This window comes from Alosa pseudoharengus, unplaced genomic scaffold, assembly GCF_046254945.1.
Source record: "Alosa pseudoharengus isolate Yale_2024_CS ecotype anadromous, Long Island Sound unplaced genomic scaffold, YU_APseudo_1.1 YU_APseudo_1.1_scf_14, whole genome shotgun sequence".
Taxonomy (NCBI): Eukaryota; Metazoa; Chordata; class Actinopteri; order Clupeiformes; family Clupeidae; genus Alosa; species Alosa pseudoharengus.
Genome location: NW_027468609.1, coordinates 29,048,410 through 29,109,357, shown reverse-complemented (window position 1 = coordinate 29,109,357; position 60,948 = coordinate 29,048,410). Strand labels below are relative to the sequence as shown.

The 60,948-nt window shown below is 43.8% G+C and overlaps 3 protein-coding genes across 4 annotated transcripts; 2 read left to right on the top strand and 1 right to left on the bottom strand.

The window, feature by feature from the left end:
• Positions 1 to 694: 694 nt before the first annotated feature.
• tcf7l1a (transcription factor 7 like 1a) lies at positions 695 to 28,711 on the bottom strand. Of its 2 annotated transcripts, none has more exons than XM_076284570.1 (12): positions 27,899 to 28,711; positions 27,718 to 27,790; positions 27,490 to 27,617; positions 12,306 to 12,389; positions 6,163 to 6,298; positions 5,672 to 5,774; positions 5,359 to 5,442; positions 3,762 to 3,905; positions 3,251 to 3,410; positions 2,736 to 2,843; positions 2,565 to 2,616; positions 695 to 1,697 (listed from the first exon to the last, which is right to left on the bottom strand). In XM_076284570.1, exons 1-12 carry the CDS (start codon positions 28,082 to 28,084, stop codon positions 1,168 to 1,170), a joined length of 1,788 nt encoding a protein of 595 aa, XP_076140685.1. In that variant the 5' UTR covers positions 28,085 to 28,711; the 3' UTR covers positions 695 to 1,167. The 2 variants fall into 2 exon arrangements, with proteins under 2 accessions (XP_076140685.1, XP_076140686.1); XM_076284571.1 differs by having other exon boundaries at positions 695 to 1,694.
• A 16,937-nt stretch (positions 28,712 to 45,648) lies between these two features.
• On the top strand, positions 45,649 to 53,038 carry dbnla (drebrin-like a). Its single transcript, XM_076284569.1, has 15 exons — positions 45,649 to 45,949; positions 46,330 to 46,385; positions 46,593 to 46,705; positions 46,883 to 46,957; positions 47,095 to 47,250; positions 47,477 to 47,554; positions 47,700 to 47,851; positions 48,015 to 48,069; positions 48,223 to 48,294; positions 48,395 to 48,506; positions 48,619 to 48,747; positions 49,152 to 49,244; positions 52,183 to 52,289; positions 52,492 to 52,579; positions 52,718 to 53,038. Exons 1-15 carry the CDS (start codon positions 45,867 to 45,869, stop codon positions 52,852 to 52,854), a joined length of 1,506 nt encoding a protein of 501 aa, XP_076140684.1. The 5' UTR covers positions 45,649 to 45,866; the 3' UTR covers positions 52,855 to 53,038.
• A 4,321-nt stretch (positions 53,039 to 57,359) lies between these two features.
• On the top strand, positions 57,360 to 58,883 carry cox5ba (cytochrome c oxidase subunit 5Ba). Its single transcript, XM_076283310.1, has 4 exons — positions 57,360 to 57,502; positions 57,978 to 58,048; positions 58,217 to 58,316; positions 58,575 to 58,883. The coding sequence occupies exons 1-4, from the start codon at positions 57,406 to 57,408 to the stop codon at positions 58,685 to 58,687; spliced, it is 381 nt and encodes a 126-aa protein (XP_076139425.1). The 5' UTR covers positions 57,360 to 57,405; the 3' UTR covers positions 58,688 to 58,883.
• The last annotated feature ends 2,065 nt before the right edge of the window (positions 58,884 to 60,948 follow it).

The window sequence follows — 60,948 nt, the reverse complement described above, 5'->3', positions numbered from 1 at the left end:
CTAAAGAGGGTAAACCTCTCAGGCCAACTCTCACCTGACAAACAAGCGAGTGATTGTTGAGCTCGTTGGGAGTGCGGGTGGGTGGGTGGGGCGGAGCGAGGCAACGCCGCCTATGTGTGAGTGATGGAGGGGACAGCTGTGGCCTGTGCCCCGGGGTCTGGGGGCCCGCAGGTCTGGGGGCCCGTGGCGTGATTTACGCCGAGCCCCTGAGCAAGAAGGCAGATAAATGGGCCAGAAACGAACGAGGGAATGGAGAGGGGGGGGGGCTACACTCGTGGAGGGCCATAAACTTTTGGGGGACCCCATGCCGAGTTGTGCGCAGGCAGACAAGAAGCTACAGTTGGAGTTTCTATATCCTCAGGGTTTGAGTTTCAAGCTGGGGCCGAGAAAATGTTCGGAAAACATATGATTGTAAAAAAGCTGGAGTGCAGTGCCACATATGCTGGGTCGGGTCCAGTTTAAATCCTTCACCACCTACTGCGCAGCGCTTTTTCCTCCATCAGTGATACTTTTTTACAAAATAAAAATCCACAGGGGTGGACATATTTATTGCAAGCTAAAGACTACTAAGAATTCCTGATTTGATTTACAAGAGCAATGTCAAACACTGTAATTTGGGCTAAATTGAGTGGAGTTACTCAACACACAGGGCATGATCACATGAAGCATCTTCGCTTAAAAACACAATGGAGTCTTTAGAAATAACTTGAGGTTTATTATCTATGGAGTCTTAGGAGAGTCACACACACAGGGTTAGGGAAAGGGTGAGGTGGTTCACAAAAGTATAACAGGAAGCCAGTACTGAACACTCCTAAACTGATAACTACCATTAGATTGAACTAAAAACTACAAATGGTATTTTGTTTTCATTTTTAAAAAAATGATGGAGGGGAAAACTTTATACATTTGTCTTTTTTACAAAGAGAACATTGGAGAAATGCAATTGTAAAAGGTAACTGTATGGCAATTTACAAAAAAATACACTTTGTTTCATAGAGAGAAGCAAAACAGAGGGGTGGTCAAATATTGACCAATAATTATTCCTTTTCATACTATTTTTAAAAATGGTCTAATATCTATAAAAAGGTAAAAAGCAATATACAGCTGTAAAAAGTTTTTTTGTCGAAAATAACGAAAAAACAAAACAAAAACAAAAAACATTTTGATTCAATCCGACGATTTGGTAACCAGGGAGAGGGGTTGTGTCTGTAGCAGGGCATGGTGGGAGTGCAGAGCTGCCTGGTGGTAGGGGGAGCCTGGAGAGAGCATGGAGGGGTGCAGGGAGGTGAAGGGGATGGGCCGGGACAGCAGGGAGGCGTGCTGGCCCCCAGCGGAGCCCAGGTGGAGTGAGAGGCTGGGGTGACCGGAGGAGGCAGAGGAGATGGAGGACAAGGAGGAGGAAGAGGAGGTGGAGGAGGAGGAAGAGGAGGAGGAGCTGCTGGTGGAGGCTTTGCCCGGCAGGGGGAAGTGGTGGGGGTGGTGGTGGGAGCGTCCCTCGGGCTTGGTGGTGAGGGACAGGGGCTGGGCCTGCTCGGAGTGGGTGGCGGCGGGGGCGGCCGGGGAGGCCAGTGCGGCCGACGGCGTGGCCGGGGAGTCCAGCATGCTGCCGTGGGAGGAGGTAGGGCTGTCGCACATCTTCTCGGAGGACAGGTACGGCATGCAGGGCTTCTTGCTCTGCGGCGGCGAGAAGCTCTCTTCTGAGGAAGACACGAGAATATGGATGAGCACAATCATAGTCAATGGATCCCCTGATTCCAAACCTTGATTCAGGTGGTGGACAGTGGTGGACTACCATTTTATGGGATGCGGACACTGCATGTCCATTTAACTGGTGAATTATGAATGAATAAAACAAAAAAAAGAGGAGTGTGGGTGAAATGAAGGCCATGCCCCAAACAGAACACTATAAAACAGAGGGGCACATACCAATGTGAACAGGAAAACCCAGAGAAACATTCAGATATGGGAAAAACACACTGTTGCACATGTTACACACTGGCCCACAGAGAGAGTTGGAAAGAGAGAGAGAGAGAGAGAGAGAGAGAAAGAGAGAGAGAGAGAAAGAGAGAGGGAAAGAGAAAGAAAGAGAAGCAGAGAGAGAGAGAGAGAGAGAGAGAGAGGGGAGAGAGAGAGAGAAAGAGAGAGGGAAAGAGAAAGCAAGAGAAGCATAGAGAGAAAGAGAGAGAGACAGACAGAGAGAGAGAGAGAGAAAGAGACATGTGAACAGCTTGGGAGTGGATCATGAGACTAGAGCAAGCAGCTCAGGGGAGCAGACATACCAGCCAGTGTTAGCACTGAACCTCGTATGCTGCTTGTGGGAGAGTAGAGGAGACATGGGTTAGTAAAATGGTGGAGAGGGAAAGGCTCAACTCAGGGCTACTGGAGAAGAAGTGCACAAGTGTGTGGGGGGACTTTTACACTCAAAGTGCTTTTTCCACTGCCAACAGTGATGCAATCTACTGTATGGCGTGTTGCAAATGGATCACATCAACCACAACACTATATTTTGATGCAACAGTTTGTCCACTCACTGACCAAAGAATGGACACAGAGAAGCCACCTACCCTGTGGTGAGCCGTCGGGCTTATTTTCTCTCTTCCTCTTCTTCCGCTTGCCCTGCGGAGACAAACACGTGCACGGTGAATCAAATGAGCTTTATTAAGGAGTGCGCTTACAGGAAAAGCATTCTCGCTGAAACCACTGCGGTCAGTCCTGTCATGGGGCGAAACACTCACGTAGTTGTCCCGAGCCGACCAGCCGGGGTAGAGCTGCTGGTGCAGTTGCCTCTCTTTCCTCGCCAGCTCGTAATACTTGGCCTGCTCCTCACGAGACAGGGAGTGCCACTGTATAAAAAAACAAACACACAAGCACGGAAGTGAACGGTCAGATTCTCAGTATGTCATGTGACCAACAGTTTTATGTAATAGTTAAAGTTATTTGGAAGGCACACTAGTTGCATAACAATAGCTGAAAATATGTTCCCTCTGATTTACAAATCAGATATGACAGAAATAGATATAAATTACAGATTGATAAGAAATTCAACACTTCTGTGTGTGTGTGAGAGAGAGAGAGAGAGAGAGAGAGAGGGAGAGGGAGGGAGGGAGTGAGTGAGTGAGTGAGTGAGTGAGTGAGTGAGTGAGTGAGTGAGTGAGTGAGTGAGTGAGTGAGTGAGTGAGTGAGTGAGTGAGTGAGTGAGTGAGTGAGAGTGAGATAGAGAGAGAGCGAGAGAGAGAGAAAGTGTCCTCACCCTTCTGCCCAGTATCTGATTGATGGCCGCACTCTCCTTAAGTGTACACTCCGCCACCACTTTGGCCCTCATCTCTTTCATGTAGAGCATGAAGGCATTTAAGGGCTTTTTGATATGTGGCCTCTTATCTTCTTCCTTCTTGACGGGTACTGAAGATTTCCTGCAGGGAGAAAGGATGACGGTTACAAGACTGTGCAGCATGTCTGTCTGTGCTCACGGAGGATGTTTCAGCAGCGGCTGTGCCAAGTACTGTGACCATGTGATTCACTGCTTTCAGCTGCCCCAGTGTTTCGCTGGTGTATGACATTAGCTGTAGTTGGATACTGCCTGTGTGTGTATGTGTGTGTGTGTGTGTGTGTGTGTGTGTGTGTGTGTGTGTGTGTGTGTGTGTGTGTGTGTGTGTGTGTGTGCTGTGCCCTATTTCTGACCCCTGGCCTCTTAATCAGGTCAACAGAGGCTCTGTTGTGTTGTGTTCATACTAGAGGGGAGAAGAAAAAAGACTAAAACATACCCGTGCATGGAACTGCTGCCGCCCTCGCCGTGGTGCTCTTGTTTGATAGCGGGCGAGACTATGGCTGGGTGCGGGATGCCCGTCTGGTGCAGGCCGTGGGACGGGTGGGGCACCATGTGGGGAGAGAAGCGGCTGGACACCAGGCTGGGGAGAGATGGGGGGGGGGGGGGGCATGGTCAAGCAAGGGGTAACCAAAGGGCAATCAGTCACAACAAGCACAGAGCTACTGTCAACTATACACAATCGCTCCCAAACATTATTGGATTACATTTTTTTTTTCTGTCCAACAGTCACAATTTGTGGACACATGAAGAATCCAACAAACAGCAGTCGTACCTCACAAACCCTGTGCACAGAGCCTCCAAGCCCAGTTCTCAATCCTTAACACAATAGCACATTGTTATATAGCTGCGTCAGGAAAAAAACAGCACCTCTATCCCCGATCCCACATTTAAAGCCATGTTTTCACCAGACTCCTATTAGGTCACTATGACACGAAAGACAAAACTCTGTCAAACAGACCAAAAAGAAGAGAGCATTCTTAAATAAAAGATATCATGATTTTTTTATACCAGGATCAGAGCAGAGATTGTGTGTGTGTGTGTGTGTGTGTGTGTGTGTGTGTGTGTGTGTGTGTGTGTGTGTGATTGGGGGGGGGGGGGGGGGGGGGTCTGACAGTATGTGCTTTTGGTTTTGGAACTCACAAGGGTAGACACTTTTTCCACATCATAGCAGAAAAGAGAAAAACAATATACCTTGAGCTGATAAATAAAATACAAATATGTGCACAGAATGCACACCGACGCACAGGATCAACAGAATAATGTTTCCTTCTCTTGTGACACGGGATCTTACAGGAGATCTACATCAGAGTCAGCTTTCTGGCTGTATAAAGTTGTCAACTCTCACAACATGCACCCTAGCACTTCATATCGCTTTTGAAAAAAGAGAGAGAATCAACTCTTTAGGGGAACAACTAGCCTCTCATATGACTTTCAAACCCACTGCAGTCAGATAATACATTCAAGGCTTCTCGCTTCTGCCTCATTGATGTACGAACTCAACTCCCCATTGATTATGCAATCCTTTCATCTGAACACGACGAGCTAATAGACTCAAAGTCGCAGAAGTAGGGAGGGGTGCACTTCAAAAGACTTTTTTTTTATCCATTTTTGTAGCATTTCTCTCCATGCTGATGAGAAACAAAGGTGCTGCCACGTGGCTTCTGACAGGAATACATGAAAAATTTAGCGGCATAACTTTTTCTTTGTGCAATTTCAGAGAGAAGAAAGGGCTGAGCCCAGAAAGCCTGACAAGCGTTCGTTTGGTTTGTTCACCGGAGCACGGTACACAAGCACCAGGACGGCGCAAATGATCATTTATTCACTTCCCTGGCTTCAGAGTCAGCAAGTCTGTGACAGAAGCAAGCAGCATCACAGGGAGTGAGAGAGAGGCAGAGAGAAAGAAAGAATGAAAGAAAGAAAGAAAGAAAGACAGAGAGAGAGAGAGAGAGAGAGAGAGAGAGAGAGAGAGAGAGAGAGAGAGAGAGAGAGAGATGGCTGTGGCAGTACAAACAGTGTTTGCTTGTCTAACCTACCTAGACATGGAGGCATTCATGGCCAGAGCTGGGTACGGGTGTCTGAAGCCTCCTGGGGGGATGGAGTACATATGTTGGCCTTGTCTGGGAAGAGAAAAAAGTAGACAATCAACATTATGTCCATGCCACATCAGAGTACAACACAGTGTGCTACTCAACATTTTATATGCAGCAAGATAAAGATTTTGATAAAATATGCATAGACGCTAGAAACATAAAAACAAAAACAAAAAATGTGTGTACTGTACAAAGTAGGATTCAAATGTGATAACAATAATGTAGGGTGGACACAGAGAGTGAAGTGGAGACTTACTGAGGAACCAGCCAGCCCAAGGGGTGAGGAATCTGCCCCACTGCCCCCGGGGAGAGGGGGTAATATGGGGAGAGTTCAGACGGATGGGGCGTCCGTGGAATACCTAACAGATGGAATATGGTGAAATCAGTCTGAATCAGACAAACTGCAACACAATAGCTATGATATAAAAAGAACCTCTGGGAAGCCAAACTATACATACCCACCCATAATAGGCATCTTAAACAGAAGCAGACTATATTTAGCCGTATAATGGTTAACTATGTATGCATATTACGTGCAACTCGGTACATTCTTTATGGTTTCCCCATATAGTACATCGCTTTAAAATGCACACTGTACTGCGCATTCATTCTGCTGCTTGACATTTTGTGTGGGTGTAATTGAAACGGCTCGCTGGGAAGTGAGGAGAGAGAGAGACAGAGAGAGACAGAGAGAGAGAGAGAGAGAGAGAGAGAGAGAGAGAGCCGGGGAGGAAGAGAGCTGCATACCTGTTTTAGGGTCTAGGATCTCAGGGGAGAGGTGTGAGGGAGGGGTGCCGGGAGAGAAGTGTTCGTTGCTGTACGTGATGAGGGGAGTGAGGGGGTGCACATGGTGGGGATGCTGGACCACTGGGACTTTGTTGGACTGTGGGAGAAAAAGAGAGGGAGATAGAGGGAGAGTAAAAAAAGGGAGAGGAGAGGGAGGGAAGGAGGGAGAAGGGAGGGGGAGAGGGAGAAAAAGAGAGGGAGACAGAGGGAGAGTAAAAAAGGAGAGGGGAAGGAGGGAGAAGGGAGGGGGAGAGGGATAAAAAGAAAAGGAGAGAGAAAGAGAGAGAGAGAGAGGGAGAAAGAGTTAGAGCACAAAAGCTGAAACAAAAGAGGGCAAATAATAACAAGCTGCCTCGCTGGAGACATCCAGTTGACCTCCATCCCGTTTCATATAAAGAGCGGCGCCTGTGCGTCTTCCCAACAATAGTGTGCGCCTGCTCTGTTTACTTTCCCCTTTTCTTCGGCTCGCTAAGTAAACAGCGCTCGGGCAACTGGCAGAACGAGAGCTGCGAGTGCGAGGACTCGCACCTAAAGCCCCCAGCTGCCACGTAAAAAAAAAAAAAAAAAAAAACGTCCCGTGCTGGCCTCTGCAGACGCCCGGCGTCCGTTTATGACGGGGGAGAGGCCGGCGAGCTCAGGGCGCGCTACACTCACTGGCCCCTGTAAATGACGCAAGTCCCGGTGTGTTATGATGGGAGAGCTGACGCCATCACCAAACCCTTCCGAGGGCGGACCGACAGGGGGGAGGAGAGAGACCGCCTGCTTGCAAAGTGCACCACCTGTCACCCAATCAGCCCCCATTAACTGGCTTGGCCTGCCTGCCTGAATGGGCCTGAGTGGTGGAGTCCATCAGATTAGAATTTACACTTGAATAAGAGTTGACCTGTGGAAGCGGGAGGCCGAATAAAGAGCAGGTTTGTGTGTGCGACCTGGATTAGGGCAATGGGGGCTGATTTAGCATTAACCGCTTCAAATAACGACTTGTGCATTTCATGTTGAACAGTGTTTGAAAGGATTCTCTCTCTCTCTCTCTCTCACACAGGGGCGAACAAATAAAGGGCATTCACATCCAGGGCTCAGCACACGGTCTGTCCAAACGACGACTCATTTCCTGCTCTTACGACCATCGCTTGCAGAATCTAATACCCAAATTAATAAGAATAATAGTCCGGGCTCTTTGGCGAGGCCCTGTCGAGCAGGGCAGTCTATTGAATAGGGGGCTTGTTAGCTCAGGATGTCACATGGGAGCGCGCAGTGAGAATGCAGTCTTGTTTCCTACACGCTAACCTTCCCCCACCTCGACGTAGGCTGTGGGCTTGACCTCTGCTCCAACCACTGAGCCGGCGACAAGAACAAGGCCTTTATTGAGCTGCACTGGCTCCCAACTCCTGCAGCCCAAACAGATCCAGATCTCTGGCATGCCTCAGCTCCGCCCTCACGCTCCGTGCCCCCGCCTCTCTCCACGCACGCACGCACGCACGCACGCATGCACGCACGCACGCACGCACTCTCTCTCTCTCTTACACATACACACTATATGTCTCTCTCTCTCTTACACACACAAACTAAACATACTCTCTCCCTCTCTTACATACACCACACACATCCTCTCCATCTCTCTCTACAAACACACACACACACACACACACACACACACACAAACGGACCAGCCCTGGCTTCTCTTGGGCCTGAACTATCTTCATCTGTTGACATTTGATGACAGCAGCAAGATTCATTTACTACTTTGCAGGCAAACAGGAACACAAAAAGAGCGCAGTGCTCTCGGGTTCAGTCCATGTGAGAGGACGAGCAGAAACCCGAGAGGTCAGCCCAACTGGCGGGTGTGTGAAAACTCACACTCTTCCTCCAAGCCTGGTAGTCGTCAAGCCGCATGTCTGCCACACTGGCTCCTCCAGGCAGGGGCAAATGGTGTGCCGAAGGTCCGCCGCCGCTTCCTCCTCCTCCACCTCCTCCACTTCTTCTTCCTCCATACCCCCCCCACCCCTCCCTCTCCTCCCCTACTTTTCCCGGTGCCAAAAAATCTCTGCTGTGTCAACACTCAGCCCGTTTCGTAAGCCTCTGCTGCCGACACTGACACCCACAGCGCAGTCTGCCGCCAGTCGGGCCCTCTCCCATGCCAAATGCATCGGACGAGGCTGGCCACTCCAGGAATCCCAAGGATCCATATCAGCACCCACGAGACACGGCGTTCTGTTTTTAAAGCGGCACCTCTCCACTCCTCTCCTCTCCTCTCCTCTCCTCTGCACTCCACTCCACTCCACTATGCAGGCTCAGGCCACAGACCAGCAGGCGCTTCACACACAGAACACAATGTCTCACAGACACCCATGGCGTGAGCAAGAGTAGAAAAACAAAAATGGTTCCATTTCTATTTACACACTCTAAACGTACGTAATCTACTCTCACCAAACCACATCATTTTCATTTTCAATTGCTGTGCTTTTTATTTGGATCAGACAAGAACTAGTTCTTAGGTCTTTACTCTTAACTCTTTCACTGAATGCTTGCCATGCTTAGACTGGTGTTTGCCTGTGGTGTCCTATAGGGGGCAGTGCTCAGCTCTCTGGTGCCCTTCTCAGCAAGCCCTAGCTATAAAAATGATGACCAGTTTGCCTCAAGCCAGACCAACCACACTAAATAGGGCCACTAAAATCATCTCCATCTTAATTATGTCAGCCAGGGGCCAGCCCACGGAGACCACGGCAGTGGGCAGCTGACAAACGTCTCAGAGGCCACTTAATATGTGCTTAACGTCGGTAAAGGGGACATTGTACATTTAAATCCTCTCAGTGGTAGAGTCAGGGTACAATTCTAGTGCTTTACAGATTGTTGCGTACAGGAAATACTATAGTCTATTATATGAAATGTCATGGCATTTGGTTAAATTAAATAAATTATGTATGCAAACTAGATTAAATAATTATGTATATATACAAATAATAGTATGGAGTTATAACTAGCTTTTTAAAAAAATCTGGCACAAAATTGAGATTTGCAACTTTATCAGTTGTGAGATAAGCACAGAGGGTATAAACGGATCAACCCCTGTGGCTGTTAAAACAGGAATGAAGTTAAGATAACTGTGCATAAGATAAAGCTATATACTGCTAGACTGGATGGCAGCAAATAATTAACTTCACATGTGGCTATGCACTGTAAAAGCCCATTGCCAATCATAAAATGTCTGAACATGAACTCTCTGGGATACTTGGTGTATCGCCTGATGACAATTTAAGGAAAGTCCCAAACTTTGGGAATGGGCCTTGAAGGCCGGCTAGTCACATGCAATTAAACATCAACTAATATGATAGAAAACAGAATCAAAGCACTTTCAATGCCGAGGTCAGGATGCTTGAATTGGCTCAACTAAAAGCACATGATAAGACCTTCCCATAAGGGCCTTTTAAAAGGCCCATTTTCCTGTCACTGAAAAACATCCCATGTCAGTGCCGAGAAACTTCCAATTGTCAATTGACTAAACAAGGCGACAGTGAGAACTGCTATTTGTAATCCGATTTCTGGAGACGAGTTGTAAAGAGTTGCCTAGCTGTAAGAGGCAGGACATTCTCCCGTTTCAAAGAGCAGTCTGTGTAGCTCACAACACAGCCTAACAGCTTGCAACAAGATGATAAATCCCAATATTCATCGGAAGCTCATTGACACACAAGTCCACTACAATGCACCTTGTGAGCACAGCTCCCTCTCAGGCAATCTTTCATTTAGCATTACAGAGTCATGCCATCAATTAGAGGATGGGCCATTATCCCTGAATCAGATGGCTGAAACACCAATTCTTTAACAGAGAGAGAGAGAACCATAGAGAGAGAGAGGGGGAGAGGGAGAGACAGAGAGAGGGAGAGGGAAAAGGAGGGAGGGTAAAAGCTGACTGCTCTTTTTTAGTGCGGGGAGGGAGGGTGAGCTTTAACCTGAGCTCAGCAGCAGCAGCGTGGCAGTGGTGTGAAGTTTGACACCCCCGTCTCCACTGATACGGGTCAGTGCTCGGAGGCTCGGAGGCGATGGGCCCCGGTCACACGCGCTGACCCGGGAGTGTTAAACCTCCGGAGAGGGATTTCCACTGGCACCCTCCGAGCCTTCTGCCTGACACGTCGCACCACATGACTGGAGAGGGGAGGGGGGGGGGGGTTAGTGCACACTGCCTGGTCTGGCCTGACCAATCACTTCATCATATCCTCACAATGTAGAGCGTTTAATAAAAGAACAAACGTTCTTATCGGAGCGGCAGGCCATACCACACGCTCCTTCTCTCGCCGAACCGCCCGGGCCCGATTCCAGGCGATCAGGCTCAATTAGTCGTGTCTGAAGAATCCATTAGCGTCGAGCAGATGCGTGCAGAGCGTTTGAAGTCGGGAGGAAGCCAAAGATCCAGATTCCCTCCTCCCGCCCCCACACCCGGCCGGCGCTCCGCTGCTCCGCTCCAAACCGGCAGGACCCAAGTATCCCCCACAATGCCTTGCATCACCTGCCCCCGCACCGCACCGCTCCGCTCCGTTTGATGCTTTATTCATGACCCCCGCATCGCTCTGCATGCTGGGCATGCATCTGAGGAAGGGGGGCTGGCAAGGGTGGGGAGAGTGTGTGTGTGTGTGTGTGTGTGTGTGTGTGTGTGTGTGTGTGTGTGTTTGAAGGGGGCCCGAGGGGGGGGGGGGGGGTGTCCTACCTCAGCCCCCCACACACACTCAGCTCATGGTACGCTGATGCCAGCCGAATGCTAAACAAACCTGTCTCCTGAATAATTAAGCATCTCGGACCTCGCTGGCTCACCTCATTAGCATGACTGCCGTCTGGACCCGATCTGCAGACACAGGACGGGCTGCCACAGCATTCGGCGCGCGTGTGCCACACACACACACACACACACACACACACCGGATGCTCCCTTCCCAGCCTGATTTACTCAACAACAAGCACAAGGCAAACGTTTTGGCAGCGGTCATGTTGATTTGATAGGGCCTACTTTCGTAACACTCGGTGAGACTTCATCAAAGCTGCACCATTCGGGAACACTTTTTAAAAACGATTTCAGCATTCCATCACACTAGTAAAAGATTGGCATCACAGAAACTTATTCCACATTAACCAGTAAAACCAGTTGGCTTGTCGTCAGAAGCATTATTCAAAGCAGTAATCTGATATACACAAGGCTAAAACTACGTTAGTGGTGATTTTTAGACATAAACACTGTTCACTTTGTGACTTGGGTGCAGGCTGCTGGTTACTGTTAGGTCAGCACTCATTGTAATGAAACCCCTAAATTGGATTCCCTCATCAGCCCTCAGGTCACCTGAGGGGCCATTCTGGAATCTTCCGGGTCTATTTTGCAGGCCTTGACCAGTCCTTGAGTCAATGATCGCATTGTCACCATGGCATGGGCACAATCATTCAGCCGAAAAAGTGTGTGTGCTAGTGTGTGTGTGTGTGTGTGTGTGCGAGTGCGTGTGCTGTTGGAGTGTCTCCGGAATGGATTAGTCGCCATTTGGAGCGAGGCATTCCTGAGGTTCTCCGCCATGGTGTCTAGAGGGGGTGATGTAGGTCAAGAGTTGGGTCGCATGAGTGGCGGGGAGCTGGGGAGAGGGTGGTGGTGGTGTGAAAATAAGTCTGCCGCTTGTTGACACTCTGAGCGACAGGCCTAAGCCCTCGGCCTCTGTGGGACTAAAGCTAAAAGCCCCGTGCTTGTGTGGGCAAAATTAAACACAGATTTAACAGCGTGCCTCTTTCTCTGGCCCAACACCCCCCCCCCCCCCGACCCCCTCCCAGTCCCCGCATACTGTCAGCCAGTGCAGATTCACTGCCCTGACATCCATTTACTCCTAATCTGACCCCAGGCAAATCTATCTAGGATTCTATTTGGCTTGTCTAGCTATGCTACATTTCCAGTTAATGCATACTGGAAAAGCCTAATTAAGACCCCGGCTTTAAACTAAAGATTATTAAGTGGCAAACATTCAGAGAGAATGTTCTCCAAATGATCCATATAATTTATTATGAGTAATGCTGGGCAGTGCACAGCGACTTCGCTTGTATCCGTTCTACGTGGCGGCAGCGGCAGGGTAGAGGATACTTACTAAGTGCCCTGGGGTTGGAGACCTGGCGTCTTTGAGGGCAGCTGCTCCGGGGACATCGAGGAGAGGCCATTTCATTTGCAGGTACTGCGGAGAGATATGAAAAAAAACAACAAAAAAAAACAAGAATGATGAGAAACAGGCTAGAAAGAGAGTGGAACACAATGTTCTTATGGACTTAAGATAAACAGGAATTCATTCATGCGCTAGGCCTCCTCTTCTGTCCAGCTCAACAACAGCATGTTTCAGGAAGTCTTCTAATGCACACAGGTCAACTCAGTGCAGTGTCTATTTTTGAAGTGGACAAGTGGTGTAATGCAGATATTCTGGCTAAGGCATCAAAAAAACAGACTGATAGGGAAGTATGAGTAAACACTGGGCAGGCCACATCATGAGCCACATCAGTCTGCACAGCTGGTCAGAAATATGAAGAGCACAGGTTTACAAGGGGAGGTGGAACAGGGTCGGGGTGGGGTTGGGGTTAAATATCCACATGGGTTGGGACAACGAAATACGGCTCAGCAAAAGCCAGCAGAAGGGAAGAAAATGGAGGGAAAAAAAAGTCTAGTGTGTCAGGGAAAGAGGGGGTGGAACAGCTGTGAGGAAGTCCCATAAGGCACTGGGAGAAGAGGAAGGCCGGGGGCAGTCTGCGAGGGAGAAGATCCAGCGGGGCCCATGGTACAGTATGGTGCTCCCCTCTATACTACACCACCAGCTCCCCCACCCACCCACCCACCCATGGGGCGTCTGTGGTCTATTGACTTGAACAGAACAAATGAGCCAGTGAAAGGAGAGAAGGAGAGAGTTATGTAGTGAGGGATGGAGGGAGAGAGGGAGGGAATGGACTGAGAGAGTGAGAGAGTAGAAGCCAGGAGTGAAGAGAGGGAGTGAGAGATTGAGTGGATGGCTTATTCTTAAGTGCTCCATTGTTCTCTATGCATCTGTCAGGGTGTGATGTGTTTTTTTTCTTTTTCTTTTTAGCATCTCGCATGTTTTCTGCTTTTTCTCCACCCAGTGAGTCATTTGTAAAAAAAGGTTAAGCTCTCTGGTCCTTACCATGCAAACATCTGGTTTGTATGTCTGAGAAAATTCTGGATTAGATACTCCATGCCCGGGAGTATCTCCCAACAAATTCCAAAGATTCAGAATTTTAAATACAGAGTCTACAGATAGAGTTTGGCCATCTGACCTTATATAACACATAACAAATAGGACTTGACATCATGTGTTGAGCAGTGGCCAAAATATTTTACCACTATTTGTAAAGTATGACAAACTATTATTACCTTATTACACATCCTTGGGTATGCAATGGGTTAATAATGCCTCTAAGAGGTCCTTAAAACTTCATTCATCACAAGTGGGATTGCTGCAAGGAAGGAAGTTTGGATAAGACTGAAGTCTAAAAATGGAAAAGACATTATGGGCCTGATGGAGAGGGGGGGGGGCTGGGGAGGGGGAGGGGGAGGTGTCAGCGAGAGGGGAAAAAACAAAGTGAGTCTGTACGCCGATACCAGTATTGTTTCCTCGCAGATGGCAGGATTTGGCAAGTACGCGCTGCCCTTAGTGGCGATATTGTGACAGAAAATGGTCTCGTGGAGGTTGCTTTCTCCTTCTTGTGAACAAGCCTCTGCTGACTACAACCGTGGCACGAATCACACAGCGCATGCTGAGGAATGCACTGCAGAGGCCTGCAACCTAATCTCATGCCTGAAACGGCGAGGCCGTTCTCCCAGAGTAACGTCCACATTTCTACAGGGCCTGGCACACTGGACGGCCTCTCAGAAAGGCCCCTGCTCCTGCATGCCAAAATCTCAAGTCTCCCTGTGTGTGTGTGTGCACACACACACACACACACACACACTACATGGCTGTCCTCCCTCTGCTCGCGGGCGCATAAACACTGACGACCTGCCGCCATTGCCCACACACCACCAAGCGCGTCTCTTCAACTACCGCACCTTTGCATGCGCTTATCTTGAAGTCCAATCACTTTCTGCCCCCATGCAGACACACGGAGACACTCATTCAAACATGGATGGCGTTTCCCGGAGGCATTAAGAGCGAGGCCAAAATAAATGACACAGGAGCCAGGGCATTTGAATGTTAAATTGGAATACTGCGCCGGCAAACGCTTGACCGTACATGATACGGACTTCATGTTGAGGTCAGTGGGAATAGACACACACATTCCTCTTTCACACTGAACTTCTGAACTGTGACCACCATCACTGTTTTTGTTCACAATGCAAATGAGAAATGCATTTTAAATAAAAAAAGTTGTTTGGGCGAAACTCTGTGAAAATGTCCTGAGCTCAACTGCCATCTAAACTAGAAGCAGCATTCTTCACTGACAGGTGCTACATACCAGGGAAGGGGTAGGAGGAGGAAAAAGAGAAAACAACTGAGAGTCTGGTCAGACGAGAGAGGTGCAGATTAAGTCAGGTGCTGATTGAAATTCTTCAAGGCGATAAGCTTGCAGCTCGAGATAGATAATGATTTCTAAACACAGGGAGGAGCGGTTGCGTCGGCCATGCCGGCAAATGTCAAGGAAACGGAGCAGCTCCAAGGCCAGTGGCGAGATTAAATACCTGTCAGGATCTCACACAGCTCCACTGAAGCGCTGGAATCTCAAAAACTGGTCGCGATAACACAGCGCGTATCAAATCACTACATCAGCATACTGATGATACTGAATCTCCAGTTAAAACATGCAAGCCAACAGGTCCGGCTTTGTTCGCCACTCAGAATACCACACAATGGCCCTGACAGAACCTGTATGGAGATCGTCATCAGCCATTATGTCTTCACAAATCTGCAAACAGCCGTGGCTTTTTCTAAGGACCATCCCTTGCTCTGGGAAAACAAAACCACAATGATAAGTCCCGAGTCACAGCTTATGAGTGAGTGTGTGACATTATCATCAAACCACGAGCTTTACCGACCTGCTTCACCTCTGAATGAGCTCAAGTTCTCAAGGCCGCTGTCGGGTGGAGCCAAGTGGGTCATATCAATCACTCGCAGTAAGCCTAAAAACCACCCCGCACAATTCCATTCCTTTTTTTGCAACCGCTACCGCCGCTACCACCACCCTTTCCACACACACACACACCTAACAACAACAACAAACACAAAAAGATATACAGACAGCTCTGCAACCACAAGGGAGAGCACAATGATCACAATGGAGATTCAGGACACCCCCCTCACACCACATGAGCAGTTTGCAGCACACAAAGGCCTGGAGATTACTTACATGTATGCCTACGGGGCAGGCTCAAACAGACTGGCACAGAGAGGGGCTTGCCTCACCTGGCTTTTTTTTATTTATGCGCCTGACACCTCTCGCTGGTCTTTTCTCAGGCAGCCGGCGGGGTGGACACAATGGACCACCAGTGGTTTCCAGCCCTCCCCTCACCCCAGGCCGCCCATTCAGGCCCATTGTTTGTTTAGCGCTGGGAGAGTTTCCGATAATTAAGTAAACAATTCCTCGGCAAACGACACCCGTCGCTGTGCTAATTGGAAATTAATATGATGGGAGAGAGAGGGACAGGGGAGTTTTCCTGAGCCGGCATTCCTGGCCTTGGGCTACGCAGGGCCGCAAAGAGCACAGGGGAGAGGGGGGGGGGGGTGCAGGAACTCTTTCCTGTCTCGCGACTTGCGTTGATACCGAATGGAGTCAGAGTGCAAAACAACAAAAACAGCCCTTATGAGGAGCGTGCAGTGTTGCACACATGCATAACAAAGCTAGCAAAAGCACTCTGCATGTCAGTATATCAGAGGTCAGGCTTTTTGAAGGGAGAGTTCACTTGTACGGGTTATGCTGGTATTAGTGAGTAGGGCCTTCTTAATGAGGCAACAAGTAAAGCCTCCATGAAATACCCACAAATCTCCTATTGACAAATATAATCACATTAGCCGTAAAGTGAAGGAAAATCCTGAGTTCATCTGACTAAGATCCAAGTGGTCAGAACGGTCAGATGAATACTGGGATTAACTGCATGTTGCAGCAAAAGAACATAAAAGTAAGTCTTTGTTTCACTAGCAACTTCACAGTATAAGACCACAAAGTACAAAGGAACCCTATTCTACAGCGAGAGAGAGCGAGAGAGAGCGAGAGAGAGAGAGAGAGGTTCCACGCATGGGTTTTTCTTGCATGGAAGGCACACTTAGAGCATGATCAATGACTGACATCTAAATAAATCACTGGTGACAGGGGGACTTGGGGGATGAGTGGCGGTAAATGCCGTGGCTGTGTCCTTTCCTGCAGTCCACGTCTCTGGCCGGCTAGAGAAAGGTAAACTCACAGACATTTGTGTGTTAAAGTGGCCCTCACTCCCAGCCTTTGGGCTTCACAGAAGACCCTGTTTCACTATCAAAAGGGGAGAGACTCATGACTGACGGTCTCTCTCCCCCCCACCCCCCCAAGTTCCCTTGGATACCATTGTGACCTCACTGATAACATGGCTCCTTCATTCACAGCCCAGCAAAAGAACTGGTTCAAAGGTCAGCCATCCCGAGAGCAAGGGGTTTCCATGGCATTGTGGCCCATTTAGGATGAGCGCAGGGCCCCTTGGCGCGTTCTTATTCAGCAAATAGCTCGTAATGTAAAGGTCTTCAGAAAAGGAGAGAGGGGAGAATACCCGCCCAGTTAAAAAGCCCAAAGCCCCCAAATCCCAGGAGGCAAAGCAGAGATTTTCTTCCCGTAAAACAGAATTACAGTACTGATTCCAGTCTGGAGTATAACCCACAAGCACAGGCCATTGGGGCTTATTCTATGTGCAATAGCATCAAATTTCTAAAGAGAAATTCAATCATGGAGACAAATAAATACAGCCTAACAGCACTTTTAAAAGAAGTGAGTGAGTCACTAATCCTCCTGAATACGTGATCTATTCTCATGTATACACTTCTAGACAGACTGAAAACATTCGACACACCAATGCACACATATACAGACAGCAATAGAAAGGGAGAGAAAGGGGGAGAATTTAAGAATAAGAGCGCTATTGTGCAGTAAGACAAAACGGTAGGTCAAATAAAACCGAACACATAATTAGGACCACAAGAAAGTAATAAGGCGCCTGGAAAGAGTTCTGTTTTCCTGTGCAAGGAAAATGCAGCCATCCTCCTTAAAGTCAATTACAAGTCAGTTATGCGGTTTCCAGTATTTTGGTATCTGGTTACAGCTCTGAAACAGAGAGCTGTGCATAGGTTAACTACACATTGCATAGACTCATACCTCCCCAGCCTCAAACCTGAAATGTACAAATGCATCAGTCCATCAGCCCACAGAACTTCACATTGTCTTTGTACACTTGCGTCTTTAAAAAAAAAATAGCATGGCTTTTTTTTAAGGGGCTTTGCCTTTTTTGTCATTTGTGGCTGTGAATGTAACAATGGTCTGGTATGGGATGTGAATAAAAAAAAATGTCATCTTTCAAAAAAATTATTTAAACATGTGTATAAAGACCACATTTTATGAGGAAAAGGCACTTTTTAAGAAGACAAGGAAACAACAGAAAGCCTTAGAAGCCTCATACTAATGCAAAGCATAATGAAAACAAAGGGCTTATTGTGTTCTGTAGACACCCCAACCCACACACAGACACACACACACACACACACACACGCGCAGACACACGCGCGCACACACACACACACACGCACACACACACACACACACACCACACACAAGCACTCTCATACACACACTCACACACACACACACACACACACACACACACACACCCACCCCTGAACCCCCCTGTGCAGTCCTCTCATAGCAAATAAAACAAGCCTAACTGACGACCACAACACCCCAAACGCAGCACTCCCAGCCCTAGCTGAGGGGTTAAAGGGAGAACTCTACATGACACATCAGTAGGACTCCAGTGACCTTCGGAGACTACTGGATTTGGCCCAGCCTTATGACAGCATTTTGGTTTATCGTTTTTCCATTACAGCCTGATGCAGGCACAAAACAGCCATGACAGACCACAGTGGTCCAGAAGGGCAAGAGGACAGCACAGTGCAGAGAAGACATGGACGTTAATTCCAACACACTGAATACTCATCAACATATGTCCGAAACGTCCGCTCAAATTAAAGATGATACTAGACGTCCACTGAATACAGGAATAATTCTCTTCCTGGTGAACTACATGGCTCTGAAACCAGAAATGAATAACTCCTCCAAATGTGGGCCAGTTTTTAAAAGTGATTATGAGGACCTGCAACACATTTGCAAAAAGAACACTAAACAATAGTGAAGGATTGCAAATAGTATTGCCAAGGAAAAGAAGGCTATTAAGAGAGCACAAAGATTAGCAAAATCACGTTCTTTCAAGGGATTCTTAGTTTACACTAGCAGTAATATGAGAGGGTACTTTAGAGGGACCAGAATGGGGAAGAACAATGTATACAACCAATGTTCAGATTTGAATCTTGGATTAAATAGATATTGGCATATAGGTTTTGATTCAAATAGATTCATGGCCGAGTTGTCCTAGTGTCAACAATATGGAAATGCATTACGTCAGAACCCACAACCCAGAGAGGAATCTAGTTATCTTTATACACTTATGCTTATCTGTTTTAAAAAAGAATGAGAAGAATTTGACCCACAGTTTCGTGTCACTGTCCAACTGCACCCTGTGGTACAAGGACTGAAATGTCACTCCAATGAAATGTCACTCGAATTAAAAACCAAAAACCACTACATCCAAAATACACAAGGATCTCTAACAGATTTCTCTTATATACACTGTCGTTCAGAAGTTTGGGGTCTTTAAGAAATTTCTATTCCACTCCATTATAGACAGAATACCAGATGAGATCAGTTGCATTGTTTTTTTAATCAGGGCAGCAGTTTTCAGATAACATTATGTGCTTACACAATTGCAAAAGGGTTCTTCAATGTTTTCTCATTTAGCCTTTTAAAATGATATCAGATTAGTAAACAGAATGTGCCTTTGGAAGTGTGTACCTATGATGGATTGCAACATAACAGCTACACCCTGAATCCCATCATGCTCACGATAAGGGGAGAGAAGAAAAAAAAACACCTCGTCAAACCAGTTCCCTCCTGCAAACAATTAGTGTCTACCCAAGCACTGTTAAAAGTGTGGATGCAAGTGTGAGTATGAGGTTGTGCATGTTTGACTGCAGAAGGAGCTCAGGAGTGAGGATGTGGGGAAAAGAGGGGGGGGGGAGAGATGGAGGGAGAGGGAGAGAGGGGAGTGTGAGTGTGTGAGCACATAGGGGTGAGAGAAAGGCAGGGGGGGGGGGGCTTGGAGTGCAATTATTGTGGGAATTTATGGTCTGAGAAACAATTTATAAATCATGGCGTATGGGGCTAACACAACCCAGATTTGACTGCTTGCAGCTGGAAGTGGGGGCTCTGCAGATGAGCATAGTTAAGAGCAGTGTGGCCTGGGCTGTGATTGCGGTTTTCACAAGGTTGGGGTAGAAGAGGGAACCGTGTCAGATAGATGGTACCGTGGTCCTGACAAACTGAGCTCCTTTCAGATATCCAGCTCTGCAGAGAATTGTTTACAATTGTTCACAAGATGTGTCAAACTTAAACAACATGTACACTGGCGCCACCGCTGCAAATTGAAAACATGAATATTTAATCAAACTAGGCTGTTTCTTCCCAGAACTGCGTATTTGCAATAGAGGGGGAGAAAAAAAAAAACTGATATCAACGTCTTAAAAAACAAGGAGAGTTTTGTTTCTTCAGGCACATCCAGAGGGGGGAAAAAAAATGAAATGTCGATGTGAGAGGACAAAAATTTTGAACAGCCTCACTCCCCAGTAAGGGGAAAAAGGCCCTCTCCTGCTCAGCCCATCACAATGAAGCACTCATCTGGAGAAATGGGGAAGAGCTCTGGGGGTTTTCACAAGGCCTCCACTGCGCCTCTGGGCCACGGCTGCAGCTGTGAACGGGGAGGGGTGCTTCATGCCTTGACCGACACGACCCAGCTGGATAAGAAATACACTCGCACTAAACTCGGGTGGGGAGTGAGTTGGGGGGGGGGGGGGGACGTTTTTTTTTTTTGAAAAGAGGAAAAAACAGAGCTACACTACAACACAAGGCCTACTTTTCCACTGAATACACATCATGTGACAATAGAATCGCTCAAAGTCTCCAAATGCACGGCTCCATCGGTGGTCAAAATAAGGGCTTCTCCCAGTCTGAGGCAGAACAGGCCCCCCGATGAAACACAATGCCGTGCTCCTGACCAATCATGCTGGCCGAGCTTTTGTGCCAGCAGTTATGTCACTTCCACTTCACCAATCTGAATGTACAGGACTCAGGCCATTGAATGAAAGTCTGTTAAGGGGAAAACTGGAGCGTTTTTTCCCTGTTTTGCTTTTTTTTGTTCCTCTTTTCTAATTAATCATTACGCCTTCGAACGCACTTTCTTTTAGGGACCAGGGAGAAGCTCTGTGAGTGTGAGTGTGTGTGTGTGTGTGTGTGTGTGTGTGTGTGTGTGTGTGTGTGTGTGTGTGTGTGTGTGTGTGTGTGGAAGGATGGAGAAGGGAGCAGAGGGAGGGGGGGTGGGTTGCGTCTGTTTTGTGCAAGCTGTCTGACAGCTTAGAGTCAGCCCTAATGGAGAACTCGTACAGGGGGAGCTGGGAAAAGGCCACCAACCCGCGCGAGAGAGAGAGACCGCGATGACCCCCCTCCAAGAATCCAGAAGCTTTGGTGCCCACTCATCTGTGAGTCACGTCAACAGGCCCTGAACCCTAACCTTTCACCCCGAGTCTGAAACAATGCTCTGAGGTGTCCCCCTATGTCCCAACTGAGTGGGGCTTGTCAAACCTGTTTCTGCAACAAAGTCTAAAAAAAAAAATGGGTCACAATGAAACCCTTAAAAAAATAAACACAAAACTCGAGAATTGTGACGAACGATATTCTAAATCACTTCAACAAGAGGGGGGCCTGAGGGTTTTTCTGCGTCAGGATCTTTACATTTGGCATGGCTCATTACGAATGTTTTACAGTATCTGAAACGATCCTAAATGGAGGGGATTAGGAGATTGGCGGAGCGAAAAGGGAAGTATTCTCTGGGCCAAGCAGCGCTGCCCTCCGTCACCACCCTCCAGGCTTTTGTTGGGCCTTTCAGGCTATACTGAACCGCTGAAAGGCCCCTTTCATGCTCACTCCCATACACTCCCTGTCGCCTCGGCCAAGAGTCACTATAGAACGTCCCTCATTTCACATGAGAACCGGGACGGCCAGCCCACCCCCAGATCCTGCCCACAAAGGGGGCTCTCCACTGCTGGCCTCTTAAGACAGTGCATGGGCCTGATCGGCCCACCACCAGGCACACAACATGTCAATAACGTCGCCAAAAAAACACGGAATGGCTGGGGGTATTAGGAGGGACTGGGTGCATGTCATGCATCTATGTTCAGGTTCTCTAACAGCAAAAACACAAATTTGCTGCGCTGCTCCACAGCGTCCAAGACAATACTGCAAGACCGTTAGTAAAAATAGAAATGCAAGACGGAAATAGAGGCTCTTCATTTTCAGCACATCAGATTTCATTGAACCAATTCAAGGCTTTTTTTTTTTCTTTAAATAGAAAACTAAATGTTATAAAGTAAATAAGGCCAGAGAAGTTTAAGCCAGCTGCCATATTGTATGTTCTTAAGCAGAACACACACAGAGTGGGTGAAGACAAAGTGAGAGCAGGCCACAAAGCAAACCTTCAGCTTTTTTGTTCTGTTTTGTTTGGATATCTCAAGGTGCAGTGAGCAGGGCCAGTCCTTTCACATTATCGTCACAAAGAGAGACAGACGAGGTCTGAAAGTCCAACAGTAGCCGAGGGGAAGCTGGTTAAATAGGATCATCTAGCATCCACCCGCATGCAGGAGGAAACGCTCCTCGCCGTCTTTATTAGACCCAAGCATTTCACTGGCAGGGCCGGCTGAAAACAAGCATAGCTCCATTTAACTTGAAAAGACGAGGAAGAACAATCGCCCTGAAAGAATCTGCATGTCGAGTTGGCAGGTTCGCGCTCTTTGGCCTTACTTACTCTCAAAGAATAATAAAAGAATATCTTGATTGTCAGTACAAGCTGACGACTGGTGAGCTCAAGTCTCTCTCAACAAGAAAATCTTGATTATGTCTGATGATATCAGGTGTCCTTCAGCCCTTTCTCGACTTGGCATGGCATGGCGAGGCAGAAGACAGAGCCCATCTTTGTCAGGGCACAAGAGGTGCAGACGAGATAACAGTGGCACAGGCTTTGTGGACTGGAAGGCCGCCAAGCAGACAAAAAACATCTGCTGATGGACACTTGCCCATCCCTTGCCCACCTGGCACCTACAACGTCAACCCACCCCTACTACCCCCCACCCCTCGCCCCCTCCGATCGCCCACTCACCCTCCGATCGCCCACTCACCCTCCTTCCCCTCCACTCCCGCCCTCCCTCCCTCCCTCCCTCCAAGCGTCCTGCTCCACTTTTTCCCACACACCCGCACCCACACCCCCAACCCAAAGCCCCCCCCACCCCCTCCAGAGGCCCCAGGAAGCTCTGACTGTGAGGCTATAACTGAAAACAGCTGTTAAAAATACCAGACTGATGAAGCCTGAAGCCCCATTCACCCCCCACTCCCCCCTTCTCACCCTCCAACTCCACTTTATCCTCTGCACAATCAGGTTTTATTAGTATGGATTGATGCATGAAGTCAGTATGTGGCTTCGAACGCCAAGTGTTGCCATGTTCTCTGGAGGGGAATGATAAACAGCACCAATACACATGCAACCACACATGAAGACAGGAAGAAGAAGAGGGGAAAAAAAAAAAAAACACTTGTGCAGAAAAATAGTGGAGGAGGCCCAGCCCCATCTCTATCATCTGCCAACACAAAAAGCCTTATCAATAGAGAATGAGGTCAGAGGCTCGGCCCTCATTCACACGTGGGGGCTGAACTAACACAGAGACTTCAGCGAGGCTCCAGTCAGCTTTCCTCTAAAGAAAACACAGCCATGTTCCTTACAATGCTGCCAACTGCTGAACCATTCTGCAAATGCACTCACAGAAGTTTGCTCCCTACAACAAACATTTACTTATATCCCATTCCAGATTTGTGTGTGAGTGTGTGTGTGCTTTTTTTCCCTGCATGAGGAGCATTGCTTTGAGTTCACAGCCTTGAGTATGACAAGCGAATGCAGGGATCAAAACTAAGCCAAACCACAAAATACAGCCTTTCAAATTCCTCCATGGATCTACAACCCACCATGATGGATTGTTTTGTCACTTTTCTTTTGAATCTTTTAATGAAGCAAATCTGAGGTCAAACGTTCAGCTAATTTAACATTAGTGTGCTGTTGAACAATAGTGGGTCTCGCCATGCAATTCTGCAGGAACTCTTCCTACACAAACTACAGTAGACCATGTTTCAGGGTAGCACGATTTCCAAGATGAAGTTTAATCGTCGGGTGATATTTTCTCCTTTCCCTTCTCGATTCTGACCACCATATCTTATCAAACTCCAAAACACAACCACAATCTACAAAACATATCCAACTCTTTTATATCCACTGTGGGTACACTGAGACAGTACACTGAAAGCTAATCAATCAAGTTGTTTTCAAGACTCACAAAGGATTAAGAACAAACATTCCACAATAGAATGTCTGCAATGACGCAACAGAAAATATGGTTTGCAATATTAACTTGGGCTTGTGTTTCTAATTAAACCATGGAGATGTGCATAAATCTCAAACTAACATGATGATAGAATATGAACAAACAATTTAATGTGAAAGACACATTTGCATGTGTGTCTTTCTATCTTTCCCCTTACATTTTTGCATATGCTCCATATGTGCATATGCCATATGTTCTTATGTATAGCTGGCTAACCAGATGTGGAATTAAGGGCATCAATGGCTAAATGGTGTTAAAATAAAAAGAAGGTCAAATGCCTTCAAATTAATTTGGATTTGTTGAGTTTGGCTTTACAGGCAAAAAAATCCCTTCCCATAACACATTAAACCTGGATAAAAATGTAAAGCTATGTTTACTTGGTCATTTGTACAAACATTCATGCACTAGCTTTTAGGTTTCCTTTACCGTCTTGCAGTGCGAGAATGTTGCCCTAACTTAAAGGCCTGGACAATGTCCCCTCTGTGGCTGAGGTGAAGGGGGGCACTCCCTCCCTCCCTGCCTCTCTCCACCCCACCCTTCTCCGAGTGCTGAGTGTGTGGAAAAGGCCCGGCCTGTTGACAGGACCGCTCTCCTGAGCACTGTTTGTTTATGTAAAATGAGGCCCTCTAGTACGCAGGACAATTCCGCTGTTTACTTTATATTGTCTCGGAGGTCTTAAAATACCATAGCAGTGTATGGAGTTGGAGAGAGAAAGAGAGAGAGGGGGGGGTGAGAGAGGAGGACTTGAGAATGAGAGAGAGAGAGAGAGAGAGAGAGAGAGAGAGCGAGAGAGAGAGAGAAAGAGAGTGAGTCGTGAGCCAAAGAACAACTACATGTTCCAACAGAATTACTATGCAATCGCTCTTCATTTCACTGTCACTGAAGCCACTCATTCCAATCAGAGCACTTCATTCCAATAACATTGCAAGATTATTACAGTTAATGCTTGGCTCCTCGGTGAAACAAACTGTTCATAACAAAACAAAGGTGAATGAAAGGCCAAACAAACTCTACTTCACCAGATGAGGGCAAATATCTATGGCTATTTCACTTAAAGGTCATCTAACAGGATAAATTGTGACTAAACTGAAGTTTTACAAATTGCACATACTAATCCCTGCTAAGCTTTCCTCAGAACATTCAAACGTGCCTTCTTGTATTTGTATTTTGAGGCCCATCCCTGTGTGTTGCTCAGCAACTTAGTAAGCTGTGAAACCATAGCAATTAAGAAGCCTATAGTGGTCATGGTGATATGCAATGAAAAGTCATAATGTCTGCTAACTAATGTCGTAAATAAATGAATGCATGAGGTCACCTCCCTCTACACTTTGACAACAGCTTTTTTTGAACAAGGATGTCTTGATGTACGTATATGAAGGAGCATGCCACTCCCAACATTATGGTTTCAAAAAATCTCTGTGAAACAGGTCCCCACAGCGCTTTATCAGTCAAAAATAGATGAAACGGAGTGCGATGCAGAAGTAAAAAAATTGCTGGATCTGCATGTGCTAAAAGAGGACAGTGAGAGAGTGAAAGAACTCCCTCAGCAGTTATTAACATAACCTGGGGTTATGGCTAGCATTATAAAACTATCAGGAGACCCATGCTCTTTGACCAGCAGGCTACTGTACGTGGTGTAATAGCTGAATAAATGGACACATGGTGTTTCAAAAATATTTGCTATGGTTTTATCTCCTGTCAGTCAAAAGTGTCCCAGTATCACTATATCACTGTTATGTGAGGAGGCTGATGACACTATCAGCACTTAGACTGTTTTCAACTCTGGGCACTAACAGGGGGGAAACAGACAAGACCTGGAGAACCCTTTTCAACTGCAGGTTATGTTTATGTTCTGTATTGAGTGCCAAGGAGTACTATAAACATTTTTTGTTATGGTTCAGTAGCATTGCATGTTTACCTCACGAAAAGACCAAGTGGCGCTTCAAGAACTTGCTCGCTCAAATGTTTAAATGTACACAACCTTTCCATTGTACAATGAGGAAGATGTGGTTTATGTTGTTGCTTCTGGCTTTCCCTGACATCATAGCCGGGGTTGCAGAGGGACAAGTAGAAAGCAATCACCTTGCTAAGGGTTTCAGCAAGCTAACTTATTCTCAGATCTGTAACAAACATCCACTCACCCTGAGAGGCTTTTACTGCCAACCATCTGTGCTAATACACATTCAATAGTAAAGAGTTAATACTATAGCTTCCCATGTTGCTTGATGATGTTAAAAATAAAGACTGTAACAAACTTTTAACCCCTATACCTCATCTACACAATTACTACCAAACCATAATGAATGCTTGGCAAATATAATAGAACTCCTACTTATCAAACAATTGCATTCAATCACCATGTGAACCATTCTTGCTTAGATGCACTTTTTAACACAACCAAGTTAGCAAAAAGGATTCATTTCAGTGGTCAGGATTGATTTAGAATGCTCCAGCATCTGTGGAACTATATTTCATGAGGAAAATATAAGATTAATGCATGCTAAATATACTTTGCACTGTCACCGAAGCCCAGATGTCTGACCTTGAGAGCAATAAAGCAGTTCACTCCCAATCAGGACCAACAATGGCCCTCTGGATAACTGGTGAGTGTCGTGCCAGAATTCTGGACATCATTTTTCAAATGAGGTATTACACTGCAAATTACACTCATGTAAGCACACATGTAGCCTACAGAAATCAGTTTGGCCAAAAGTTTCTATAACAATAACAATGTTTATAAAAAAAAACAATACGCTAATCACAGAGAAACTTGGTCTGGAAACGGACACATTGTCCAATCAGAGAATTACAGTTTAATTGAAAATCTATACCAAGACCTCCACACTATTGACGAAGTCAATCTACCCACTGAAACGTGATAATTCACAACACTGCAATCATCCTCACAAGGAGCAACATTGTAGCGCGCAGAAACAAAAGCCTACTAGACGCATTCCAGTTTCCACAGGATGGATGAATCATATCTGTCTGGACTTGTCACCAGCGCAAGGCTCTGCCTATTCGTCTTGTTATCACAATAATAGGGGATTGTTAATTGTGGCTCCATGGGACGTTGTAGGAAACACTCGTGCTTAACACCTATTTTGACTTCAGCGAGAGAAACAGTCAGACAAAAACTTCTCTATAATAACTTTAAAAACAAACAGGAGTAATGCGATACGAGACATGTGCATATTTCAACAAGTGACCTGGGAATCATTAGTCTTTAAACCTCTCCAAAATATATTATGTCCATTTTCGTTTACACGTTGTCCAAATGTTGGCGCCTACCAACACAAAAACAACAGCATGTCGCGTTGAGGTTTATGTCACATCGAAGAAACAAAGGACTGCTCCTAAGAGGCCACTTGAAGGGAATATGGCGCACAGCTTGGCGCTACATTGACAACTTTTTATCGCGTGGCTGAAGAGCATGTCTGACAGCGGCTGTAAATATCCACTTAAAATCGCTGGAGTGTTACTGAGTTAGAAAATGACAGTAATAACCGACACTCACCGTCCTTGCACTTGGTGACAGGGATCCGTTGGAAATGTATGGATTGGTGAGGTCTGGGATCATTAAAAACGGATAGCCATGGTAAGGGTGGCCCTTAAAAAAGCCTCCATCTTGCTGTCTTCTCAAAGCTATAGGGACAGTAAACAGATTAATAGTAAGGTAAGACAGATAAGTTAAGGCACAACACCGAACTAAATGTAACAAGTGATCATATAGTAAGAGTATTACCTTCTGCCAAGTACTCTCTGTGTTTCTCGTAACTTTCTAGCTCCGGTCTGGGCAGTGGGCGCCTGTCCGTTTGCTGATGCACACAAAACAACGGGAAATTATGATACCACAATACACTCGGATTTCTAATATTTCTAGAAAACTAGGTTATGTTATGATGTTGTCCCTTCAATAATCTTACCTCGGAATCAGATGAGCTGCTGGTGTTTTCTGACTCATTCACAAGAGAGGACTTCACGTCGTCCAAGTCCCTCTCCGACGATACATTTTCAGATATTTTCTCCTCCTGTTCGCCCTCGTCTTTAAATGATATAAGTTCGTCATTTGCCCCGAGATCATCTCCTCCACCACCATTAAGCTGTGGCATTTTTAAATGAGGCAATCCGAACTTTTATATGGAGTTCTCGAAATGTTATGATCCGTATATTGAAAAGCTCCAAAAATCGGTATCCCAAACCTACAGATTCAAAATTCCACACACGATCATTTTAAACCACAAAATGAATACCAATGAAGGCCTAGCTATGACTTTCTAACACCTTAATCTTGTATTTACTAGTTTAGACAACATACGGAGTTGTGCCTCGGTGTTCTTTGCGTCTTTAGGAGGTAGTTTGGACTCTACGCGCTTTGAAAGACCGAGCAAGTAAAAAGTCATCCTTCGAAATCCATACGAGCGTCTCGATCGGGCACCTCTGCAAAAGCAGATATCTCCTCCGAAAAGTTTTCTGCTCGTCTGGTGTGCTGCCGCAAGTCTTGGCGTCCCTGTCCAGAAAGTTTCAGTGCTGCTGTGCTCCACTCATTTACTTGTTGATTCACATGGAATCTGCATGACCGACGGATACATCCAGAATCTCAAACCCTGTTTTCAGGATGCCGATCCATTTTTACGCTTTTAAGATTCTGCTTGTTAAATTTCCACAAGGTTTGTTTTTTGTCTTGAGGAAAAATAGCCCCTTTGACCTAGGGGTAAGAAAGGGGCTGTAAGTGTACTTGGTTAGCTGAAATGAAGTGGAAGGAAGAGGCCCCCTCATTAGAATACAGAGGAGGAGTTAGAGTTGAAAACTGACACTCCATTCACCACTGACAAACTAGCCGTACCCTTAAAGGCACAGGCACACCTCAGAAACCACGTCTATGACCACGATAACAAATCAACAAAACATCACAAATGGTTTCTGTCATAATGATTATGCATTATTGATAGGTCTGTATATTACCAACTACAACAAATATAATATCTCCAGGCTGCAAAAATTATAATGCTTATGTGTAAAACGATTTTCCAGGCTACACTGTAGGCTATGATAATCCAATAAGTTTGATATTCTCCAGGACAGCAGGTTTTAAGGCTGTAGTTAACCCACCGCTGATGTTTCAAACCACATGGTTGAAACATAAGTCTGAATGTTCTGTTCTCCATCCCCCCCTACCCCCTGACACACACACACACACACACACTTACACACACACACACACACACTTACACAACTCTCTCCCTCCCTCTCGCCCAACATGCGTGCTGCAGCGCTGTCTGTTCCAGGCCCCCTCTGACCTCTGTTTGTCTGCAGACACTGGCATCTCTGCCACCTCCTGTGTCTGGATGCTCCTCACCGTGGGGATAATAATGAGACCACTGCCGTCTAATTGCACGTTGGTCTGCGGAGCCTGAACAATGGGATGGCTGCTGCGGCTTGCCCTCACCAAGCACCCTCTCTAGCCCACGGGGGCACAACAGGGACCATGCCCTGACCATCCGCGTCCATCTGCTTAAAGAAGTTATCAGCAGCATTGTACACCTCACATTGGGATTTGATGATCCGGCAGGAGCACATTGATCTAAAAGCTCATCATGGACAAGGTGCCTGATTTGCTATGTCTTTTACCTAAGAGAAAATGAACACAAAGAATAGCTCTAAGACGCTAGTGTGCTCTGAAGTAAGAGAGTAATGATCTCAGCCCATTTGTGTCTCCTCTGTCCCTGCCCCCATCCCTCACATTCCCCTTCTATTGTTAGATGTCATCATGAATTAATTGTTTCGTCTTGATCTTTGCACTCATTGAATTCCCTCTGGTATAGTTCCATTCATCCCTCTTTAACAGGGAGCTTGATGAGAGGTCTGAGAAAAGTTTCGGACAATAGAAGATGACTCAAACTCACTGATGTAGTTCTCCTGCAAAGATCCCTGTGCAGCTTCCAGTCACACCAAAGCGTTTAAGTGGCTAAACTATTGCTGTCAAATAGTTATATAATTAGTCATGATGTAACATCTTTTCACTTTTAATAATTGCTTGATAATTGCATTAATTTAAAGAGCAGGTTCCACAATGATTTACATGTGAATTGTGCATTCTTCTCTGTGCTGTGGTGTGCAAAATGCCACTCTTTCACATCTCATTTTTTGGTTTGTTATAGTTTTCTTTTTTGTTTTCACACGAGAAAACTGATTTATGATTAACCATAGGATCTGAAATAATCATGATTTTTATTGATACCTGTTATTCACACTCGTGCTTCATATTTTAGAGAAGTGCATAGGAAACTTGGGTTGATATATAACTCTACCCACAGCAGAAAAAAATGAATATCAGGGAAGGAGGGAGTAAGAGAGAGAGGTATGAGGAGGGAATGCATTATTCATGTGTTGATATATTAAATCATATGAAAGATGAATTATTGACATGTTGACTTTGTGGTTATCTATAACATGGGAATTTCACCCACCATCTCCTCCCCTGTTGGCCACAGATAAATAACATATCCACCAGTCTTCAAACCAGGCCTCCCCCAACAAAATTATGAATAAATAACGAAGAGAACACATCAATAAAACAGCACTTATGCGAACAGGTGCATGTTAAAAACAGTTCCACTCTTCCACTTCTGTAATAAAGAAGATTCATGAACAGACTGATGACTGGCGCACCTCCAGAATATAATATATACAGACTGTCGAGTGCCCTCTAGCAACATGGATGTCGTTAACCTAAAGGGGGAAAAATGCAAGTGATTTCTGTTGGTGCACAATAAGAAATATGGACAGCATATCTTATTTTTGCTTTTTTTAGATGGAGGCACACTGTTGCTTTTAAGGTTTGTGGCTGTTGTTTTTCTCATGCTTGCCCTGCATTGTTTTGTTTCAAGCGGAGCCTGTAGCTAACAGGAAGAGCGCTATATGCTGGTTTGCGCTGGGTTAACCACAAATACCGATTGCGCCAGATCAAAGGTGAAGCAAAAGTGTTGAGGCTTTACTCTGTGAAGTAACACTTCTCTCCCTCGCCAGCCTCCGAAGCATCCCCCATAACAGCTTGGCACATATACACGTTGTCGGCCTTGTTCCAGGGACGACTTGGAAAAGCAGCCCTCTCTCTCTAATCATCAGAAGCAAGAGGACGTCTGCCACAGCACACATGAATATTGCATTACCTGCCATTTCTGACTCTCTCCTTCTCCCTACCCTACTTTCACCAAGATGAAATGAGCATTTACATTTGTGAGGCTGAAGCAAAGCACTTCTGTGTCTAGTGGAATATAATATTTATTTTATTTTCCCTGAATTTTTGAGGAAAATTTTTGAGGAAAACAGTTTCTGTGTAAAACAAGGACAGACATGACAGAGGACAGCAAACTTTCCCATGCCACCTCCTACTTATTATGAGTAAATCAGGAGTGAGATGAGGAACTGGCGATTGCTGTTACACTGAAACAAGGCTTTCTCCTTCCTTAAAGTGTGAAAGGTCAGTTCTCAGTCCTGAACGGGCTTTTTTGCTGCTGCTTTCTCACACACTCTTCACTTCTTCACAGACTTGGCAGATGGTTTTCTTTCAGATATGAAACCCCAGTATTGACTCACTACTCACTAATAACAGACACCATTTTTCCCAGGCTTTATGTTTTTTTACGAAGTTATACCAAGTGAGGAAGATATGAATTTACCAGTTGTGAGCAGGCAGCAATTGGCCTCCTATTGATTGTTGATGGCTTGTCAGCAGGACACCAATGGACTGTCAATCCTAGATCTCCATGGGCCTCATTAAACCCTCACTAGTTCAATGTGAGTGTGTCGGCTGAATTTGCATGCATTTGAGTGTGTGTGTATGAGTGTGTGCATGCGCATGCATGTGTTTGTGTTTTGAACAGTAGAGTAACAGAGAGAGAAAGTGTATTTGTGTTGTAGATGTAATGTTTGTGTGTGTGTGTGTGTGTGTGTGTGTGTGTGCACATATACCAGCTACACATTCAAACAGACTCACTTATACCTGTCGAGTCCAGCTAGCCGAGGGGCTTTCTCATTGGGCCTCAGGTTTTTTGACTATACAGTGCTACTGAAGGGTCCTTCTTATCTGTCTGAGCAGGACACACCACACACGAGATCATCCGTCACACTCTCCGACAGCCACTATACCATCTGAAACTGGACAGAGTGTAAACACGCTGTATATGTGATAAAATACAGCAGTCTGCTGTAAGCGTATGCACGTGCTCTGGATTTGTTCCTGTGCATAGCCTCCCAATTGACATAATTACCTTCACGTTCATGGGAGCCAGAGAGAGGCCCCCAGACTAGCTCCAATGTATAATTAACACAATAAAACTTTCAGCAGCTCGTGGGAGCAGGCACATTTTATAAGAGCGCCATAAATAATGGATTGTAGTTTCACCTGAACAGGACATTAAAAAACCCTGGGCTGTAAAATGTATGAAAAACAGACAGGATGCCAAAGGATTTTTTTACTCATCACATCTGTACATGTTTTTGTTAGCTAAAGAGGAAAATGTGTAAGTTGACTAAAGAAACACTTAGGTAATGTATGTGTCGTGTCTGTGTGTGTGTGTGTGTGTGTGTGTGAGAGAGAGAGAGAGAGAGAGAGAGAGAGGATGTGGAGCGCTACTGTACTTGGAAAAAAGCTGGGCGGGGGGGGGGGGGGGGGGCTTTGTGGGTGAACAGTATTTTTTTAATTTGGGTAACTCCTCTCTATGTTGCTACAGCTTCAGGGATTTATTATAAGAAGATCACAGACAAACTAATCCAATGTATAGACCTTTGCACTTCTCTGTTTCTTTGATCCCTCTGGTCAACTTCTGTTTGACCAAAACAGTAAAACTGCTTGGGGCTAGATTTTTAGATGAAGGCAAATGTATAATTTACTCAAGTCCAGTTGTCAGTTCCCCCTTTACTCTTTTTCTGTTCCTCCCTGTCCACTCGTACCAACGTAACTTGTTTCACCACATGTATACTAGGTTCACTTCAGAGGGCATGTGCATAAAACTGAATTCCCATAATATGCCCCAGAAAGCTTTACTTAAATTAGTTGTTGAGGTCTTGCTTATCCGTATTAATATCAGCACTCAAATTGTCAGATGTTTTTTACACCTCAGTGCATTTTGCAAATCCCATGTACCATGAGGTACCAAGCCAGAAAACAGGTCACCTGAGAATCCACATTTCTCAAATGCATCTTGTATAAATGGAATTTTGTAATTTTGTTAAACTGTATGTTATAAAATAGTGATTGCAGAAGTCTCATATTCATTTCAGTGTCATTTTCAAATGTTTTAAACACAATGTCTGAAAGTCTGTGAAATAGGATCATCATAACTGGCTTAGGATAGGTGGGTAAAGTCCACATTAGTGGCACAAAGATTAAAATCATTCCATTTAAAAGAATTGGGTTGGGATATCCCATCAGCAAACTCTGCACGCACACACACACATATACACAGTACACACACACACACACACACACACACACACACACACACATGCAGAGAGGTATACAAAGCCCACAGGTAGGGTTCTATGTTCTGTCATGTGAGGCTATTTTGTGGAATTTCAGCTCCAAACTATTTTCTTTAAAACCAAGGTCTCCAGCAGATGGACTGTACGATGTATGATATTTGCTTTGAAAATAAATGCAAATAACACTGTCTTTTCTCACTTTACAAGCAAAGTAAAAAGACAAAGCGCTGGTTGGACCCATCATTCCTGTTTGACTCCAACACTCAAAGATGAATGTCTGATTCCTCATGAGGTTTAACAGGACATTTCCCTCATAAATGTCGCCTGAGTGCATATACATGTGTTCTTCTCATAGATTTCAGCTCTGTGCACTCAGCCCAGTCTTTATGTTGGATCAGATGGTTGGTTAGTCTGCCAGGAGACTTCATCCTGGAGAAGGGAAGCCACATTCACTCTGAGTGACTCAGACATCAGGTGTTTGTCTGTGTGTGTGTGTGTGTGTGTGTGTGTGTGTCTTTACAATGCAAAATAACTTCTTCACTCTGCATGGGAAACATGGAAGAGCAGTGGCTTCTGTTGCAGGGGACTGCTGCTACTGCCCATAGACACGCACTGCAGTTTGCACTATATGTGAATTCCACATGCAACAAAAACTATGTGCAGCCAGCTGGCGGTAACCCGACCCAGAGCAAGCTTATCTGTGCTGGCATCTGCGCCACTTCCTCCAGCCATGGCTCTGCTGGGGAAGAATTCTTCCTTTGTCTCAGTCTATGAGGGCCCTATGTGAATCCAGTCTCCTCCATCCAAGATATCTTCATTAACGTCCCCTCAAATATGCCCTGTTGATGTTCAGCCTGGTAAATATTGTGCATGTATTGTTAAGGTGCACTGATGTGCTGTGGTTATTGTTTTGGGAGGTAGTTTGAGCAGAGTCTGCTACAGGTGGCTGGGCCAAGCCATAACAACCATAATCGGCCTTTATCATAACATGATGAAGTGGTGTCTACCTTACTATAAATTACACGTATCATCTGTCACCCTCAGCATTCAGTTTTACAAAGCAAGAGGGAAAACAAGTGAAAGAGAACTATGGGATATGACTTCAAATATTAAGATGTAAAAATAGTAAGTAAGGGTACTGTAAGCAATACATTGAAATTATTTTTTCTTACTTTCTTTGTTTAGTTTCACCTTTTTGCTCACTTTTTATTGGAGCAGTAAGGAACAGAGTCTAACAATCACTTTTTATGTGCTGCCTTGTAAAAGTTTGTAACATAAAATTACAGCATAACCAACAGTGAACATCTATATCTGTTGCTACTTACTCCCTTTTTCTGTGCGCACCACATTTTTGGGTGTGGACCCGACTTCAACATTATTTAATGTTTTTCTCGCAGGCCCTAATAAAAACACTTAATAAGTCAAGGGAAAACATTTTGCAAGGGCCAACTCAAGATTATATCATTTTCTGTTATTTTTAGCACCAAGAAGGAAGGCGTTGTGTGTGTAAGAACGCAGTTTTGCTAAAACCCAACCAGCCAAAGAAAAACAGGATAATTTCTGGCTTGTGTTCGTGATACACTATGGAATTATACTAGTGAGCGAGGAGGAGAGGAGAAGAGATTAGTGTATGAGAGGACTTTGCTGATTTCATGGTGTGTTTGGTTCCTCTCAGCTCATTTATGTTAAATGCAGTGTTGCGTTGCATAGCCCGCTTTTCTGCTCCGACATCTTAAAGAGTTAAATGTCAGAAAATCGCTTTATAAAGATTAATATGATGTAGAGGTAGCTGATAGAATTAAATGGATTAATAATTAACACCTGAGGCCAGACAGCTATGACAGACGACGGGCCAGACTCATTCCTAGCTTTTGACTCCTCTTGCAAACATGTCTTTCACATATATCTGATGCCTGACATTCTTGCAATGCTCCTGAGGCATTTTCAAGTTTCCACAACATTGCGCAAACATTACAGGGTATCAGTATGGAGTACCTGCCCTGGGGAACATGAGGGATTAATCTTGATGATAGCTCCAATCAGTGATGTGTTCCTAAACCTTAACAAGCAGCAGCCTCCTCCAATGTCAATCTCACCCTGTCAGAGGGCTGGGTATATCCGTCTCAGTAACTGAGTCAAAATAGCACTGACTCTCCTGGTCTCCTGATCAATTCTGTTGAGTGACATCAGTTTATTAAGAATATTAGTTTTTTGCATTGTTGCATATAGTATGACAATATCTTGTGGGTTGGCAGTGTTTTTTTATTATTATTATTGCTGTAGTGTGTTGGCTTCAAATACAGTAGGGTGGCACTTTTCAAAAATCCCTGACACCAAAAACACCTCATGGAATATACCATCTGTTAAAATAAGTAAAATAAACTCTCACACTTACTCCTGGGCAGTAGGCAATCCGTTAGCATAAAGCAAATGGAAGGGACTGTCCAGCTATGACTTCCCTCTTGACAATACTTTTTGCAGCTGCAGTTGGCTCTTATACACAAACTGACACAGCTGGTTAAGAGCTGTGTGAGAGGGGAATGTTAATCCACAGATTTTTGTTTCCCTCCTGTCTCAAAACCCCTGAACTTTTGAGGAGGAGCAACTGTTACAAAATGACTATTTAAAAAAAAAGTTCACTAAAAGTAAAAGGAAAGACTCATTCTGGCTGATTTCTTGTGATCCTTTTCATGAGTGTGAATAGTTTGATGTGTGCACAGTATTGCAACAGAATGCATCATGATCCTGATGGTTTTCAACTCAATTTCAGGTGAAGTTTCAAACCCTCATGAATAAGGAGCGGAATTCTCCTTCATCTCGGATTCCTGTCATCAGTCTTAAGGAGAGACAATACAAGTCAGCAGAAGTCTTATTTGTTTGACTGAATGATAAATGTCCCATGTGTGCCTTGTCACGGAGGGGAGTAGTAAAGCCTAATGGGGTCGTGTTGATGTTGAGTTCAGGGGTTCTGGAAAAATCTGAGACAAGTTCAGTGATTCAGCCCTTATTCCACACTTCAGCCAGTGAAAAGGTGCAGACACTGAAATTGCAAAAGGACTATAGACCAAGGGCCACAGGATTTGAGTAGAATTTCAGTGAACTAAACTACTTTTGACTGCCATTATAAAATTCATCTGCTCAACATTTTAAGACCATTAAACTAAAAGTGTCCATTCCCAGCTTATTCTGATCATCGCTTGCTGTGTCATTTTGTAAGGGACTTTGTGTCAAACTCACTCCCACAGTGACGGCTTTGCATTTACAATTATAATTCTCTTGAGATCGCTTTTACATTGACCAGGAGAATGTTAATTAGTGTTAAAAAATCAAGACATTACCACTAACCTCCCATGACATAGTCCATAAAAGCTCAGTCTTGGAGTTTAATTATGGGTGTGCTCCGGGAAGTTGATATGAATGCACAGATTTTAGTCATGACTTCTCTGGACGCTTGGGGATTCTTTTTTTTGTCCACCAGCTTGTGCATGGTTTAAAAATGGTCAATGATGCATAAAAGATGGGAAGCCCATCCTCTTCACAATCTTCTTGATATCAGCTTAATAGCGCCAAGTTCCATTGGGATGTTTATTTTTCATTGCTTCAGTTTATTTCTATACCAGTAATGGGTAGGAAGCCTGATTCAAAAATGAAAAAAAAAAATATGTTTGTGGGAAAGCGCTTTCTTACTTTTTTCCAGGGAAGTCAGTGCTTTGTGGTGCTCACAGACACACAAAGAAACACCAGACCAAGACAGAAAAAAAACCCTATGCAAACAGGCAAATAGAAAAAGTTGTGTGGGCAATCAGGAAGTGTATTATTCTGATTATGAGGTGACTGACCACTCCCATGGCTACCTTTGAAATAGTTCACGGAGGGGGTTAAATATTGAAAGTACAGAACTGTAAAAGTAATACAGGCGTAATTCCATATCATTGATGCAGCAATAAAAAATTCCATGTATTGCCTTCCACACAATCCTAAACTCATGTTGGTTTAAAGCACCCTAGGGACAAAGGCAATTAGTAAGAGTAACTTTCACATATCAGATTATAAAATATGATTCAGGATAATATTTTAAGGGTATTTAGTTAGGCCTATTCACTAGGTAGTTGACTGAAAACACAGCTAGTTTCTGTTTAAATGTGTCAGTTAAACCATAAATTGTGCAGCTTGAGCCTAATAATTCATCATTGAAGAACAGTAGATGAGTGGTAGCTTAACAGTAAAACGGTGTGTGTGTGTGTGTGTGTGTGTGTGTGTGTGTGTGTGTGTGTGTGTGTGTGTGTGTGTGTGTGTTGGCATGAAGGGGAACTTCTGTCTACTGCATATGGTAACAAATGGTTGCTGTCTTGAGGGAGGATAAGGTATTTTGGCGCAGGGCCAATTTATACACAGGATTCCCCCTCTCCCCTTCCCCTCCCAAGCCGGCCTGTGTTTCTGGCAGAGCTGTTGGGCATGTCTATCATTGTCTGTTCAGGACCCATCTCCCCATCAATCCCTTGACCACCACCACATACCCCCACCCCCACCCCCACCTAAAGGCCACAGGAAGTAGGGGCAGGAGCAGGGGGATTACTGGATGGGTCCTACTGCTACATGTGCATGTGTAATGACCGAGAGACGGTAAGAGGGGGGTTTGGTGGGGGTGGGGTAGGGTTGGGGGTAAGAGGCCCTATGCAGAGACGCCTTGTCTGCTATATCGTTCTGCTGTAAGGCACATGCTCTGAAATCAGCCCTCCACATCAGCTCCAATGCTATGACAGGCAGAAACATCGATTATGTTTTCATTTAAAACTATTTCTTGAATGATCTCATAAATCATAGCAGACAACCAAAGAAGTTGACCTGGTATATTTTTGCGGACTTTGGTGACCCCAAATCGCCACTGACACTATGTTGGCAGGAGACAGCTTTCAATTTCGCAGGCTATTTTTAATATCTCGTTTTCTGGCTTGTAATTCCAGACAGTGTTTGTTGAGCTGTGGCATATATCAGGAGAGGAGGAAATCCCTCTTTTGTTCCTCAAGGAAACAGAAATGAAGGGTAGAGGCGGAAGGATGTGTCATGGTATTTCAAACAGCTGGGGAGGGCCTGCCAATCCTTTGGTGATAAACCTGTTTGGATAAGGACATCTTGAGCTGTCAAGACTAAAAAAAAAAAAAAAAATATTGGGATCCATGAAAAGTACCCCCCCCCCCCCCCCCACCCAAAAAAACACATTTTCAAGTTCTTCCAATATCTGTTGCTAAGTAAAAACAAATGGACTCCTTGGCTTTTAATTTAGATATGTGTAAGATTTTCTTCTCATTTGTTTAAAAAAACTTTTTTCTTCAGCCTCTTTGTCATGCATTGGGGGGGTCGTTAGATTGTTAAACAGTGGTGGATGAGGCCAGCTTTTCACGGCTAAGCACTTACTGCATTAGAAGAGGAGAAGGGGGCTGTGCCGTCTAATTGCCACCATGTCAAACTCCTCAGGGAACCCACTGGCGTAATCCTGTTGACTACAATAGACACAGCCCGGGCCACCGGTGTTAAGGGAGGGCAGGTTTAATTTGGCCTCCCCGTGAGCTAGCCTCTAGGACTCTCACTGTAGGCCTATGGACACCCGTTTAAAAGGAACACAGAGATCAGAACTAATTTATCACTATATTTTTGATGTATTTTTCATGCGATGTGTTTTGAATTATTTAACGCAAACGTGTGGTAATGTTTGGTTTTGATGTGGATACTGTTTCATGTTTTAATTTGAGCTTTGAGGTTATGTTGACACAGTCACAAACACTCATGTCAGGGAGCTTAGGTTCTCTAAAGAATACATGATTATCAATTGCTTTCTGTTTCCAAACTATTTCAAACAGACTCCTCAATTTCATGAAAAACAGATTCATGATAAACAGTGAGCATAAAATTGCTGTTGTGAATACCACAAGCATATATTTCACAAGATCTTTGTTTAGTAATGGTCTGTGCAACTTTTGAGAGGGATTTGTTTGGCTTGGACAGAAGGTCTGCACTGTTAGAGACACCACAGTGTGGAAAGGAAATGGGGTACTATTAAGCCGAAAGTCTTGCTGTTAAAACAGCAGCTCCGTCTAAACTGTCCCTCCTTGGCCTCTCACCCAAACGGCAATTAAACACTGTGGGTATTGCACTGACCACAGGCAAAACAAACAATGTCATTTAGCCCACCACGTCCACTGGGCTGTAAAAGTCACTGCTGAAAAGTGCCAGAGTAAGTTGCAGTAACACCCAAGCAGCCACCCATCAACCCAACAGTCAAACTGTCAATGCATAAAAACCCTTAAACCATAAGTGAGAAAAATGGCAATGCTAACAATGAAACAGCTGAAGGAAAACAATCCCAAACTGTTTATTTAATTGGATTGTGCGAGAGGAACTTAAAACCTCTGCATGTGACATTAACACTTCTTACTTCTGCCAGTCTTAACCACCACCCATCCAGTTAAATAAAGCACAGAGCACACACAATGTAACGGTCTTCTAGGAATACCCGTCTCTTTGAAACTTTCCTAATTGATTAATACAATCACCACCATGAAATTTCTTTTTATTCTCTCAGACTAAAGCCATTAAAGTGTCTCAGAGCCATTTCTTCACACCAGCCATGTGAGCTAGCTCTCAGAATGTAAAGATAGCTTGCAGGAATATTGTGAAAAGGTATCACTTACAGGGGCTTTACTGGCGGGTCATTCATTGAGAGACATCTCCATGTAACAATGCTAGCTTGTTTTCCAGTGCACTTAAATGGTACAGAAAGGCATGCAAAGGCATGTGTAGGTCTCACATGAATATGGTTTGTGGACGGAGTACATTTTCCCAACATGACCAAGAAAACACACACACAAACACAGTGGAGTTAATTACCACAATGCAGCTTTATTGTGAGAGAAGTTGATAACAGCTGTCAATAGGTAAAACACGCGCTTCCTTTACACACACACGCACACGCACACACACACACACACGCACGCACGCACGCACGCACACGCACGCACGCACGCACACACACAGTCAATCTTTCTCTCCGTGCACCTTGCTTTTCATCCACATATTCCCAGTCTTTCTTTTACAGTCACTCTCTCTCTCTCTTTCATCACTAACTCTTTCTCTCTTTCTCTCTGCACGTGCGTACAAACAAGGGGGTTGGCCCCCACACGGCTTGGGGCCAGCAGGCTGCATCTGGCCGCTGAATGGATGTGCGCATGGCCTGACTGGCCCATTCAAGCCTGGCGGTGGGGGCCAGGGCACCCAGGGAGCAGGCCCAGCTCAATGGAAGGTGTGAGGAGGAATGTTAATGGGCCCTAATTAAGGATGGGGCTGATAAGGTGATAAAGCGAGTGCATGGTGCTTGGCTTGGCAGTCATATGCAGGAGGAAGAAGGAGAGGGAGAGAGAGATAGAGTAAAGGGCAGACTGAGTGAGAGAGGGAGGGAGGGGGGAGGAATGGAGGTATGGTTTGGTTGGGGGTAACGGGGGAGTAATGGCCAGCCCCAGGGAAGTGTTTGCACTTGAGTTGCATTCTGTCGATTGGCTCAGTTGGGGTCAAGGTATGTATGGGGGATTTAATCACACCCATTTTAGCCATTGACTCATTTACTAACATCATTTTTATGTTAAAGCAGATGTTAGTGGAAAGGGTGTGTGTGTGTGGGGGGGGGGTATGTGTTTCATGGGAGGAGTTTCAATTCTGTAAGGTAAATGTGTTTAAGGGAAATTACTGATAAGAGTTTCAGGTAAAAGGCCCTTTGTAATTTCTTAGTTTTGAGATCACTTAGATCATCATAGTTTTGTAGGCATGCTTTCACAAGACCTGACCTCAGAAATTACACACCTGTGGAACTGTCCCTGTTAAACCCTGTCACTTAAAAAAAACTAAATCACTTCAGTTTTCCTGTCTATTTGAATAGTCTGTTTTCAGTTCTCACAATTGCATGCTGACAGGGCCACCAGTTGACTGCTAATGTTGACTCACAGACTTAACCCAGACTGGAGGAAATGGGCCTTGAAATAATGTTTACACACAGGATAATGCTGCACCTAAATTAGGAAGTCCAATGGGATCTATACGTCTAGGCAAAGATTGTGTGGATTCTACACTATGACAATGGGGGACAAATTGGTTCAGACATTTTATCAAATAAAGAAAATTGAACCAGAAGGAAATTGTAAATAACAAATACACTCTGCAAATTGTTTTTATGAAGGGATCAACATTTTCAGTATCACAAATTACAACAGAGGCCTATGCTGAGATGACAACATTTGTTTTTTTTTCCATGCTCTTTACAAACAATGAGTAAAAACAGGATTTAACGCTATTTATGTCTACAGCAAGGAATTGCACAAGGTAGAAAATAGTTTTGGTTGACCATGTGAGTAATCCACAAAAGTTCTGTGCCATTATGAAAATTGTAACTGAGGTCACCAGTTTCAATGTCATTACAAAGTGACAAACCACAGGGAGAGTTCAGAACTGGATTTGATCATTGAAAATTGTTGCTTATTCCCTGTCCCTCTCCCAAATCCCTTTCTGTCTCTGACTTACAGAAATTTGTTTGGCTAGCATGGGACAAGATTACTTATAAAGTTCCCTTCAGGGAAAGTTGTTGCTGCTGTGGAAAAGACAAAATCTGAGAGGGAGAGAGAGAGAATGTGTGTGTATGTGTGTGTGTGTGAGAGAGAGAGAGAGAGAGAGAGAGAGAGAGAGAGAGAGAGAAAGAGAGTGAGTGAGTGTGTGAGTAAGTGAGAGAGAGAGTGAGTGAGTGAGTGAGTGAGTGAGTGAGTGAGTGAGTGAGCGAGTGTGTGAGAGAGAGAGTGTGTGTGTGAGTAAGTGAGAGACAGAAACAACAATAAAAATGAAAAACCAGCACTGTGTCACTAGGGTAGAGGGGAGTGCTGCAGCTCGTAGAGCCAAACCTTGACATCGTGCAGGACGTGACATGGGAGCGTTGCCCTGCCCTGGCTCGGAGAGGGCCTTCAGGGCTTACACTCCAGTTACAGCCCCAGCACTCAATTGTCTACAGAGTGTGAGAGGCCACAGGGGCAGACGCTCCCTATATCATACCTGTCAACAGGGCTCGAGCTCGACTGAGACAACCAGAGTTTCGGCAAAGGGGGAAGACCACGAAACCTGAGAACGGAAGAAACCAGGTCTGTCGTGGCCAGACAAAGGCTCTGAAGCTCATAGTCAGGAGTAGAAACCTGCCCAGAGGCTGGTGGCTAAGGCTGGAGTGCAGACAATCCCGTGCTGGGCAGTGATACAGTGACATGGTGACCGGCTCTGTCTTTTTTGGGGAAAATGCATAGTCACCATACAATTTGCACAGACATTTTGCAGTTTACATTTACATGTATTCAGTTATCAGTGAGAAGGCTGTTACTGGTAATGAATTAACCCAAAGAAGCACCTTTTACAACCATACAACCTTTTAGTACAATGATAGTTTCTTTGTGGAGAGAGAATAAATGAAAAGGTCAAACACATTTGACTCATTTTCTCATGCAAGGAACCTTGCCACCTCTCAACAAATGGTGAATATGTGAGTGGGAGCAGGGGGTTATTCACTGAAAATTATCTAGATGATGTGGCATCATGTGCATCAGGTGTTCCTTGGGTTTATAAGTCATACATGCATTCCTTTGTTCTACATGGGCATTTTCAAATACTTGTGACAATCAGATCTAACATTAGCCTACATGTAGAAAAATGACTCAAGATTCATCCAGCCCAAAAAGTCAGATATATGTTAATTTCTATTCAGCGATTCAAATGAAAAACGGTAATATAGGTACAATAGTCTGAGTCATATAGAAATTACCAAAATTAGGTATTCTAAGAACTATTCTAAGAACTATTACTGTACTATTGCTGGGTGGAAGAGTAGGCTACCCAGTGCACCTTTAAAGAGTAATTCAGATTTGTACATGACGCATCAGGGACACTTGCCCTCAAACAGTGGCAAAGCAGTGTTGATAGTCTTATGTTTTCCGAGAGCGCCCTCAGGTGATGAAAATGAAAACAACAGTCATATTCTCTCAACATCAGCAACCACAACTGAGGGACGAGATCCTTAAACGAGAGCCTTAAACATTTTATTTTAACTTTAACAATATTTTTAACAGCATGGAAGGGCATTTTTGGTTATACCATGATGACGACAGCTGTATACAGAAAATAAAGACAAAGCCAATTGTGATACAGTGTTAATAGCCTACTGACCTTGAGACTGGCATGGCCTTGATCTACATCAGTGTTTTGTCAAACATTTTCAGACCAAGGATCAGTTTACCAATAAAAATAAAAAAAACTTACAGACCACCTAGCTCAAAAAAACAAACAAACAGTAGACCTACTTCAAAAGTATATTACACAATAGGCCTACTGACCCACCTTGTTTATTGTCTTTACACCTTGCTTATTGTGTCCGAGGATTCATATGATTTAAACTGGTGTAGCTTACATAGGCAGTGTAGCAGTTTGGATGTATACAAGTTGGTTCAATATTGCAACAAACTCATCTATATTATATTTTACCAAGTCTGCTCGCGGACCACTTGGTATAGCTTGCGGACCACCAGTGGTCCCCGGACACACTTTGAGAAACACTGATCTATATCAACAAAAGGAATCAGCCTCTTTGTTTTTAGATAGCAATGTATAACTATTGTTAATTATATTGAGAACTTTATTAAGCATAAAGTTGCTGCCTTTATAATGTAGCCTAATATCAAAAAGAAGTCTAGGCCTAAGGCGTGGAAGGAGGCAGTTTGTTGAATGTCTTGTTTCCACATAGTCTGCATAGGAGCACTTCACATACAGTAATTCCACAATAATTGTGACTCATGTGAGACCCAGGACAGTTCCAAACCCCCTGCCGGTCTAAAGTTTTCGGTTACAGTAGCCTAAGCAGCATATTCCATCAGTTATAGGCGATGTCAAAAATCAATGTGACAATTATACATCTTCCATATTTAATGTAAGAGAATTACCTGTTTTAGACCTCTTAAAATATATGCTACAGAGAAAATCTCGGAGCTCTCGGACTGAGCTCTGTCATTAGCAAGTAAAAATGTCTATGCTGCCCACGTATCAACCAATCAGGAAGCGTCCAAAACCTGCCATGGAGCCAAACCGGGTCAGTACCACTGACACCACCCACAGCATAGCTTTAACTGACTGTTCAGATGGCGAGTCAGGTATTTCTGCACACAATATTCTTCTTCTAATCCTTCCCTCCGGAGAACATTTAAGGGTGTAGTCGTGGAGACTTTGAGAAGACTATAGTCTTGTATACAATTATCATAACTTTGACCAGCTCATAAATTAAAAATATTCATTAATGAAAAATATTCATCAATTCAAAGCTATCTTTACAATCTGAATCACTAACATGCTCAACCATGGGTGAGGCACCAGGTGGTGGTGGTGTCATCATCACAAGGCAGTTTCATCTGGTTTTGGATAACAAATCTATTGCATCTGTTATCTAATTCATCTGCTTTACATCCAGTGGCTAGGATATGTAGCCTACAGTAGGTCTTATACAAATGTGCATAGACCCCCATCATTTGTGTTTCCAGTGAAGATATGTGATGGTGATGTTCCTGCGTATAGCCTACAACAAAAGAATGTCCACTGTCACAAGTAAGATGTCGCAGTAACTTAGTAATGTGACCTATCTGGCTTAACTAGTTTCTGGTGTCTATTTGTCTCAGTAGTGTGATACATTCTAATCATGTAATGACAAGTAGCCTATAGGCTAGTGAAGAATTCCTTCAATAAGTTATTCATTATTAAGACTGAATTCACATAGCTTGCCCTTGGCTCCAGGTTGTAGCCTGTCATGAATATTCCAATGGCCTGTGCTGTAAATAGCGCGTTAAAATATGTTGTTACACATGTTGGAATCCTTTTGTAGGCCTATTTGTCCTTCAATAGTTCACCAGCTGCTTTCTAAACCACGCATAGGCTATCAGTTAATGCACGCGCAAACATATCATGCATGCAGAGTTGTTGATGTAGGCCTAGTTTCGAAATGTTTCATTTAACGTTTGCTTACTGAATGTCACTGTTCTCTGTAAAAAAAGTGGTTAGCTAAAGTAATACCATACTGGGTAGCCAGTTTTGGTGCGGTGTGGCGAGGTACTTCGTGCCAGTGGCAGATCTTCCGTGTTGCAAATCTCCTCGACTCGTCGAACCAGATTTATGTAGGCTGGTCTCTCATTGTCTCATTGAAAGATCTTAAATGTTGAGGTTACCTTCAATCTTGTGGGTTTGACGACGTTTTGTAGGCCTTGGCTAATTAACCGATGGGGATGTGAAAACGTTAATTTCATCTGTTTGAAAACGTTCAATAGTCGTTTAGTTAGGAGAACAATAAGTTTTACAATGTCTGTCAATCTGAGTAAAAATGGTACGGAGCTTTCGGCCGCTTATGGTGAAGTTTTGGACAGGAAAAGTAGCACAAACTGGTAAGAGACGTCGTTTCTTTCCTGATCATTATGGTTTTAATCTACTGAGTGAAATTCTGCACCACAGTATAGTGTCGGAACTTGAAACTTTAAGTCCGTCAGTTTCAGTTTTCCTTGCAGCCTGTAATCAGCGCAAGGGATTTTAACAGATTTAGAGGCTACGCTTCCAGACTTTTACGCAAAATGTTCTAATTTGTCCTTTGTAGTATATGACTATAAAATGAAACCTCTGATTATTTTGTGCAAACAGCTGGGAGAGTTCTATTCTAAAGAGGGTGTGGTTATTGCGTGTGGGAATGATAATGATTTAATGACATAGGATGAGCCCTACTGAGCACATGATCATAATATAGTTTTTTTACGCATTTTTATCCAACTAGGGCGCTATTTACATATGAGGGAAATACAAATGACATCCGAGTGGCAGGAACAGGAGGTGAGTGAGGACGTGTCTGTTCGTTTGTAGTTTCAAGTAAAGAACCTGTGTGTTTGTGGCATCTTGCTACAAGAACACAGATCATGCACCAGGGCATTGTAACCTACATAAATATAGATCAACTGTATACATTTATGGAGGTGGGGGTGTCTACCTAATAAGTGGGTGATGGATATGTGTGTTCTTGCATGTAATGTGTTACTGTAGATGGTGGACTGGAGGAGATGGTGGAAGAGCTTAACAGTGGGAAAGTGATGTATGCCTTCTGCCGGGTCCTGGATGACAACTGTGGAGTGCCAAAATATGTCCTGATAAATTGGGTAAATTCCCAGTCTTCTTTCTTCAGTCTTTCTCTCTTACATTGCCCCCTCACCCCCCTCAAATCCTTACCACCATCACTGGCATTGTGTGTATAATTATACACTATAAGGATGGGTGTGTGTATTATTATACTCTATAATGATAGTTCATCATTAAACCACTATGTTGTGTTGCAGACTGGAGAAGGAGTCAAAGAAGTTAGAAAAGGAACTTGTGCCAATCATGTCCGATCCATGGCTAATTTTCTGAGGGTGAGATCCCTGTGTGGTCTAAACATCCATAGGCATTATGCAATAAACAATTGCTTCATAGAATGCAAACAGTTCAAAAGATAGCCTACACAAATGAAATATCCTCTTATATTTTTCAAACTTGTGTACAATTATAGGGTGCCCATGTGACCATCAATGCTCGGTCAGAGGACGATGTTGAGCCAGAGGAAATAATGCAGCAGGTGGCCAAGGCTGCGGGTGTAAACTACAGTATCCACAAAGAGTCCAATTCCAACAGCAAATACAAAGACTCTGGTCCTGGACTTCCTGTGGTGAGACCATGCCTTGTGTAGCATATAGATAATGAATGAACCAGCTCATTTTCTTTTACTGGTGAGCTGAATGTAGATGATGAAGGAATATATCTCCCCTCTTTAGGAAACAGAAATCACATGTGTCTTGACATAAGTCTACAAATTCATTAGTGCAACTGTATAGAATAGTGTAGTATTGAATAAATACTTCCACACTGGATTAAACACATTGGTATTTCTTTAGGGTTCAGTCTACCAGAAGACCAGCGCTATCAATGAGATCAAAGGAATAAACAGGGACAATTTCTGGGCGCAGGCAGAGGTGAGATAATTATATTTTCAAAGTATGTGATGACTTGTATATACAGCTTTTATCTTATGAAATGTATGTCTGTCTTTTTCAGTTTTTTTTCTCTCTGTCAAGTATTTCCTCTTATTTGCTCCTTCTTGTGGCCTTCTTGATTTAGCAAGATGAGAAGACTCGTCGCCTGGAGGAGCGCAAGAAGGTGAACGAGGACCGCCAGCATTTGGAGAGAGAGAGGCAAGAGAGGGATGAGAAGGAGGCTGCAGAACGTGTGCGGCGAGAAAAGGAGAGAGGTAGTCAGATTGACCAACAGAGGTAAAATGAATTCCTTTTTATTTGATGGGTTATGTTGACATCATCCTGAGATTTAATCCCAGCAGTTAAATGATGCTCTTATTGTTGCAAACTCTACAAACCCTCATCATAACAGAGTGAAAGGAGTTGGGTGGTGATGGTTTATTTATTTATTTATTTTTAGACAATTTGAAAAGAAACTGGAGGCTGAAAACCAAGAAAAGGAACGGCAACAGTTGGTGACGTTGACTTTTATTACTCTTTGCTGCCTTTGCCTCCCTGGGGAAATAACACTATACAATCTCTATATCTATATACAATATATATATATATATATATATTATATATATATCTATATCAGGATCTGCTTAATCATCTAATTGCTTCCTCAGGAGGAGCAGGAGAGGCAGCAGGCTTCAGAGAGAAGGGGGATAAAGAAAGCCGAGTCTGTTCAGAAAGCCAATGTGAGTGAGTGGGACTGAAGGTGTGGGTGGTGAGGTTGAGAGACATTACGGGCAGAGCTGTTTAGTAAAAAGGGTTTATTGACCTCAAAATCCTTTTCAGGAGGCTGCGTCCCTTATCTCCCAGCGATCTGTCAACCCAAGGGATTTGTTTAAACAGATGGAGAGAAGTCCGTCTGGGAGCAACGGGGTCGCGACATCTGTCTCCCAGCCAGGTAAACAGACTTTCAACACCGACTGCCCTTCCCAGTGACTGCCCTAGAATGACTGCCATCCTCTTTGTCTGCCGAGCCATCTAATTCACTTCAGCCTGTCCACTTCCTGTAGGGCGTTTGAGAAGCCCATTCCTGTCCAAACAGTCCAGCGACGAGAGACCCCCATCTCCCCAGCCTATTTGTGTAAAAAAACCTGATCCTGTTGGATACCTTATTGAAGAAAAAGAAACAACACCATATGGTAGGAATCCCTTTCTGTATCAAACTCTTGATGTTTTTGATACACATCATCCCATCCTGTCCTATCTTATCATAGCTAAATGTACATTGGAGTCTCATGTTCTCAACATGTACAGGCAAGAAAATGTTTTCATATTCAGTTTTATTATTCTTGCTCAGTTTTTGTTTAAAATAGAAAATACTCTACAAACTCTACAAACAATACATCTTCTACAAAGTCATAAATACTCACTGGCCCTAAACTCTTTACCATAAGTTAACTCTAACCACAATCTGCCCCAATAACCCTAATTGGAAACAAATCTAAGGCTCTCTATGCACTACGACCAGCACCTTACCTGTCAAAGTAAGGCGCTGATCACTAAATAAGGTGCTGTTAAAATGTCATCTATGGTTTGTTTACAGAGCCTAAAGTTGTTCCAGAACCTGTACCAGAGCCGATTGCTGTGGATCACTTTACTCATGATGATGTGGAGGAATTTGATGATGAATGGCAAGGTATTTTTGAGTCTTTTTTTGTTTCAAGAAATATATTACAACTAGAAAATGTAATTTCAAGGAAATTACCAGTGCATGAAAATGCAAAACATGCTGTATATTAACATAAAATACAAAACAAACTTTTATTTGGAAACAGTTGTGGGCAGAGGAAACAGTTGGCTGGAGTCATAGTTGATAACAACTGACAGTTGAAATAGCTGAACAGTTAAATAGTTGAGTAGTTTAAATAGTTTAAATTATTTAATAGTGAATTATTGTTGTGAGGACATTTATTTTGAAACAGTTGTGGGCAGAGGAAATAGTTGAACAGAATCTGTAGTCTTAAAGGAGAATTCTGGTGTGATATTGACCTAAAGTGTGTTGAAACATGATACCGAGTTGAAACCATGAAAAGCACTGGTAGTTTACTTACAAAACTATTTATACAGACAGTATCTTCACAAAGTTTAGGGTTTGCAGCCATCTTGAATTTAGTCACGATAAGTCGAGCGACGAGTATGAATGAACAGGTATGATAAGGTATCAGATTCCAAAAATAATTCTGTGGAAATGCATGGATTCCAGTTTCTTCCAGTAGCAGCAACTGGAATCCATGCATCCACAGAATTATTTTTTGGAATCTGATCCCTTATCATACCTGTTCATTCTTACTCGGAAGTCTACCAATGAAGTGTGGAGATACGTTGAGCCTGGTGTAAAACAGTGATTTATTTGCATGGCTAGGTCGATGCCGAGTCACCCCCATTGAAAAAGCTTTTGGTAGCATCGGCTAACTAGCGCCAGATTTTGGAGTGCAGGGGACAAGCCGAGATGGGCTATGAGACATACGTTCACACTCAGTATCATGTTTCAAGACACTTTAGGTCAATTTCACACTGGAATTCTCAGCCAGATTGTATGCTTAAAGCCTGAGACAGAGTGTATAGTTTAAAAATGTAATGTAGATAGTGTAATGGATGTTGATAGACAGAAAGTTGAATGGACGTTGATAGGCAGATTGTTTAATGGATGTTGATGGATAGTTTAATAGGTGGATGAGTGATAGAGGATGAATGGATAGAAAGTTGGATGGAATGTGCCTTATGTCCTTGTAGAATGGGGAGACACTGGGAGAGTTGGCCTAGTTGAGCAGAAAGCAGTTGATACAGGTGCAATCAGTTAAACTGGCTCTTTGATGGGGCCTAGTTGAGCAGTTGGAAGTTGATACAGGTGCAAATCAATTAATTAGCCCATTGTGATGTCATAGTGCCAATGCAAAGTCTATGGGGAAAAATAAGCTTGTTTTTTATTAATATCTCAAAAAGTATAAAGTTTACAAAGGTGAAAAATACATTCCTCAAGTGTCCTTTTCAAGACCTACGTTACAAAGTTTGAACGAAGTTCTACGTTAAACGGTTGAAGCTGAATTAGACACAGAAATTTGGTGGGAAGAATAAGAGGAAGAAGAAGAAGAAGACTTTGAATAACAGAACAGTGCATTTTCATGCACTGTAATGATGTTAAATATTAAATATTTCATGGGAGTCTGAATATACAATATTCACTCAGACGAAGGGCAAGGTAAAGAGAGCTAGTTGTGTTCAGGCTGCCCTGTTCTTATCTGGCTCTGTGTGCTCAAGGCGTACGTATGATATGACTTTGTGTGACATAGCGAAAGGCTTTTCTCTGTCCACTCCCACTGCTAGTTGTACCTGTTTTAAACCTTGGCCTCGTCTATCAGAGAAATGGTACCCCACAAGGAGTATCTGTTGGGAGCATGTGTACAGCTATTCGTTGTTTCAGCTGGTTCACAACATCTCCAGTATCATGAGTGCTGCCCATGCTTTATTCAACAAACTCTTCCAAGGCTCATGAGGGATGTCTCTCATGTTTTCTTTGAAGTTACATTCAAAGTTAAAGTTATACATCTACATTCATTGAAAAATCAATATTACAGGCTTGCGGATAAGTGCCACTTTGACTGTCCTAATGCTTAACCTGGCCACCAGCACACAGAGCTTGATTGTTTTCAAGGCCTCGATTTATTTTATTATATAAACTTTTTTTGAGAGAAGGTGAGAAGGTGTTTGCTGCAACTGTGTACAAAACTCCAGTTTATCCTTTTACTCACACCACATGGCATTTCACTTTTGGCCTGACATGAGTTTCCCTTATGTTGTTCAATTGGGCCCATGACTCCTCCAACAGGCTCAACAATTAATTTGTGTTTTGTCCAGGGTCCATAACCCTTTCTCAACCTGACATACAGTCAAGTATACACAAGATTCACTTCACTTTTAGTTCACTTCACTTTTTTACAGTACAGGATGTTGGTGAGGGTGAAACTTGGCCAGAGGCTAGTTTTAAATAGATACCTACTGGTATGATTATGAGTGGACACCCTGTCAACTATAAATTCTATCATGGGAGACTGGAAGAGTTTAATAGATTATTGAATTAGTATGGAGTTAGTCAGACTGAAATGCCCATCTGTTGCTGAGTCACTTTACTTATGAATGCGTTTTGTGTTGTTTGTGTTTGTGTGAAACGCATGTATTCCATGTAGCATAATGTTGATTAGCAAACTGGGGTGGCCTATCTGCCCACTGTAGTCCTGCCACAGATTGTCCTTTTATAAGTATAAGTATAAGTAAGTATATATACTCTTTTAATCCTGTGAGGGAAATTTGGTCTCCCAATCCGTGAATTAGTAAAACACACTCAGCGCACAGTAAACACAGTGAGGTTAAGCACACACTAATCCCTGGCGCAGTGAGCTGCCTGCAACAACATCGGCGCTCGGGGAGCAGTGAGGGGTTAGGTGCCTTGCTCAAGGGCACTTCAGCCATGCCTACTGGTCGGGGTTCGAACCGGCAACCCTCCGGTTACAAGTCCAAAGCACTAACCAGTAGGCCATGCCACGGCTTTTCAGTGACCATATAATGTTGCTTTGTAGATTCAGAGGGATCAGAAACAGCTGGAGGAGAGGAAACACAACCGGTTGGGACACACGAAGATCAACTCTATGAGACTGTTGCTGAAATCAATGATGATGCCTCCCAAGTTAGACTTTGTCTTTCCACTTTTTTGATCATGAAAAATATTTTCGCATGGCACAATTTCTGTTAATTTTGTGACTACTGTCCTTGGATCACAAGTGCAAAATACACCACATACTGTATGGAAACTTAAAGAATCGCTGACATTTGGGTCTCAATGATTCTGTTGTGGCCAATTAAAATATTTAACTGCACTCTTTGTTTAGTATGCCCAGGATGCAGCTGACTCCACTGCAGTGGGAGAGGATGCTGGGAGGAGCATCAGTGCTAGGGCTCTATATGACTACCAAGCTAGTGAGTATAAGCCGAGAGGGTACTGGCCCATTGTTGCTGCTCAGTATCCAGCATCCACGATTTTCACTGTACACATACAGATATGATAAACGATGTGTGTAGTGGAAGGTTTCATGGCCGGTTCCATTCTCTCAACAGCGGACGATACAGAGATCACCTTTGACCCAGATGACATCATAACTGGAATCGAGATGATTGATGAAGGATGGTGGCGAGGATATGGCCCTGATGGCAACTATGGAATGTTCCCGGCCAATTACGTGGAATTACTGTAAACAAAGAAAGGCCTGACATAAGATTGTATTGTCATGACATGATCGTGAGAGAGAAAGCGAATGGAAGCATATTTTAAATCTGTTGATCAAGATAAGGTCATTCAAATCATGGGTTTGTGATGTTAAATTGTATAAAATAAATCATTTCTGTTAACTTGAGTAATAAACATACTTTGGTGATAAATCCCAGGGCTGTGGTTTCCTGGAAACAGGAATAATTGCTGTCACAGCTCACAACAATTTCACTTCCTCAGAGGTCAAAAATAAGTCGGTATAAAGAAAATGTATTCCACTGTCTGAACAGCTTTTTGTCTGTTACAAAAGTCTATAGCTTCATGAAGGTCACTTTACTGGAGCAGTGGAGGCATACTGACATGCAAACTGTTTTCACTATTACTGATAGTCAGATCAACTTCCTTTAAAGCAATTGTCTGACCTTACTGAATGCAATGACACACATTTATTGGGGGTGGGCCTGGCCCGGCACATCCTGGAGAAACTTGCTGCATCAACCATCCCCAATCCCTGAACATAAATGTATTGATTTTAAACACAAATTTAGAATAGGCTATGGTTGTGTCAATATAGCAATTAGCAAATAAAATTTTTGATGACAAATATAGGACTTATCGGCTGGCAGGTAGCCTATATCTCATATTAGCAGTAGTTTCTGGGTTTGTTTGGTAGCGTTAACCTTTCCTGGTTTTTCTTCTGACCTAGTCAGAGAATACAGGGGAGCCGAATTATCTGTAACTTCAGGGCTAACCCCATTTCCCTCTATCTGAAATTGGTTAGCAAAAGAACAAGGGCTTTTGTCTGTAGATTTATTTTCTGACACTATTCAAAGACAGCAGGAACGCACAAAGCCTATGGCAGGGCATTCAGGCCCTCACGGACTACAAGCCCGCGCCACAGAGCTGCGAGAGCAACATCCCTCTGCTCAACAACCTGAACCGCTTCTTTGCTCGCTTTGAAGCACAAAACAGCACCTGCCCACAGAAGACCCATCCCCCTCTACATGAGCAGCCCCTGTGCCTCTCTGCCGACAGCGTGAAGAGGACACTTGCTGCTATCAACACCCGTAAGGCAACAGGTCCAGACAACATCCCTGGTCGTGCGCTGAAGGACTGCGCAGGGGAGCTTAAGGATGTCTTCACAGACATCTTTAACACTTCCCTGAAGCAAGCCATCGTCCCATCTTGTTTCAAAGCTGCCACCATCATACCTGTGCCGAAGAAAACTGCTCCATCCTGCTTCAATGACTACCGCCCTGTGGCACTGACACCCATCATCATGAAGTGCTTTGAGCGGCTTGTCATGTCACATATCAAATCCATTCTCCCCCCCACCCTGGACCCCTTCCAGTTTGCATACCGAGCCAAACGGTCTACAGAGGATGCAATCTGCTCTGCCCTCCACCCAGCCCTCACCCACCTGGAAAAAAGAGACTCATATGTGAGATTGCTGTTTATAGACTTCAGTTCTGCATTCAACACCATAATACCACAACAACTCATCTGCAAACTTGACAAACTGGGACTCAGTACCTACCTCTGCAACTGGCTACTGGACTTCCTCTGTCAGAGGCCTCAAGTAGTACGTGTTGGCAACAATACCTCAAGCAGCATCACACTGAGCACAGGGGCCCCCCAAGGCTGCGTGCTCAGTCCGCTGCTCTTCACCCTGCTGACGCATGACTGCACTGCAACCTACAGCAACAATCACATAGTGAAATTTGCTGACGACACAACTCTGGTGGGTCTCATCACCAAGGGCGACGAGACTCAATACAGGTTGGAGGTCGACCATCTGACCACGTGGTGCAGGGACAACAACCTCCTGCTGAACGTCAGCAAGACCAAAGAGATTGTTGTTGACTTCCGGAGAGGTCACACCCAACACCTGCCACTGACCATCGACGGTGCTGTGGTGGAGAGAGCGAGCAGCACCAAATTCCTGGGGGTGCACATCAGTGAAGACCTCTCCTGGACCACCAACACAGCATCACTGGCGAAGAGAGCTCAGCGCCGCCTGTACTTCCTGCGGAAACTCAGGCGAGCAAGTGCTCCACCAGCCATCATGACCACATTCTACCGAGGCACCATTGAGAGCATCCTCTCCAGCTGTATCGCTGTGTGGGGCGGAAGCTGCACTGAATACAACAGGAAAGCCCTGCAGCGCATAGTGAACACAGCTGGAAGGATTATTGGTGCTTCACTCCCCTCCCTGAAGGACATTTACACCACCCACCTCACCCGCAAGGCGACCAAAATTGTGAGTGATGCAAGTCACCCCGCTCACAATCTGTTTGATCTACTGCCCTCTGGGAAGAGGTACAGAAGCCTGCGCTCCCGCACTACCAGACTCACCAACAGCTTCATACACCAAGCTGTTAGGATGCTGAACTCTTTCCCTCCTCTCCCCCCTCCACCCTCAGCTACATAACATCCTGGACATTGGACCCACAAATGGCCGCCTGCACCACTCCACTTGCACACTTGTACATTTTGCAACTTGTTGTTGTTGTCCTGAAAACACAACACTTCTGCTGCTCTTACATAACTTGCACCACTATGCCACTTTATTTCTTACTTAGGTCAAACAGAACTACCTCAGCCTCTTATTGGCCTGACTTTGCACTAGTATTTTAATTTATTGAATGTCTATGCACAATTTCAACCAAATTTTGCTGCTCTTATTTTTTCATTATATGTGCCCTCTTATTTACTTATTTACTTACTTTTTTGTTTACTTGAATGTTATGTTTGTCTGTGGACTTAAAATTGGTAAAATATGTCTTGTCTCCACCGTGGGATAGTGAGAAACGTAATTTCGATCTCTTTGTATGTCTGGAACATGTGAAGAAATTGACAATAAAGCTGACTTTGACTTTGACTTTGACTTTGACACTATTATATCCAGTCTCAACAGCGCGTCTATTTTCTCCATACGCATCTCAGTTCTAAACGTGCACTTGAGTCTCCCTCGCAGTCTCTCCATCCTTGTGCACAGGCCGCATCATTATACAACAATAGGTTATGTTGCTTAGATACATTGTAGACAAGTAGACATTGTAAACAAGTAGGGCCTAGAAATTGAAGCCCCAGTATCTATTCATGGCCTTTCTTAAACTAAAGTGATCAATTTATGTTCCCGAAACAGTTTTGTGCCCCCTTGGAAAAATAAAATGCCCGTCCATGAATTGGTGTCTGCTGCTGGGTCTGTCCAGTGCCCTGAAGTAAACAGGACAATGACATGGACCTCATGCTCTACTTAATTAGTGCATGTAGCCCTTGTAGTCAATAGCAGGACTTAAAGTGTTCAGGCACTGTGCTTGAATTCAGGCATGGGCTGGGCTTTTGAAGATTTGAAATTAGTCAATATGCCTGCTATGACATCTTCAAAAATGTTTGGTAACTTCAGGCTCAGAAATGTTCTTTGCTTTAAGCCCTGCATTAACTGTGCATGGTTTGATGAAGATATAGCAAGCCAGTTGGGAGACATTGTGCAAATGCTGTATTCCATGTGATCTTGAGCTTTGACCTCGTTAATCGAGACTTGTAGTGATGAACTGTGTGAAGTTTGAGGAAGCTCCTGTCTAAAGTTTTCTCCCACAATTTGGTCAAGTTCAACCAACAAATGCTGAATGCTAAATTGAGAAAACATCACAAAAGGGTTTTCTAACGATGGCATACTTTTACACACAATAATAAAATGATGACTAGTGATGGTCACAGAAAATAAGCCTTTTAGATATTCCATTCAAGAACAGCTGTTTTCAGCAGCATAGGCTACCACCGAGAAATGTGACAAGAGCTGTGAGATGTGATGTAATCAAAATGTGTGTTTTTTGTAACAATGTGAGTTGACAGTTATACATGGTATGACAAATTGAGTCTAATGGGGTCTAATGTTCACAACACAAACCATTGCCTAGCTTTATCACATTATAATATCTTATGGAGTCGGAAAAAAAAGTAGATGAACAACTGAAACCAAGGCTAAAACACTTTGACTAAAACGGCTTTGTTTATTTGAGATATTTTCAAGTGCTGTTTTAAGGGATCATAGCTTAATTTTCAAATATTGTATCACTTATGAAAGATTAGAATGAATTGATTATCCAAGTAGGCCTACTATCCCTCTCAATTTAATTGGCTCTTTATGTCAAATGTGTGACATCTAATTAAATCCACCAATGTCCTCAATCTGTCTCAAAACGGGACAAAGCATATAGCCTAAAATCAAATTGCAATTGCTCATAGTTGTAAGGCTTTGACCAGCATATTAGCCTATCTATGTTTAAATCTAAAAAAAAACGCTATCTGAATAACTTCCTCTTCCTCTTCCTATTGATATTCGATTCCTTGTAATCAAATATCAATAACTACAATTTAAAGTTAATCACAGACAAATAGCAACATTCCATGACATTTTTTCATACTCCTAGATGCACACATGACGTCAAATAAATGCGACGGTTAAATAAGGGACGTACGTTTACTCCCAACGTCATCAAGCTATACATTGGGGAAGAAGCGCTGTGAGAAGATGGCTGCAAGGTTACTTCTGCGTACTGCCGTTCGGGCCGCAACTACTGCCCGGGTTACCCCGGTGAAGACTCTAGCCCGTGGAATGGCTGCTGGAGGTATTATATGTACTGGACACAACTGACCGCAGATGTAATTAGCATCACCAACAGCATCAAATTGAAACACGGCCAAGGGCAGTCAATGGCACGCCATGGAGGATGCCTCAGTGGCCGCTTAGCTAATGTTAACGTTAACTAACGTCAGCGTATGTAAGGAAATAGCTAGCCAGCTAGTAATGTAAAAGACGAATTCCTTTGACATCCATCATAAGATCACGTAAAATGTATTATATTGTTCATTACTTTTAGTTGCCAATATATGACGTGGTTAATAAAACCGTGGAAATTCTTAAGTACGTTAACAAACGACGTGTTAGCATTGTATCGTTAGTTGGCTAATAAGGTAGTCGCTAACTTCAGTTAGCAAAAAAACGTTCTGGTTTACATTACTATGGTGATCAAACCCGAAAACTTATCTGGGAACATGTAACCTTAAAATAGACTAGGCCTAATGTAAAGTCTTGTTTGAAAGGTATTCCATCCGATGAGGAGCAGGCAACTGGACTGGAGAAAATCGTTATGCACGCACTGAAAGACGGTTCGGTAAGTTAAGTTCTTAGCATTTGAAGGGATATTTCAGCTTCACATTATCGCGAGGCCTGTTGTGCAAACGTTATAGTCTTTTACGCTGTTTGGTTGCATCAGTTTTTAGAGATGCGATAAGTGACTTGATATAAAATCAAACTTGTGGGAAATATGTTTGTTTACTAGGATCCATACAGCATGTTGAAGCCCAAGGAATATGCAGGGTCCAAGCAGGATCCACATCTTGTCCCTTCCATCACAAATAAGAGGGTCGTCGGCTGTGTGTGTAAGTGTCCTAAGTTCATTTGGATAGGTAGCCTACTGAAGACCAAATATAAAACGAACCAGAAAATACATTTAAAAGACTATTTCATATATTGCTATTGCTGCTGTTGATCAGTTTGGGATTATGTCAATGTATATCTCATGGTGCTCTGGTCATTGTGCTAGCAGCCAGCTCCATGTCTGGGGCTAGCTTTATCTGTCATATGTTGTGGTGTGACCCCTGAGTAATGTCAATGCCTTTTGCCTGCTCTTTTAATAGGCGAGGAGGACAACACAGCGGTGGTGTGGTTCTGGCTCCATGCAGGAGAAGCCCAGCGATGCCCTTCCTGTGGGTCTCATTACCAGCTTGTCTCCCACGAGCTTCCCCATTAAGACAGCAGTGTGTGTACATAGCAGTTTGTCTCCAAAAATGAAATTATTCCGTGTTCACATCAATTTTACACACAATCAATAAGAAAAGCCTCAATCAGTAGTTGTGGATTTATTATCCTCATCACAAGAGCCTGCTTACATGTATTCACAAGTTGTACATGTGCTCCTCCTGATTATTAAAATATTAAATATATAATTGTGTTAATGGTGTGTTTGTTTATGCATACAGTTGGTGGTTCATAGTTGGAGTTTACAAAATTACAAACTAATGTGTTTATATCAAACTTAAAATATAGAGCAGTGTTTCTCAACTTTTTCAGACCAGGGACCACTTAACCGATTTAAAAAAAAAAAAACAGTAGACCTACTTCAACAGTATATTACACAGTAGGCTTACTCACTGAACCACCTTGCGTATTGTGTCAAAGGATTCATATGATTTAAACTGGTGTAGCTTACATAGGCAGTGTTTGGATTTACAACATGTTGGTTCAATATTGCAAAACATTCATCAATATTATATTTTATCACGTCTGCTTGTGGACTACTTGGAATAGCTTGCGGACCACACTTTGAGAAACACTGATAGAGGATGTTTGTGTTCAGGATAATGCCAGTAGGTGTCACTGTGTAGCTGCTTCGGAAAAATATTCTGATGCTAGTGGTTGTATGTAGAAAGAACTTGTTTTTGCAACTATCACTAGATGCAAGAACTTGAAATTATTTATCCATCTACATTAGAACATGTAGGTAATTTAAACTTAAAAGTCAGATTTTAATTGAAGATGGCCATTTGCAGATTGATTCAATTTATATTGAATGCTCAGTGTAAATATCTAAATAATTGAGATGTTTTTTTTTTTTTTGTTAAAACTAATCCTTTGGGGAAATCTGTCATTGTTCTTAATTTCAGGTCTGAACAACTTGATGAGTAGCAAACAGTGCTGCGAAACCTGCTCTCAAAATATGTTAGTTTTATTGCAACAAAGAACCAATAGCCATAAATAAGTTCATATAAGTACAAGCTGGGAAGCCCAAAAGGGGTCCCAAAAGACATACAAATTTAAAGGTCATGATACAGCTGATCTTGATTAACAGCACTTTGGCATGGAAGAAACAGATATTTTAAAGACCTGGAGGTTTGATGGGAATGTTTTCATGTAAACTCGGAATGCTAAAAGTATATCTTCATTACAACCTTTTTGCACTTTGTGCATGATCAAGTAACACAAAAAGAGAAAATGTCCAGAGATATCAGTGGTATGTGTAATAAAACTCGGTTGAGCAGCTTTCTGGTTTGGAGGAGCTTTGCTGCTGTGGCAACTACCAGTGTTATTCGTCTAATCATTATTGGACATCATTTGCTGGTGGCTTTTTGTGATGAAGAGTGGGCTATGATAATGATACAGATACAATAAGTTTGTCAGTATGTCCTTTTTGTTCATACATTTGTTTATTGCATATTTTCATGAAACTTACTGCAAAACTCCAGAATGTCCTTAATAGAGTTGAACAATTGTGAGTTTGCTTTGATATGAAAAACTTCTGTATCTGGTAGTAAATTGGCAGCACAAGTCACTAAACTAAAAACGCCCTTGAAATAGTCACAGACTGTGGGCAAGTTAGGTCATGTTTTATGAAATGTGCAAGCCTTGTCCACCCTGTGAAATTGAGAGTCCGGTGACTTTCCCTTGCCCTTTCCTTTTCATGCAATCATGTCCAGAAAAAAAGGTTGCCCCCATTAGATTAGACACAGGAACAATTCTTGAGTTATCTAACAAACATTCATATATTCAAGGTCTATTGTTCAATCTGACTGCATGAAAATGCACTGTACTGTTCTTCCTAGGCATTTTATTACAGTGCATGAAAATGCACTGTACTGTTCTTCCTAGGCTTCTTCTTATTATTATTACAGTGCATGAAAATGCACTGTACTGTTCTCCCTAGGCTTCTTATTCTTCTTCTAACACGTTTAATGCAGCTTCAACCGTTTAACGTAGAAACGTCATTCAAACTATGTTACGTAGGTCTTACTTAGGACAAGAGTGCTATGTATGTTTCATAATAATCGCTTCCTGCCAGGACTTTTACGGGCTTTAAAGGTGCAATAAAGCCCGCTTCAGCAGAAGCCTAATCCCCATAGGAATCCAAACACGGAAGAAACGTTGACGCAGCGGTATAGTAGCAGATAATCAGGCAAGTCTTATTTAAATAAACTCCTGGTGCACTTACAAACTTTCTAATGCCTCGTTATTGTA

Bases quoted from the DNA above. Each gene is read 5' to 3' on its own strand.
- tcf7l1a (XM_076284570.1), bottom strand. From the start codon at position 28,084: ATGCCACAGCTTAATGGTGGTGGAGGAGATGATCTCGGGGCAAATGAC. The intron at 3,411-3,761 runs GTATGTTTTAGT...TTCTCCCTGCAG, and splicing joins GGCAGCAGTTCCATGCACGG to GAAATCTTCAGTACCCGTCA. The intron at 2,617-2,735 runs GTGAGTGTTTCG...TTGTCTCCGCAG, and splicing joins GGTCGGCTCGGGACAACTAC to GGCAAGCGGAAGAAGAGGAA.
- dbnla (XM_076284569.1), top strand. From the start codon at position 45,867: ATGTCTGTCAATCTGAGTAAAAATGGTACGGAGCTTTCGGCCGCTTAT. The intron at 46,386-46,592 runs GTGAGTGAGGAC...GTGTTACTGTAG, and splicing joins CCGAGTGGCAGGAACAGGAG to ATGGTGGACTGGAGGAGATG. The intron at 46,958-47,094 runs GTGAGATCCCTG...GTACAATTATAG, and splicing joins CCATGGCTAATTTTCTGAGG to GGTGCCCATGTGACCATCAA.
- cox5ba (XM_076283310.1), top strand. From the start codon at position 57,406: ATGGCTGCAAGGTTACTTCTGCGTACTGCCGTTCGGGCCGCAACTACT. The intron at 57,503-57,977 runs GTATTATATGTA...CTTGTTTGAAAG, and splicing joins CCGTGGAATGGCTGCTGGAG to GTATTCCATCCGATGAGGAG. The intron at 58,049-58,216 runs GTAAGTTAAGTT...TTTGTTTACTAG, and splicing joins ACGCACTGAAAGACGGTTCG to GATCCATACAGCATGTTGAA.